General features: G+C 35.3%; 2 protein-coding genes, 1 long non-coding RNA gene and 1 other non-coding gene across 6 annotated transcripts; 3 read left to right on the forward strand and 1 right to left on the reverse strand.

The window, feature by feature from the left end:
- Nucleotides 1-17,939: 17,939 nt before the first annotated feature.
- LOC136230998 (uncharacterized) lies at nucleotides 17,940-19,177 on the forward strand. The gene is made up of 3 exons (XR_010689633.1): nucleotides 17,940-18,202; nucleotides 18,294-18,416; nucleotides 18,528-19,177. It is a non-coding gene; the product is annotated as an uncharacterized lncRNA (long non-coding RNA).
- A 4,057-nt stretch (nucleotides 19,178-23,234) lies between these two features.
- Nucleotides 23,235-28,501, forward strand: LOC136231124 (photosynthetic NDH subunit of lumenal location 4, chloroplastic). Of its 3 annotated transcripts, none has more exons than XM_066020409.1 (6): nucleotides 23,235-23,741; nucleotides 24,481-24,573; nucleotides 25,513-25,573; nucleotides 25,676-25,744; nucleotides 26,222-26,357; nucleotides 28,187-28,501. In XM_066020409.1, exons 1-5 carry the CDS (start codon nucleotides 23,385-23,387, stop codon nucleotides 26,302-26,304), a joined length of 663 nt encoding a protein of 220 aa, XP_065876481.1. In that variant the 5' UTR covers nucleotides 23,235-23,384; the 3' UTR covers nucleotides 26,305-26,357; nucleotides 28,187-28,501. The 3 variants fall into 3 exon arrangements, with proteins under 3 accessions (XP_065876481.1, XP_065876480.1, XP_065876479.1); XM_066020408.1 differs by lacking the exon at nucleotides 28,187-28,501 and adding an exon at nucleotides 26,859-27,368 and having other exon boundaries at nucleotides 23,236-23,741; XM_066020407.1 differs by lacking the exon at nucleotides 28,187-28,501 and adding an exon at nucleotides 27,066-27,368 and having other exon boundaries at nucleotides 23,237-23,741.
- Nucleotides 28,502-28,846: 345 nt separating this feature from the next.
- On the reverse strand, nucleotides 28,847-29,747 carry LOC136230096 (heavy metal-associated isoprenylated plant protein 23). Its single transcript, XM_066019037.1, has 2 exons — nucleotides 29,354-29,747; nucleotides 28,847-29,272 (listed from the first exon to the last, which is right to left on the reverse strand). The coding sequence occupies exons 1-2, from the start codon at nucleotides 29,511-29,513 to the stop codon at nucleotides 28,974-28,976; spliced, it is 459 nt and encodes a 152-aa protein (XP_065875109.1). The 5' UTR covers nucleotides 29,514-29,747; the 3' UTR covers nucleotides 28,847-28,973.
- A 30,778-nt stretch (nucleotides 29,748-60,525) lies between these two features.
- On the forward strand, nucleotides 60,526-60,632 carry LOC136231535 (small nucleolar RNA R71). Its single transcript, XR_010689909.1, has one exon. It is a non-coding gene; the product is annotated as a small nucleolar RNA R71 (small nucleolar RNA).
- The last annotated feature ends 2,799 nt before the right edge of the window (nucleotides 60,633-63,431 follow it).

Raw genomic sequence — 63,431 nt, forward strand, 5'->3', positions numbered from 1 at the left:
CTGGCTGAGATCCAGCTGACAACCGTGCAGTACTTGACCTCCTTACAACAACAAATCCAGAACTTGTCAGCTGTGAACCCCGACCATGCCACTTCATCTGAAGTCAAGATGCTCTTTGCTCAGCTTCACACTGAGCAACTCAAGACCAACGAGCAAATGGTTTCTTACAATCAGTGCTCAGTAGAGCAAATTGGTGAGGCTATTCGCTTGCTTAATCTGAATAAGCAAGAGATGGATACTGACGCAATGAAACAGAATGAGATGCAGTCTATCATACAACAAACCTTCAACCATATTCGTCATAACAATATTCAACGTCAGTATTACGACACAGCCCTCTTAAAGACCTTTCACCAAATCTTTGCTGGTCTTACTGAAGCTCTCATCTGGCAAGGCAAAGCTCAAGCGTTTAGCGTAAACATGCTCAGTGCTGCTGAACTCAACGTACCCGAAGAGGTATCAGCTGATGGAGTTGCAATTTTTGATGGCGTCAACGAAAGCGCTGAGAAACTTAAGGAGCTGTCTAAAGAACTGACTCGAGCTGTCTTAACTGATGCTTTCAGACTTCATCCTCCTGATGCTGACAAAACGGGGGAGAAAGAACAAGCAGCTAGAGCTCAGCATGAGCGAAGTCAGTCTCAATACAAGAAAAATAAATAGATAGGCTAGCTCAGTATAGACTAAGTCAGATGTAATCTATATGCCTTATCTATAAGTTTTGTTGTGTAACCACTGACTACTATCTATATATCATATCTGCATCTTTTATTCCTATTCCTGAGTTATGATATATGTTAATATATGTTACTGTGTACTGAGTCATTACGTATCTTCAATTAAATCAGCTATGTTTTATACTTATAAATCTTATTGACTGAATCAAATGCTGATAACATGTTTGACATTGACTTATGTGCTTATAAAACATTGTCTGTTAAGAACTCATTGAACAACAAATTACTCAGCGCACTCTATATGATTATACCTTCCGCTTAATACTGAGTAAATAGAATATGTTTAATAAGCTGACCTATATCTGAAAAACTGACCTTAGACTTACTCGAATTAAACCTTTAAATGTTTAGAGTAAAACTAAGTCAGTAGCTCAACCCTTACGGGGGAGTTTGCTAAGTTATAATAGGTCAACTATCATGGGGGAGCTCAATACTGAGTTCCTCGCTGAATAGTTTTGCCAACATCAAAATGGGAGAGTTTGTTGAAACACCTTTCCATATAATTTTGATTTGACAAAATTGTTTAAGTATAATTGAAATACATATTCTAAACACACTAAGTTTAAATGCTTTGATTTATTCTACTAATGTGTTTGTTCAATGTTGAGTTAAATTGTTTATAAGACACAAGAATTAAAAGGCCCAAGCCCAATACGGAAGTCAAGGCCCAAGTAAAACAACCCAGTACAACTCGGCCCGCGTTTGTTAAAACGTTGTCGCTTTGGACAAAACGCAACTCAGCAAGAGAAGGATCTAGAAGACCTTCGGGAACAACTTCAAGATGAAGCTGCTGAGTAGTCTCGACAAAGCGTACAAGACAGCAGCTGGCTAATGAAAACCTCCAGACAAAGTATTTCTACTTTGGGTAAAGTTCAGATGACACAGTATGCTGTCCAGTTGACTTTACCATAAAAGGAGAGACAGTCTGCTGAGCTGATCGAGGACAGAAGATACACAATTCTGATTGGCCGAGAGCTCTGAGCAAGTCAGGATGACAACGACAGGTAGCCGTTTCCCTCCAACGGTTATTTCGAAATTCGAAATGACCGATGCCCAAACGTCTCTATAAATAATGCCATCAGAAGCTTCATTCAACACAGAACTTGATCAAGCCATTACGCTGACCAAATTTCTACACAAGTTCTGCAAGCAAAGAAGCAAAGCAAATCTTACACTACAATTCATACATTTGTGTAAAAGTCTAGAGTGATTATTTCAATCGTCTAAAGTGTCTTAGCAAATCATTATATAGGACAAAACACTTATCATTTCTAGAGATTAGAAAGGAGAGGCTGAGTACTCGGTTATAGTACTCAGCGAGAGATTAGGATTGAGTAGAGGTATAGAGGAAGGTACTCTTGTTATACTCAGTTGCTAAGATTGTAAAAGGTTTGAGGCTCTACCTTTAAAGAGCTCAGTAGAGGATTCGAAATCTCGGAACGTGTTTCGGGGACAGGACGTAGGCTTAGAAGAAGCCGAACCTGGATAAATCTGCTGAGTAAAGTATTTCTTACCTTTAACTCCTTATATATATTGCTTGCTTAAAATAACCAAAAACTAACCAAGTAAAGAGGTCAAGTTGAGTTGTGCGCGTTAAACGTCTGAGCTCAGGAATAGACTCTAAGTGCTATCTCCTGACTCAAGCTAAGAAACTGACCTAGTCACCAGTTGACTAAGCCAGTATCTTGCTGTTTACTCAGCGCCGCTGTTAAAACCTTTTTCCTTAGAAAAAGAAGTCTCCCCTAATTGCGAAAAAGTTTAAATAGTTCCTAACCCCCCCTTGGAACTATACTTGCAACCTTACAAGGGACCAACAAATCCCTTATTCAAAACATATTACTTGACTTTGGGTGGTTTTAAGTTTATTAGTTTATTATAATGTTTTGTCTCACTTCATGCTTGTATGAACACTTTATAATCACTTTAAATAAACTTAGGGATTTCCTTTTATTAGACTTGTTTAGGTCTTTAAAGGAGGTTGCCTTCATACAGTTATAAAACCATATTTTATTAAAACAAATGACATAAAGAACAATTCATTTATATTAGGTTTATATCCTGAAACAATTGTCTATAGGACACTAAACCCCAACATACTCCCACTTGGACTAAAGCCAATTGTTTCCAAAAACATTCCCAAAAGCGTTCGCATGACCACCGTGAACCTTTTGGGGTAAGGCATTCTTTAAATGGATCTATAAGTTTGTCCTTTTATGGGCACTCCATTTTGATTCTCACATCTACTCTTGTTGTTATCTCTCGGTAGAGATAGTAACGACTGAGGTAGTGTTTGGATGTATTATGAGACTGCGGGTCCTTGGCAAGAGCAACAGCTCTATTGTTAATCTCATTAACAATGTTAGGTACCCCACCTAGTTCATTAATGAACTACCTTTTCAAACTTCCTATCAGCTGCTTCCAAAGCTGCTACATACTCTGATTTTGACCTTTGGCTCAGCTACGGTTTCCTGCTTGGAACTATTCCAGCTAACCGTACCTCTTTCAGAATAAACTTGTATTCTGTGAAATCATCTTCATCTGTTTGATGACTTATATCTGAAAGTCTCCAACTTTCAATTTATCATCTCCATATATACTTGGAATATGTCCATAGTTTATCTTAAGTACTTAAGATTGTCATTGACAACAATCCAGTGATCATCACTTGGATTGACCTATAATCGACTTTGTCATGCTAAAGTAACAATGATGTTAGGTCTAATGCGAAAACGCTTTGAGCACTTTATCAATGCATTTAGACTGGGAGGGGTCAAGCAGCCTTTTAATCTTAGATCTTTAATCTTTAAGATGTAAGCTGCTTCTCCTAAGTCTATTATGGAGAATTTTATCCGATAACCAAAATTTTCACCAATTGCAGTGTAGCTATGTCGTTCCCATTAGTAGAATATCATTGAAATGTCATACTAAGTAAACGACCAAGCTCCTACTAGTTTACATGTAAAGGATCATATGAGCTCCCACTAGTTTACATGTATAGGTTTGCAAGAGTCTCCTCATAAGCTGTAGGTTCATCGTCTAATACTTGAACCTCTTCGTTGTCTCCCACTAGAAATCCAAATCTCTTTGGGATTTCATCGGCTCCCACTAGAAATCCAAAATCTTTTAGGGATTTTGATGAACTTGACCAGACCTATGAGTTAGTAATGTCACCAGTGTCTCATCTTGTGAGACAGATTCGTGTTCCACCATCGCTTCCGCTATTTCAGCCTATCCTTCCTTTTGAACTTCATCAAGTTCAATTACGCTTTCTATTTGTGTTTCTAGAAGAAAATCTTTCTCTAGAAGTATAGCGTCTTTGGATACTATTACTTTCGATCATCTGGATGATAGAAGTAATATCATACTTTTGTTTCAGATATCTAATGAAGAAGTATTTGTTAGATTTAGAATCTAACTTATCTGATGTTATGTGTTTAACATATGCTGACCACCTCTAAACTCTCATAAAAGAGAAACTGGGTTTCTTTTTCCATGAACAATTCAAATGGAATAGAACTGGCGGATTTTGTGGATACTCGGTTTAAGGTACATAAGGCGGTTTCTAAGGTGTAGCCCTAGAACATCTTTAGAAGAGAGGTTATGCTCATCATGGATTGTACTATATCTAAAAGAGTACAATTTCTCCTTTCAGATACATCGTGGTGTATACGGAGGAGTCCATATTGTTAATGAATCCATATTCATTTAGATAATTCAGGAAAACATTTGAAAAATATTCTTTGCCTCGATCTAATCGAAATAGTCTTTCTTGTTTGAATCATTTGAACTTTCTCAAAAGCTTCTGACTTATGCTTCATCAAGAAGATGTATCAATATCTGGTATGATCATCTTACGAAACTAATAAAGTGACTGAACATTTCTCTTTGCTTGTGTTGACATATGACTAACTACATCTGAATGTACTAGTCCTAGAGTGTCTGATACACATTCTCCTTTAAAGGGTGTCTTTGTCATCTTTGCCTTTAAACAAGATTTACATGTGTCCATTGATTCAAAAATCAACTGAGTTTATAAGCTCATTCTTGATGAAGCTTGAACATGTGTTTTTCGTTTATATGGCCTAGGTGACATTCCCACAAGTAGGTTGAATTATCTATCTTTTAATTCCAAATGTAAAAGCACCATCCTGACCCGTCTTCTAGAGAGAGTCTAAGTACTTCTTACAGTTCTTCTTCCATTTTCTTACCATGTTGGTGGCATTCCCTACTTGTTTTTATTGACTTGGGTTCTTTAGAATTGGGAAACTTCCCCTTTCTCTCGTGAGATCCCTCAATACCAAGTGCTGACATCACTTTCTTAAGATTTGGGCTTAACTGACTTGAGCATATTCAAGAGCTCTTCTATAGAGGTCTTTGAGTTTATTCATGATGAGCTTATGAATAAATCTGCAGAACTAAGTCAACACTTAATTCAAATCTAATACTAGAAAGTTTTGGTGATGTAGTCAATCGTCTTGACACAAAGTGCCATAGCTGCAAGTGTGATACATCCTGTACGTTCGTCATCTGATTGGTGCTTCCAGCAAACATCAATCCTTTTGGCAGGAGCATCATCTACTAGGGCATTGGGCATCGGCATGTCCAATCTTTTCGAACTTCAAAACAATTTTGAGTTTGCCGAAGTAGTCGGTGAATTTTGAACTATTCAATTTGTTATCGGTTAAAATATTATGTAGATCCATTTTAGATATGATGATTCAGAGTATTTACTTTAACTTGAGAGTGAGATAGAGTGACGTATGTTTATTCATTTGCTTTAAAGTATATCAATTTAAAATTATAGGTCTTTTAATTCATTTTAAATTGCTCCCATTATTTTGCCAAATTAATAGCCCTCCATATTAATTCGAAGAATTTCACAAATCCTTTAGTGAGCTAGGATCCTAACTCCTGAGATTTCACCTTAAGTTTGCTCAACAAGCTAGTCTCATTCGTTAGGTAGATTCATATAATCAATCACATCTTTAATGTGATTCCTAGGTTATTGGGTTACTAACCACATTAGTAACTAATATGCTATTCATATTAATCCCAACCATATTGCCCATTAATTTATGATAACATGGGTTTGCCCATCCAATTATCATAATCTAATTTAAGTATTACCCCATATTCATGAAAGAATGATTTTCGATAATTCAGGTGTTACCATAAGACCCCGAGCTTGAGTTTGCTCAACAACCCAAAGGCCCCCAGTACTGCCGGCTGAATTATAATATTAGGGAGGGGCAACCGATTTTAATAACTTGCTTATTTACTTAACTTTTAATTAGTGAGGGATTTTTATTTTAAGTCTCATAATCTAACTTAGTCTTGATATGCTTTAGCATACATCAGACACATACATTGTTGTTATGGACATATTATCTAAATTATTCCGTCGAGCCAGAGACGGAATAAAAGGCCAAACCTAGGGAAATACTAACTATTACATATTTCTCTTTAGGTCCTCCGTCTTCTCCACGGCGCCTTGAAATTACATATCAATTTCTATACTACTAAAGAAAATTTCAATTAACTTGAAGGGAATTAGATGAGAGGAGAAATTACAATAGATAGTAGATAGGCAGGACTCGCAGGCCCTATTTCAAAAATACCAAAAGACTAAATAGAGGATCCAAATATGTCCATAACTCCAAACATACATAGATTCAATTAAATAAATTTAATTGGTTGATTACATAAAATAGTTATGTAATATTTAGGTTAATCACATTAACTCATCAAATTAACTTTCATCCAATTTTAATTCTATCAGTTTCATATCTTCTATATTAACCTATTAGATTAATACAACTATACAAAACTTTATTAATTATTTGTGTTCAATTATTTTACCAAGATTATTTAACGTGTTTAATTCAACCGTATCAAATACAAATAATTAAACTTTGTAAAATCAATTCCAGAACACAAAACTTTTAAGACGAGAGATTATACATCATTGTGTTTAATCATTTTACCAAAACCGTTTAAAGTGATTAACTAATATATCAAGTATATTTACGGTTTGCAAAATCAAATTAAAACACATACCATTACCATATCCTTTTATTAATTATAACGATTAACAAATTTATATGGGCTGATTCGTTGTTTCTAAATTTTAATTTTGTATCAATGAAATAGTTTATCTAATTAACCGTATTAAAATATCTTAATTAGACAACTGAATTCAATCTATACAATTTAAAATAGACAACGATTAAATCATGTGGATCAATTAATTCTATATATATTTTAATTTTAGTTTTCTGAAAAACCAAAACAATTAAAAAAAATCAAAACAGAAAATACACATTACAGGGACGAAGACTGGTTCGTCCCCGTTGCGGATCATATCCGCAACGTTGGACGACATTGCTGCCAAAAAGGCAGCAATAGCCGTCCAACCATTAAGTGTTGGAGTCCAACTCTTTTAAAGAGTTGGAGTCCAACTCTGATATATGTAATTCGCACTATGTGTGCGAATTACATATATCCATATTTTTTTTAAAAAAATTTATTTAATTTTCAAATCAAATAAATATCAAAACTTTTGATAGATTCTGTTTTATATAAACTAAAACTCTGTTTTAAATCAAAACTCTTTTAATTAAAAACTTAAATTTTAATTTCGAATATATATATATATATATAACTCAGTTTATATATATATATATATAACCTTTTTCAAATATATATCTAATTAATCGATTCTAACCGTTTCGTTTAAATCGTTAATAAAATCAAAATTTTCAAAGATTAATCGAATTAACTCTTTTAACGATTCAAACGGTTAAACCCTTAATCCACAAAACACGTATATCTTAATCTCATCTTAACCATTTATCTTTAGATTAATTAATCGAATCAAATTGATTAATTAACCTAACAATAAATCTATTCAATCTGATTGAAAATCCTTTTATTTTCATATATGAAATAACGGATTTAACGCAGGCTCTGATACCACTGAAGAAAAATAGGCAAACGTTTGGCAGCGGAAATATAATTTTTTTACCTATTTCATTTTTCCAAGATCCATTAATCGTTATTTCATATAAGGAGGTATTGAACATAAATATCTTTATGACGATCAATCTACCGTTGCAAACGAAGTGCCCACAACTTCAAAAGAGATGGAAACTGTCTACCAATCTGTCCCTACCCGAACAGACCTTCCAGACCTCCGAACGATAATCCCAACGGTGGAAACGTGGAAGAATATGTCTAGAATCTCCTGTCCAAACATCGCGACGATCCGACGGTTCAATCTCTGGGAATCCGCGAAATCATGAACTGACCTGATGTAGGAGAAGCAAAACGAATTTCTCCTTTTGTATGTCTTTTCTACATTCATGAACATAACAAAACATATAAGTAAACGATTAGAACTCAACCAAGTGATAACAATCAAGATAGATTGCCTCTAATTAATCAACACAAGATCAAGGAGAAAAAGAAAGAGATGAAATCAATTGATTCGGAAGCAATCGATGGAATTCCGTCCTCTACTGTAGTGGTTGAAATTCTCAGTCTATGGGATAGACTAGGGTTAGCCGAAATTTTCTAATAGGGGGTATAAATAACATCTTCTATCTAAACCCTAGTTAGATAGAATTAGGTTACTTAATAAGAGTTATATTTGGAATAATACTCTTGTTATTATTATCTATAATTATATCTAAATATAAAGATAATAATAACTTATTGATAGGATAATAATAGAAGCAATTTAATCTCATTAAACCCCCTAACTTATTTATCCTATAATTAATTTAATTTGCAATCATAATCTAATTATAATTGTTGCAAAATTATATTAATTCCTTTATGTTTTATCTACATAAAATCGCCCCCCCCCCGGTTATGTTACTGGGCCTTGGTGGACTCAGTTGGACTTCCATCAATTAATTAATATCTGTTTCTCTTTTGGAGTCCAAGTCTTATGTGTGACCCATTAGGTTCTTATTGCTTCTAGCCATATACAACTATTAAATTAATTCCTTAGAATTATATTTAATCTTTGCATAACGGAATGAGTACGCGAACTGTGATTGGCAGATCCGAAACATTCCCCCAGAGCTATAAGAAACAGGTTGATTCCGTCGTTGATCTTTCCGTATTAGTTACAGTATAATTCGATCCTTCATCAACTACATCCTTGAACAGAATCTTATGACTATGGGCAATGTCAAGTCATATATAGCGAGACGTTCGTTTTACTTGTACAGGCCGAGTTAACTCTAATTAGACAGGTTAAGTGAAATCTGCATTTCAAGTCTTAAGCTATCACCTTGCAAGGATTTAGAGTTAAGTCTTCCACAAGCGATCCTTGGACGTATCTCCCATTTATCAGGAGTGACAAATGCTCAATCCAATGTATAACTATCCTGCAATTACTTCTTGTGATACCCAACGTCTGCCGTTCACACCCCAGAGTCATCTCTGTTATGAATCGTGTTACAACAGGATCAAAGCATCACATTCCATAATCCAGAATCACTAATTAACATTCCTTTGAGTCTTAGGATTACTTATACCTATTAATACCAATGAGATGAACATGTGACAAGGATAAATCTACCCATCCTGTTGTATCAAGTCGGGTTCCCAATCCTAATGAACCCCTTTCATTGGATCCATGTAACTGTCCAGATATCTGCATATCTGAAGCTTGTGAGATCATCTCTCTGTCTCGATAGAAGACATTATTACATGCAAGTCTCAACAGTGATATGTCAATCCCTTATTCAAAACATATTACCTGACTTGGGGTGGTTTTAAGTTTATTAGTTTATTATAATGTTTCGTCTCACTTCATGCTTGTATGAACACTTTATAATCACTTTAAATAAACTTAGGGATTTCCTTTTATTAGACTTGTTTAGTTCTTTAAAGGAGGTTGCCTTCATACAGTTATAAAACCATATCTTATTAAAACAAATGACATTAAGAACAATTCATTTATATTAGGTTTATATCCTGGAACAATTGTCTATAGGACACTAAACTCCAACATGTCAAAGAAGAACGGAAGCGGCATAGGGGCAATCCTTTTGTCCCCTCTTTCCCACACGCGGCTAAGAAAGTCTTTCCTTACCAAAACTATGTAGTTTTATTATGTCACACTATAAGCTCTTTTCCATACTATAAGCCATTGTCACACTAGATCTCACCCCTATATATATATAAGAGTATTAAGTGAAAATGTACAATAAAAATTACTTATATATATATGTATCATCTTTCTATGAATTCTCATTTTCTATCTCCCTCCCCCATCCCGACACCAAAGACTTGATTTCATCTCCTATTGTGGCTTGAACGCTTCTTTGTGACTCCCTCCCCTCAACTAGGTGAGGATAGGCAGAATCAGGAGTATCGTCTATGGTGGCAATAAATGAGGAAAGCCATAAAGGTTTGGCATGAATAATCAGTCTAATGGAAGTAACAAACCTTTGTTACTTCCACTTGCCACTAGGGGTGTAAACGAACCAGAGTTGTTCGCAAATTGTCTGAGCTCAACTTGTCAAAGCTCGATTCGATAGAGCTCAGCTTGAGACATTCATGAGCCAAATCGAGTTTCTTTAGGTTCGACTCAAAATCTCGTGAGCAAACTCGATTGATTTTTTAAGGCTTAATACATCACCAACTCCCTGAACTTGTCCAAAACAGTAGATTGGCTCCCTGAACTTTGCAAGTGTCTCACTAGCTCCCTAAACTTGCTTATTTCATATCATCAGCTCCCTAAACTTGTCCATAAACTTTGATTAGCTCCCTAAACTTTACAAGTGCCTCACCAACTCCCTAAACTTGCTTATTCTGTAACAACTAAATACAAAAACCATAATACTAACTCGGATTAAGGTGCAAAAATACCCTTAACGTTTTGGGTCAGGAGTAATTTTACTCCTGCCGTCTAAAATGGTGCAATTTTACTCCTAACGTTGGAAGCCAATAGCAATTTTACCCCTAACATTGATAATTTGGGTTAATTTGAGAAATAATCAAACTGTCTTCTCGGTCATGAATCTTATCATCTACACTTTACATGTGCGTCATTTTATCAGTAACAAATCACAAATATATATTGGAATGTGAAAAAAAATTAAAAAAAAATATACTGACTTTTGTACGAATTGGACAAAAAAAAAATCAAAAAATTCACCAAATTTATAAATTTGCTCTTGCCTTTTAATGTTAGGGGTAAAATTACTCCTGATCCAAAACGTTAGAGGTATTTTTTTCACCTTAATCCGAGTTAGTATTATGGGTTTTGTATTTAGTTGTTACAGAATAAGCAAATTTAGGGAGCTGGTCAAACATTTGCAAAGTTCATGGAGCTAATAAATTTTTATGGACAAGTTTAAGGAGCTGGTGATACTAAATAAGCAAGTTTAGGAAGCTGATGAGACACTTGCAAAGTTCAGGGAGTCAATCTACTACTATGGACAAATTGAGGGAGTTGGTGATGTATTAGGCTTTGTTTTTTTTTATATCTAGTTTTTTTTAATTACTATATGTATTAATATTTAATTTATAATGAAACAAATAATGATAAAAAAGAATAATTATTTTAAATTGATCCTAAAAAAATAATGACATTCGATTTGTATTATGCTAAAAAGAACATTTAATTTAAATTGCATTAACCCTAAATTAATTAAAAAATTAAAAAAAATTTAGTTAATGCCCCTTAAGTTAAGATTTTACAAAGTTCTGTATTATTCAATTTAGGGGTAAAAAATAAAGAAAGAAATCTAAGCTAACCTAACCTAACACAATTTTTCTTTTCACTCAACTCACTTACTCTTCCCATTCGCTCTCTACCAATGTCGAGCGCTCCTAAATTTTTCCTCTTTCTATGGCGATCTTAGGTGAAAGAAGATCGTTATCGGTCATCTGAACCTCTAACACTTTCTACCGCCCCTAAGTTCTCTCTCTATCTCTTCCATGATAAGTTTTTTTTTTTTGCTTGATTTTAATCTCAATCATTCTTCCTCTCTCAACTCACTCACTCTTCTTGTTCTCTCTTAGATTGTGACATGTTGGCTTGATTTTAGAAGTTGTTTGATTTTAATAGCTTTAAATTGTCCTTGTTTTTTTTTTTGGTAGGAAAAGGAAAATAAAAACAAACAAACAAAAACCAAGCAGAGCTTAACCCGGGATCAGCCTCGGAAAGCTAACCCCCACCACATCCTCTAAAAGGAACGAAGAAAGGAACGCAAGAGGAGAAGAGTAAGTTGTGACGCCCCACTCCACATCATGACCAGCAGCCACCAGACGATCCGCCACCCGGTTCTGCTCCCTAAAGATATGGCAGAACCTAACGGAAACAAAGGAAGGGTAGATCCTCCTAATACTCTTAATCAAATTCTGGCTTCTTAAGCAAATAGCGTTATTATTGGAGATCATATTGATAGCCTCCTGATTGTCAGACTCTACAATGAGCCTCCCCACACCCAGACTCTTAGCAAGATTAAGACCAGATAAAATGCCCCACAACTCAGCCGAAAATGACGACCCTAACCCAAGATTATGGGAAAACCCAGACAGCCAAGCACCCCCATCATCTCTCAAGACTCCACCAGCAGCAATTTTACCATTAGAAAGGCAAGAGCCATCAGTATTAAGGTTCACCACACCTTCCCTAGGTCTTTTCCAACAAAGAAGGTGACTAGCCTTTCTCTGAGTATATCTAGTAAGAGAGTCCTCTTTAAAACTATCAATAATATAGTATAATTTCTTGGCGAAAAAATCAACCAAGTTAGGGATAGAAACTGAAACAGCTTCAAAAATCTCTTTATTTCTCCAACTCCATAAATGGTGACAAACTATAGCAAAAAATATCTCCCCATGCTCCAAATTAGTCAGCAACTTACCACTCACCCCATCAGCAAACCAGTTAAGAATGGAATGAGAAAAGAAGGCCTCAACCATGTGGTCAGCAACCCCACTCACCCCATCAGAAAAGAAGGCCTCTAAGGGCATGGCAAATGGTCTCCTCATGCCCTCTGCATCTACTATAATTACCAGACTCCACCAGATGGCGCCTCTTTCTATCAGAGTTAGTAAGTAATCTATCTTTAACCCCAAGCCATAAGAAGCTTCTAATTCTGTAAGGAACTTTAAAGGCCCAAACAGTCTTCCAAATATTAGAGTGATGATTGTCCTTGTTGATCTGTTTGATTTTAGAAGCTGTAAATCGTCCCTGTTGGTTTGTTTGATTTTATATTTCGTTATGTTTTATGAGGTGTTGTTTATCTTAAACTTTATTTTACGTTAAATTTATTGTAAAATTAAATTATATGGTTGTATTTGGATTTGTTAAAAACTATATTGCTTTAATCTTATAACTTCATTTAAATTTGTTGTAAATGATATGTTAAATTTGTTTCAGTTTAAACTTGGTGTTTCCTTCGTTAGAAGGCTAAAAATAGATAATAAAATGTTGAATCATGTACTTTCGCAAGGCTAAAAATAGATAATAAAATGTTGAATCATGTACTTTCGCGAGCTTTTCTCGAATCGAACCAATTTCGAGCTCGAATCGAGCTTAAAATGTTTGGCTCACCGACCTTAAATTTTAGACTTGACGAGCTTCGAACTTAAGATGGGCTTACAAATTCCAGGCTCGACGATGTAAACAAGCCGAGCCTGATACTTTCTATTCTCAAGCCGAACCAAGCCTACCCATGTTGATATCGGTTCGGCTCATTTACATCCCAACTTGTCACATATATAAAAACACAACCTACAAATAACATACCACTATAATACTATATTGCTTTCAAATTTTGTGAGCAAGGTTATCAAGTCTGACCCGATTCGACCGGGTCAATCCGGTTCAACCGAGCCCGATATGTAAAACGGTCTGAAGATACCTAAAATTTGATAATGTTGAAACCCACTAAAAAACTGTTGAACCGGCCGATTGAACCATCAAACCGGAATCCCGGTCACGATTTTGAGGGTCATAACGGTTTGGATTGCAGCTGTAATTTATTTTTTAAAGAAAATTGAAAATTGAAACTTAAGACTTAATGCAGTAGTATTGTAATTTGTAGGGACAATTAATGAAATTTATTTTTTTACCGTTTTTTTATTCTATTTCTACTTTCTATGTTTGATTACTTTTTAAATTTTTAGTTTAGTTATATGTTAGTTTATTTCTTATTTTTTTATTTGTAATTGTAATCTTGACATTCCAGAGGTTTTGGCTATTGTTGCAACAAAATTGAATTATTTTTTTAATTTTTTAGGGTAATCATAATATTCTACTTCATTTTAAAACTAAAACTGTTGACCCGGCCGGTTGAACCATCAAACTGGAAACCTGGTCATGATTTTACGGGTCATAAGTTTTCGGATTGCAGCTGTAATTTCTTTTTTAAAGAAAATTGAAAAATAAAACTTAAGACTTAATGCAGTAGTATTGGAATTTGTAGGGACAATTAATGCAATTTATTTTTTTTAACGTTTTTTTTATTCTATTTCTACTTTCCATGTTTGATTACTTTTTAAATTTTTTAGTTTAGTTACATGTTAGTTTATTTCTTATTTTTCTATTTGTAATTGTAATTTTGACATTCTAGGGGTTTTGGCTACTGTTGCAACAAAATTAAATTATTTTTTTAATATTTTAGGGTAATCATAATATTCTAGTTCATTTTAAAACTAAAAGCATTGAACCGGCCGGTTGAACCATCAAACCAAAAATCTGATCATGATTTTGCGGGTCATAACAGTTCGGATTGCATTTTTAAAAGAAATTGAAAATTGAAACTTAAGACTTAATGTAGTAGTATTGGAATTTGTAGGGACAATTAATGCAATTTATTTTTTTACCGTTTTTAATTTTATTTTTACTTTCTATGTTTGATTACTTTCTAAATTTTTAGGTTAGTTACATGTTAGTTTATTTCTTATTTTTCTATTTGTAATTGTAATCTTGGCATTCTAGGGGTTTTGGCTACTGTTGCAACAAAATTGAATTATTTTTTTAATTTTTTAGGGTAATCATAATATTCTAGTTCATTTTAAAACTACAACCATTGAACCGGCTGGTTGAACCATCAAACTAGAAACCCGACCATGTTTTTGCGTGTCATAACGGTTCAGATTGTAGCTGTAATTTCTTTTTTAAAGGAAATTGAAAATTAAAACTTAAGACTTAATGCAGTAGTATTGGAATTTGTAGGGACAATTAATACAATTTATTTTTTTACCGGTTTTTATTCTATTTCTACTTTCTATGTTTGATTACTTTTTAAATTTTTAGTTCAGTTACATGTTTGTTTATTTCTTATTTTTCTATTTGTAATTGTAATCTTTGCATTATAGAGGTTTTGGCTACTGTTGCAATAAAATTAAATTATTTTTTTAATTTTTTAGGGTAATCATAATGTTCTAGTTCAATTTAAAAATAAAATTGTTGAACCAGCCGGTTGAACCATCAAATCAAAAACCCGGTCATGATTTTACGGGTCATAACGGTTCGGATTGCAGCTGTAATTTATTTTTAAAACGAAATTGAAAATTAAAACTTAAGACTTAATGCAGTAGTATTGGAATTTGTAGAGACAATTAATGCAATTTCTTTTTTTTTTACCATTTCTTATCCTATTTCTACTTTCTATGTTTGATTACTTTTTAAAGTTTTAGTTTAGTTACATGTTAGTTAATTTCTTATTTTCCTATTTGTATTTGTAATTGTAATCTTGGCATTCTATAGGGTTTTGGCTATTGTTGCAACAAAATTGATTTTTTTTTTAATTTTTTTAGGGTAATCATAATATTCTAGTTCATTTTAAAACTAAAATCATTGAACCGGTTGGTTGAACCATCAAACCGAAAACCCGATCATGATTTTGCGGGTCATAACGGTTCGGATTGCAGTTGTAATTTATTTTTTTTAAGGAAATTGAAAATTAAAACTTAAGACTTAATGCACTAGTATTGGAATTTGTAGGGACAATTAATGCAATTTATTTTTTTTACCGTTTTTTATTCTATTTTTACTTTCTATGTTTGATTACTTTCTAAATTTTTAGTTTAGTTACATGTTAGTTTATTTCTTATTTTGCTATTTGTAATTGTAATCTTGGCATTCTATGGGGTTTTGGCTACTGTTGCAATAAAATTGAATTATTTTTTTTAATTTTTTAGTTCATTTTAAAACTAAAATCATTGAATCGGTTGGTTGAACCATCAAACCGAAAACCCGATCATGATTTTGCGGGTCATAACGGTTCGGATTGCAGCTGTAATTTACTTTTTAAATGAAATTGAAAATTGAAAATTTAAGACTTAATGCAGTAGTATTGGAATTTGTAGGGACAATTAATGCAATTTATTTTTTTACTGTTTTTTTATTCTATTTCTACTTTCTATGTTTGATTACTTTTTAAATTTTTAGTTTAGTTACATGTTATTTTATTTTTCTATTTGTAATTGTAATTTTGGCATTCTAGGGGGTTTGGCTACTATTGCAACAAAATTGATTTTTTTAAAAAAATTTCAGGGTAATCATAATATTCTAATTCATTTTAAAACTAAAACTGTTGAACCTGCCGTTGAACCATCAAACCGGAAACCCGGTCACGATTTTACGGGTCATAACATTTCGGATTGCAGTTGTAATTTATTTTTTAAAGGAAATTGAAAATTGAAACTTAAGACTTAATGCATTAGTATTGAAATTTGTAGGGACAATTATTGCAATTTATTTTTTTACCTTTTCTAATTCTATTTCTACTTTCTATGTTTGATTACTTTTTAAATTTTTAGTTTAGTTACATGTTAGTGTATTTTTTATTTTTCTATTTGTATCATAATCTTGGCATTCTAGGGGTTTTGGCTACTGTTGCAACAAAATTGAATTAGTTTTTTAATTTTTTAGGGTAATAATAATATTCTAGTTCATTTTAAAACTAAAACTATTGAACCGACGGATTTAACAATCAAACCGGAAACCCGATCATGATTTTGCGGATCATAACAGTTCGGATTGCAGCTGTAATTTATTTTTTAAAAGAAATTGAAAATTAAAACTTAAGACTTAATGCATTAGTATTGGAATTTGTAGGGACAATTAATGCAATTTATTTTTTTACCGTTTTTTATTCTTGATAACATCCGCAATGTTATCATTAGGACTTCGCTGGGATATTCCTAAAAGAAGGATCGAAAGGAAGAAAAGCCATAAGGGACCCGCCATGTCAAGATATACGGCGTACACACTATCTAAACCTTACTTGTGATTACAGATTATTCTCTTAAGTACATTACTGATTTAGTCATCGGAGTGCCCTCGGCCGAGCACAACAGCACCCACATGGATATTATTCGGTGTAAAGAAATCAACGTGATATCAATTCTATTTCTACTTTCTATGTTTGATTACTTTTTAAATTTTTAGTTTAGTTACATGTTAGTTTATTTCTTATTTTTCTATTTGTAATCTTGGCGTTCTAAGGGTTTTGGCTACTGTTGCAACAAAATTGAATTATTATTTTTTTTAATTTTTTAAGGTAATCATAATATTCTAGTTTATTTTAAAATTAAAACTGTTGAACCATCAAACCGGAAATCGATCACGATTTTATGGGTCATAACAGTTCGGATTGCAGCTATAATTTATTTTTTAAAGGAAATTGAAAATTGAAACTTAAGACTTAATGCAGTGTATTGAAATTTGTGGGAACAATTAATTCAATTTATTTATTTTATCGTTTCTTATTCTATTTCTACTTTGATTACTTTTAAAAATTTTAATTTAGTTACATGTTAGTTTATTTCTTATTTTTCTATTTGTAATTAGAATCTTGACATTCTAGAAATTTTGACTGCTGTTGTAACAAAATTGAATTATTTTTTTAATTTTTTAGGGTAATCATAATATTCTAGTACATTTTAAAACTAAACCCATTGAACTGGTCGGTTGAACCAACAAACCGGAAACCCAATCATGATTTTGTGTGTCATAACGGTTCGGATTGCAGTTGTAATTTATTTTTTAAAGGAAATTGAAAATTGAAACTTAAAACTTAATGCAGTAATATCTATTACTATACTTAAAGCAGCTTATAAAAATGCTTACTTGACATTTTCTCAATTTTTACGAATTATTTCTATTTTATCATATATAATTTATTACTTCTCTCCATCCACTTCTCATTTTGCCGTTATATTCTCATCCCCTCAACTGCTTTTCTCTCCCTCTTTAATCTAAAACCGTTCAACCATCTCTCATTTTACCAATTTCATGAACTGCTTTAATCTCCCTCTTCTTGAACTCTCCTTCCACCCTCGGCCACCTTCTATGTTCGTCTTTCGATGTCTGCTTCTCATCAGTTCCTTCCTCTATCATCAGCTTCTTCATTATTACTTCAATTTTCTCATCATTGGTTCACATCGTTTTTAGGTTTTCAAATTGTAAGAATGCATGATTCACTCATGTGGTAAGTTTCTATTTCAATTCCATTTAATCTTTACATTCTGCTTTTGTGGTTATCAATATAGGATTTTGATTTTAACTTTCCTAATTTTTAGGAAGGTTGTTGGTGTCTATGTTTTATCGTTAATCTGCTAATTGAAGTTTCATAATCAGACCTTGATTGTGGTCTTGAGGATAATAAGAAGGAGCAAGGCTTTCAAAGTCCATCGAGCACACAAGTTTGTTTCCTGGAGCTGCTATTGCATATGTGATTTTCTTCTGCATTTGTCTTTGGAGCTGTTATCATGTTTTGATTTTTCTAATTTTCCACTTTTTATGCCTAATTGCAGGTCTTATCTCTTTCTTATGAGTTATCTGATCGTGCTTCTCCGTTCTATTCCTTCAGTATCTCTTTTGGCCTCATCTTTTCTCACCTTAATTTTCTTTTCACACTCTAATCTCATTCATTTTCTGTTATTCCATCGTTTTTTTAGCAAATCTCTTATCTACTGGTTTTTTTTTCTGTTATTCCATATGGGATTTTCTTCTGCATTTGTCTTTGGACCTGTTATCATGTTTTGATTTTTCTAATTTTCCCCTTTTTTATAGCTAATTGCAGGTCTTATCTCTTTCTTATGGGTTATCTGATCGTACTTCTCCATTCTATTCCTTCAACCATCGGTATTCTCAATCTACGTTTTCTTTTCCCTCTATCTGCAGGTCGCCACAAAGTCTACTTCTCCATCTGATAGTACCGAGTTGAAGAATCCCTTAGTTGTCATTGATAACTATGACAGCTTTACTTATAATCTTTGCCAGGTTTCATTATTTTTCTTCTTAGATTTTGTCTGCTACTTGTTGAAATTTGTAGGGACAGTTAATGCAATTTATTTTTTTACCGTTTTTTATTCTATTTCTACTTTCTATGTTTGATTACTTTTTAAATTTTTAGTTTAGTTACATGTTAGTTTATTTCCTATTTTTCTATTTGTAATTGTAATCTTGGCATTCTAGGGGTTTTGGCTACTGTTGCAACAAAATTGAATTATTTTTTTAATTTTTTAGAGTAATCATAATATTCTAGTTCCTTTTAAAACTAAAACTATTGAACCGACCGGTTGAACCATCAAACCGAAAACCTGGTCATGATTTTACGGGTCATTACGGTTCGGATTACAGCTGTAATTTATTTTTTAAAGGAAATTAAAAATTGAAACTTAAGACTTAATGCAATAGGATTGGAATTTATAGGGACAATTAATGCAATTTATTTTTTTTACCGTTTCTTATTTTATTTCTACTTTCTCTGTTCGATTACTTTTAAAAATTTTAGTTTAGTTACATGTTAGTTTATTTCTTTTTTTTTTATTTGTAATTGTAATCCTGGCATTCTAGGCGTTTTGGCTACTGTTACAACAAAATTGGATTAGTTTTTTAATTTTTTAGGGTAATCATAATATTCTAGTTCATTTTAAAATTAAAATTAGAATAGTTTTTATTTTTTTATTTCTCAACTACTTAGTTTTAATCCGGTGACTTTCAAGTTTCACTATTAGTATATTTTTTATTAATATTATTAACATTTTAGGTTTACACTTTTATTATGTTAGAAGGTTAAATAAAAATAAAAAATTATAGTATTTTGTGAATCCTGATTGAACCCCGATTCAACCCTAGTTGAATCTTAAACCCTTAATCCTTTGACTCTTCCGATTGTTTGACCGGTCCAGTTTTGACAATAATGTTTGTGAGATTTATTTGTCATAAAACATTATACATTTACTCATTTCTAATTTTTATCCAATAAAATAATTGAGTCAATACTTATTATTATTTCTATATAAAAATATTTATCTAATAAAATAATTAATTCTATTATTATTATTATTTTCATAAAATTCATTAATTAAATAATTATTACAAAAATTAAAAGCTTAAAATGCATAATTGAAAGTACGAGATTAAATATGACAATATAATATATGAAGTTTCTTATATATAAAGTTTTAATATATAAGATTTCTTAAATAACAATACTAAATGAAAAAGTTTAATTATTTGTTTAAAAAAAGTTACCGTTTTATATTAACATATATGAAACAAATGTTACCGTTTTAAACCCAATTTTTTTTAGTAAATAGACATAACCATAAAAAATAGATATAATAGGCAGAAAAAACAACAAATTTTTTTGCCAGTTAAGGTGCTTGATGCGTCTGATATGACGTGTGTTAGACATGTGCCAGATGCAGATCAATAAGCGTCTCGCATGGTTGTAAAGTCCTGCTTTAGTTTTCTTTTTTGGATTTAACGAGAGAGAGAAAAACTTTATTACCAAAATTGTTAACATTTTCTCTAATGGTTGTAAACAACCAAATTCTCAAAGTAACAACTAAAAAACATCCATTGGAGCTGCTTTTAAAGTAATTCTAATGATTGGAGGGTTGCATACATTCCAATCATGTCATCTCACATATTTATAACAGCTCCTTCAAAAATATTTATCTACTAAAAATTTTATTCAGTGGTTAGTGACAATCACCACTATTCATATAATATTTTATTTTCTTTATTTTTAAACAATTAATCTATTTTTTTATTAATAATATAAGTAATAATGAATCAATATTTAATTGATTAAAAAATATCTACTAATATTTGATACTTATTAATTAAATAAATATTAATAATTTGATGAATTGTGAAATAAAATTAATTTAGTAAAACATTCCTTTTTGTTTATGAATTATAAAATAAAATTAATTTTTTTTATGAATTGTAAGATAAAAACCGATTGTTTTTGGTACTAAAAACTATTCAAACAGAACTGTAAAAGCTATTTTGGATGGTTGCCATTTTTAGAGTAAATAAATTAAAAAGTAACTGAAGAAAGGATACCAACATGTCTCTTGTTAAAAGGAGCCGTTTAAGATAAGCGACTTCCTTCATTTGGTTGTTGAAATCACCATTCCTTTCACCATATGCCATGTGTTGCCTTAAATAGCGCTTGATTCAAGGTTAGCGATTTGCTGAATTTAACGACTTGATGTTTTTGGGTGACCTCTTTCAACTCTTTAGTAGTGGTTTGACACTCTCCAACAACTCTTCAAAATTGCAAAGTGGTTCTTATATAATGTTATTATTTATAAGGAGGCGTTTGGTTCAACATGAGTAACGAAATGAAATTCACAAAGAGAAAAGAATGGAATGATCATAAATTTTTTTGTTTGTTTATTTCAGTCACAGGAAATGAATGGCATATTTATGATCCGTTTACGACTGTTTGGTTAAAATGAAATAATAAATTATAGTGGTTGATTATTTTTAACAACAATTTTTATATATACATATTTTGCATTGATAAATTAATCACATGTAAATATAGGAATTAAAATCAATTATTTCAACCATTAAAATTAAAAAACGGTGAAATTGAGAAAACTGAAATAAAATTAATCAAAGCAAAATGCATAAACTTCATATTTTTTTTAAAAAACAATCATTTTAAAATAATGAAAATTAAATACTAAAACTGAATAATATGATCAAATAAAAAAAATTGGTCAAATTTTTTTAGAAAAAAAAGTAAAACATAAGTAAATAAAATGATACAAAGTGAAATTAGTCTAAGTATAAATAAAAAAATATAAGCACCAAAAATACAATTAAAACATAAATTTGGTTAACAATATTTAAAAAAAAAGAGTAAGAATGTATAAATACAAAAACCAAAGGTGAAATTAGTCGAGTGATAAAAAATATAAATAAATAAATTTATGGACTAAAATAAAAACAAAAATTAAGAATAAAGTAGAATTTTACGAAGATAATAGATGTGTAAGGTAATAACATACTCCTTTGTGGAGTTCTTAAATTAAAATTTGAGGAATGATAGTTAAAAACCATCTCCGACATTTTTCTAGTTGCTTATCAGATTACTAAGAGTCTCTGTTTCCTACTTATTTTTTAGTCTCTTTCCACTTTCAGTGAGTCTTTAAATTATTTTTACTAATAATTTATTATTAAGCACTTTTTCCTCTCACTATTGGTAAATATAAATATATATTACTAACTTTAATGCTAATAAATAAATAAAGTGTGAGTATACAGAGTATTGTTGGAGATGATACGAATTAGTCTCTCAAATCAACTACAATCAATTGTTTATATTAGTTTTTAAAAAAATATACTAAAAGTCCATTGGAAATGATCTAAATAGAAAAAAAAAACTATAAAAATTCATAAGAATATGAATTTTGGATAATAAAATTAGAGTAATTTAAGGTAACCTAAAACTAAAAAAATAAATAAAATTATTGTGTATCGGTTTATGTAGACCTGTCAATTTTGTGTTCGAGTCGTGTTCATATCATGTCATTGTCGAGTTCGTGTTAAAAATGATAAACTCAAACCCAATCCAAAAAAAATCGTATCACAATCGTGTTAACCTGTTCGGATTAGTGTCGATTTCGTATCATGTTTTCAGGTTACATATAATTTTGTTATGCATATATATATATTAATGATAACTTTTAAAAATATAAGAAATACAGTCGTATTTTTAAATACTTCATTCTTAGATTAGTATGTTAATACTAACCATCGAAAAATCCATTAATACCATGTTAGGGGTCATGTAATGTGTTTATAACAATTTAAGAGGTTCGAATCATATTTGCAAGCAATAATTATAATTTTATTATTTTTATTAATAAAGTGACATTAAAAATACGAGAGAATGTAACAATAATTTTAAATATTCGTGTCGTTTTGTGTCGTTTTCGGGTTAGTACATCAACCTCAAAAATTTACGTGTCAATTTCGTGTCTACCATAAAATAACAAATTATCTATTAAACTAAACCAAAGTACTAAAATTACATGTCGATTTCGTATCGTATAATTGGATCGTGTATACTTTTTCCCACCCCTAGACTTATGGAACCCAAAATAAACGCAGCTAAGTTGTTTAGATTTCATACATAGATTTTCTTTTTACAAATTATATTGACATCCAAGCGGTTCATTCCCAGAAAAACTTAAAAAGGCAAACTGAGGGACTCTCTTATCCATATCTAACGGCCAAAAACTCTGAGCGGTACAATAATCCCTCGTTGCAAACTTTCAAGTTTTGTTATATCTCTAGTCTAATCTAGATATCACAATAAAACTCATCCCTCCAATCCTAGCTACCTGATAAGGAACGCAATGGCATTCTCCGCTTCTGCCATTTCTTCCCCTACAAACCTTTTTACAATTCATACACCCACTTCCCGCTCTAAACCCCCATTTTCTTGTTTATCCTGTTCATCACTTGATAAACACCCAAATCTCTCTTCCAATTCATTTTCCACAACAAAGAAGCGCATACTTAATGTGGGTTTGGGGCTTCTAGCAGCTTCTTTTCTTACTTTTGCACCATTGGAAGCTAATGCCACCAGGATCGAGTACTATGCCACTGTTGCGGATCCTTTATGTGACTTCAACTTTGTCCGCTCTGGCCTCGGCTATTGTGATCTTTCTGCTGGTTCCGGTGTGGAAGCTCCTTACGGCGAGCTTATTAATGTGACTTCTAAACTTTAGCTATTCAATTATTCTTCAATCTTATGGTTTACTGCGTTGTAATTCTGCTTTAATTTTTTGAAATGATCTTGGAAGCTTCAAATGAACCCCATGATTATAGATATATGATCAGTATATTTCCAGCTATCGTAACTAATTTTGTCGGTCTTTGCTTGTATCATTCCATCAAATCAGTATCTGATGAACGATGAATCTATTTGTAGTTCTAGGCTAATATTATGTTGTGAAACATTACAGCTTTTATAAGGACTGGGCATTTTACTTTAAAATTCTATGCATGTTGCTTGTTGTGAGGTAATGGTCCTTTTCAGGTTCATTCATAATATTTTTTTTTTTCCTGCATATTAGTGTTAGTGCAAGGGCGAGTCTTGGCGCAACGCGGTAAACGTTGTTGTCGTGTGACCAAGAGGTCACGGGTTCGAGTCTTAGGAGCGGTCTCTTGTCAAATAAATTGGTAGGGGAAGGCTTGCTCCCACTACACCCTTGTGATGGGACCCCTCCCCGGACGCTCGCTCAGCGGGGACGCGTAGTGCACCGGGCCGCCCTTTATATTAGTGTTAGTGCATATGCAATGAGCAAAACATCTTGCCTTTGGAAAACTTTACTAGCATAAACTCTTAGTGATGAGTGTAACTTATTGATAAATTACAGTGTTTGGCCAGAAATATGAATTTTCACCATGAACTTTATTATTCATTTACTCCCCGTTATATATATACAGGTGCATTATACTGCAAGATTTGCAGATGGTAGAGTCTTTGACAGCAGCTATAAACGGGGTAGACCTCTCACCATGCGCATTGGTGTTGGCAAGGTATAGATGCTTTTGACTGCCATTTTACTCCAGTTTAATTATTTTCTCAATCAGAAGAGTATAAAGATAATCTGTTTCGCTTCCATTATACATAGTCAAAAGGCTTCTCTTACAAATACATCAAATGTAATTATGTATGTACCTGAAAATAATGGCCTGCTAAAATGAGAAACACACGCTCTATTAATGACCGACAGCCCCATAAGAGGTGAACTAAAATAGTTTCTCCATCTCTACATATGCTCGATACAATGTTGACATTTCGTCCAGCCGTCTTCATACTTCAACCAATGACGGCAGGGTGAGCACATGTTTTGAATTACTAGCTCATGGATTCCTTGCATGCATAAGCCCGAGTGTTAGGCTAACATAGAGAAGACCTGGACCAATTAATGCAGGTAGAATGTTGATTTCTACCTTAAATTGTGGGTCAAATACTGACAGGATACAGTAGCCTTGCAAAATGAGTAAATGAGTCTCAATAAAGGAATCCAAGTAATTAGTAGTAGCACAGAGATAAAAAAGAATTTGCATTTAGCTCTGCTTGAGTGCTTCTGTTTTGGTTGTTGGATTAGTTGGCTGCTGGAGATGTTGCAAATAATGTAAGGAGCTGATTAAGGACCATGGCTAATTTTGATTTCATTGCTATCATGAGTGATCAATATGGGTGAAATGGACTTTAGACGCCAAATTCTAGGCTAAAAAATAGGACTCAGTTAGTCATATAACAACTATAATGCTCATGATAGTTATGATAAAATGGATTTGAAGCTGAATTGAACCTGCTAACCTTGAGTAAACAGTCAGAATTTCCCTACACAATTTAATACCTATTCTTGAAGAGAAATATGCCAGGTAATTAACATCTCATTCAATTCTGATTTTTGTCTCATTTGTTTATATTGAACAACTATCGTTTTACATATTATTTCTTTACAGGTCATTAGGGGATTGGATCAGGGGATTTTTGGTGGTGAAGGAGTACCACCAATGCAAGTAGGTATGGTTTTGGAACACCAGATGAACTTCTGTCATTTCCTTCTCTGCTCAATGGTATATTTTGGCCTGAAGCCATGTTTATCCTGTCTGTTGTTCTATCCAGGAGGGAAACGTAAACTTCAGATTCCGCCACAGTTAGCATATGGGCCAGAACCTGCAGGATGCTTTTCAGGTGAACTTTCATTATGATTGACACTTTAAACCACTGATTGCTTGAATTATAAGTTAAATGGATTCACCTGTATAAAAGCAAGTAAGAGCCACATGTTTAATTACATCTCCATGCCTGAGAAAAGAGTTTCGAACTGGAACCACCACCTTTTTATCTTTCCTGTACCTTGGTTAGTCTCTCATGATTAGCTGGTTTCCAGCCACCCTATCTTAATTTTGGTTGCTGCCATTTGCAGTCACTTGCCATTCCACAAATAAATTTGGCTGCCTTTCTTATATTTATCTGGTCCACTAATTCCATTACCGAATGGGTACACTTAGTTCTATTCATTCGTTGCTTCTGATGGTAAGAACGCAGCTACAAGTATGCAAAAAATTCGAGTTGATTATGAATTACTTCAGTGCACAAGTAAGGAGTAGAAGTATCAATGCATGCACAAATGCTTTGATTCTAATGTCAGTCATGCTGTTTATTCAGGTGACTGCAATATCCCTGGCAATGCAACGCTTGTGTATGATATCAATTTTGTTGGCATCTACTCAGGAAATAGAAAACAATGAAGCTTATGCTCATTGATAAAGAAAAGAATGGATGAAAGACCAGTTTAAATCAAGTAAGTCTCTGATTCTTGGAAATTGCTAACATAATATATGGCAAAATGTCTCAATTTTCGATGTAAATAGCATAACATAACCTAGAAGTCTTGAACCATTTCTTGCCTGCTAAGTGAGAGGTGGAAGATCAAGAACATGTATCTTGGTCATGAGTCTTGTCTGATAATTCACATTCTAACTGGTAATCTTGACAACCCACCTTATGATATTCTTAGAATTATGCAAGTTTTTAGGAAGACTAGATAAATCCTGATTTTTGTGCTTAAAAGGTAAGTATGAACAGAATATGGCAGCAATGCCTTTTCAAAATTTTAACAAACTTAATAGAGACGTCAATGGAGATTTTCAGAAGACCCATGGCACAACTTTTTGTTGAATGCATCAACCTGTTAGCAACGTAGTTATTGCATGGATCCTAGCTGAGAACATTTCCATATAACAAGCATCCTCGGTAGACGTTTTTACTTGACGTAATTATTCTCCCCCACTGGTTGTATTAGGGGCCGGTATGTCAGGGTTAATGGTTGCAATCTATCGTTGAGGAAAGCAACACATCACATATACTGATTAAAGGCAGTTACAATTTCTGAAGATAGATGTGATGTGTTTTTGTCATGTATATTCTGAAAATAGCCAAATTGCATAACAATTTCAAAGAAATGTGGAAATGCGACCCTCATCAAGAGGATGCACACTGCTTTTCACAGGGTAACTTGGCAATGCTTGCTTGGAGCAGGGAATTCTTCTCCATTTTTTAGCTTGGGGCTCATAATATTAAAGTAATTGCTTTCTAATCCTTGCTTATTGCAAGATACATAAATTTTGTACCTAGTTACTTTTTGAATTTAGTTTATAGGAGTTAGTTTGTCAAGTATATATATTAGCCCTTATGTGCTAAAGAGCTTTGTCTCTTTATTTATGTATAGAAAAAGGTCAGAATCTGCTTTAGAAGAACCCAATTCATTTTGTCAAAATTGCATCTTTTATATATTAATGGCAGGTATTTATGATGTTGATTGCTTCATGATTATTAAATCCTGAGTGGAATTGGCTGCAGTTATGCTTTTTGAAAGTCTAGGTTCTATATGAATGTCTTTACGCTTCTTTTGAATGAGAGAAAGACTGATAAAAAGAAATACGATTCTTTTCTCACGTTTGATTGTTTGTGGTAAAAAAGGGAAGATTGTGCTTTTGCAGGGAATTTCTTTTGTTTTCTTTTCCTAGGAGCCTTTATTGGAACCAATTGAATTTGAAGACATCAAATATTACCAACCACACTATATGATGCTAAACCTTGAGGATTTGGCCTACTTTATACAAGACCTAATTTTTTTTTTTTTTTTTTGTTATAAAAAGTTTAGGGGTAGGAGGGGTATTTCCAGCTTAAGGGCGAGGGAAAGCTAAGGCCCATGATTCTAGTTCTTCTTCATAATTGCTATCGAATGATAGGTATAATAATATCTAAGCCCTTTCGCTATGAAAAAGAAAGAAAGTGACACCTCAGTTTCTATAGATCTATTCGCAAGTCCGAATACCTACTTGGTTTGCACTTAAAATGCTAGGCGTGGTCTCATATTTTTCATATGCGGTTCTTACCACCAAGCTCGCTAATGAGCTTGAACCCGCTTAAAACACTGAACGAACTGCAGTTTTAGAGATCTACCCGATCAACCAACCGAGAACAGGTGTAGTTTCTGATTAAATGTAATTATTGGTGTGTGTGTGTGTGTGTAATGTATGTTAGTTAGGTCAACTAGAAATGTGATGTTATGAAATACATATCTTCCTCTTGCTGGAGAATGATCTAATGGCGTCATGCACTGTTTAGAAATGGGGTTTACAGCTGTGAGCAAGGCCTAACAAAGGCAGAATATAGGAAGCCAGAACCATCATGCTTACAGATACAGTACGGACAAGCAAATTTAGGTACAATATATGGGTATTTCTCTATCAAACACCTATTCCCTTGCGTAACACTTGGCCCACCAAAACAAACCACTCCAGCAAAATTACAAATTACTGACTCAACCATTTGGTCTTTTATATTTCAATTCTTTTGTTTATATTGCTTTTCTGCTGTTACTTTCATGTAATTAATTGAAAATATATTTCCTTTCCACCGGAAAGATAAATTTACAAGTTTCAATAATGTTTGCACATCTGCCTTCTATTACATAAGATGAGATGAGCACTAATAGATTAATTTTTAATTTAAGTGATGAGTTAGCATCAATCATCAAAAACTAAAAAAGCTAAATTAATCTTCAATTTTCAATTATCAGATTAGTGTAGTGCCATATATTTGGATAAGAGCATTGGAAAATGGGTAGGTCAAGATAGAAGCAAATTAGGGGTTTCGAAATGGTTTTCCGGATCATAACCGAGATTTATATGATATTCGTGTTAACCAGATCATGTCAAACCAGTTATGTTTATAAATCATATTTATTAGAAATTGAGAGCCTTAAAACAAATTAGTATACAGAGAGACAAGAAAACAGTCACGAACACATTAGGTTAAGGAAAAATAAGAAACAAGCTAGGTAGGGAAGAGGCAAACAAAAATCCCTACTAGATAGTGAATATTTTACAAAGAGAATAGATAATTGGATAGATTACATAATAGAGCAGGCATTTGGGTTGTCATCACTAAACATGTTGACATAAGGGTCCTCATGTCTTGTAACAGTTCCAGAAGTAGCAGTATGTTCAATATTCCTGACATAACCAGGAGGAGCTCTCTTGTCATAAACTTGAGCCATATAAGGCTGAGCCACTAGATTGTAAGGCACATATGGCCAAATTTCAACCTTCTTCCCGGTTGTCTTTGCCTTCTTCAATACTTTGTTTGCCTCTACGTACCCTGTTACTGTCACCTTACTCTGTTTTCTGTTTATCTCCACCTTCTTAACTCCTATTATTCATTTAATTAAACACAATTAGTTTCCCAAAACCCAAAATTAACAAGAAGAAGAAGATAGTAAAAACAAGTTACCAGTTAAGGAAGAAAGGGCATTCTTGACTTTAAGCTCACAACCATCACAGTCCATTTTGATCTTGAGTTCTACCGTCTGAAATTGCTTCTTTTTCTTGTGTTTATGACCACTACTTCCTATCAAATCAGATAAATACTCCAAAGTACCACTAACTCCCATCTTAATTATGATGTTACAAACAAAAACTTTGAATGCAAGAGATAGACAGAAAAGAAAAGAAAGATGATATATTTATATTATACCAAACCTTAGCAAAACAAACATAGAAGTTGCAAGGAACTTCCTTCCAAACAATAATGGATTCTTAATTCTTTACTTGCCTTCCAACAAACACTCCCTTCCCTCTCTTTCTCTCTCTGTCTGTCTCTAGCTAAGTTACAGCTTTTTTTTCTTTTCTTCTTTAGCTTACATATATTATTTTGTATTAGCTTCTTATATAGACCTTTTTCACCTGATTTTAAAAAGGTTGTGGCCCCTCACAAAACAGCAATAATTAAAAAGTTCACTCTACTATACATGAATGATATTTTTCTTAAAAACCCATTTATGTTTTCTTATATTTTACAAACTTAAAAAGCATTGTGCTTAGGGTGCAAGTAACAAAACGCCCTTAGTTTTTTTTTTTTTCTTTTGTGTATATATAACTCCGCCTGTGAGGGTCACTTGGTGGCCTTTACAGCCGGTCCCAAGCCCGGACAAAGGAGGAGGGTTGCGGTAGGTTTGTGGCGGCCAGCGTAAAACTTAGTCACATCTTATGACATGAACCATAATATAAATACCGTTGGGGCGTTCCCTACTCAGCGACGCGCTGCACTTCCTAGACCCAGGTGTAGTGATAAATGTGCAAGGGTTGCTAGGTCGTCGCCTCGAAGCGGCGCGCCACCCCAGGACCCGGGGGTGGTGTCAAATATGCAAGGGTTGCGGGTAAATAAGCTAGTCCACGGTAATGGTAGGGGTAGGGGTAAGGGTAGTAGGTTACGCTTTGGGACATGGAACATAGGTTCTTTGACAGGAAGATTAGCTGAAATTGTAGATGTTATGAAGAGGAGGAGAATAAATATATTATGCCTACAAGAAACCAAGTGGGTTGGAGCTAAGGCTAGAGAGATAGCTCCTTGGGGTTATAAGCTTTGGTACTCAGGAAAGGATAAGGGTAGAAATGGAGTAGGTATTCTTATTGATAGGGAGTATATTGATGAGGTAGTAGCGGTGTCTAGGAAGAGCGATAGAATTATGAGTGTTAAGCTAGTGATAGGGGATGAGGTTGTGAATGTCATTAGTGTATATGCGCCACAAATAGGATTAGATGTGTCTATAAGACAAGCTTTTTGGGATGACTTAGAGGAAGTGGTGCAACAGGTTCCTAGGGATGAAAAAATGGTACTAGGGGGTGATCTCAATGGACACGTGGGTTCTAGGCGAGATGGGTTTGAGAGTGTTTCATGGAGGGTATGGTTTTGGAGATAAGAATGAAGCAGGAAATGATATTTTGGAATTCGCATCAGCCTATGACTTGAGTATCATGAACACATGATTTATGAAGAGAACATCCCACTTAGTGACTTATCGGAGTGGCGGTAATGCGAGCCAAATTGACTTCTTCTTAGTAAGGAGTGCTTGGAGAAAGAGTTATATTGATTGTAAGGTGATCCCTGGTGAGAGTACGACAACCCAACATAGAGTAGTGGTGCTAGATTTTCGAAGTAGGAAATGTATAAGAAAACAAACACCTCAAGTAGAGACTAAGATTAAGTGGTGGAAATTGCAAGGGGAGAATCAACAAAAATTTGTGGATGAGATGACCAAAAAAGATATTTGGACTTGCAATATGGATTCAGATATAGATTCGATATGGAATAAGATGGAGCATAGTATAAGGGAAGTAGCGAAGGAAGTTCTAGGGGAATCTAAAGGTAGCATGCCACCGGGTAAGGACACATCTTGGTGGACAGAAGAAGTACGACAAGCAGTAAAGAGTAAGAGAGAATCCTATAAACTATTGGGGAAATGTAGGAGTGACGAGAACTACGAAAAATACAAAGAGGCTAAAAGGGAAGTAAAGAAGGTCATACGAGATGCTAGAGCAAAGGTGAATCGGGATCTGTATACAAGATTGGATACGAAAGAAGGGGAAAGAGACATATATAGAATTGCTCGGATGAGAGATAGGAAGACGCGAGATCTCGGAAAAGTTAAATGTGTGAAGGATGTGGACCAGAAAGTCCTAGTTGGAGATAAGGATATCAAGGAACGATGGAGGTCCTATTTTGATGACATATTTAATGGAGATCGCCAACAAGATGTTGGAGATATAAGTATCCATCACGATATGATAAATCATGAATGCCTGCGGAGAATTCAAAAGGGTGAAGTCAAAATGGCATTAAGTAAGATGAAGTTGAAGAAAGCAGTAGGACCTGATGGCATCCCTATTGAGATTTGGAGATGTTTGGGAGAAAGAGGAATCGAATGGTTGACGACGTTCTTCAACAAAATTTGGAGAAACAATAAGATGCCATCAGAATGGAGGAAAAGTACCTTAATCCCTTTGTATAAGAACAAAGGCGATGTCCAAGATTGTGCCAACTATCGGGGAATCAAATTAATGAGTCACACTATGAAACTTTGGGAGCGAGTGATTGAACAAAGGCTAAGGAGGACGGTGAAGATCTCGGAAAACCAGTTTGGCTTTATGCCGGGAAGATCAACTATGGAAGCCATCCATCTAATGAGACAATTAATGAAGCACTATCGAAATAAGAAGAAAGACTTGCATATGGTTTTCATTGACTTGGAGAAAGCATATGATAAGGTACCAAGGGAAGTACTTTGGTGGGCCTTGATAAGGAAAGGCATTTCGCGGAAATATATTGACATCATAAAGGACATGTATGAGGGAGTATGCACGAGTGTACGTACTAGTGTTGGGAAGACTGAAGAGTTTCCTATTACGATTGGAGTGCATCAAGGTTCCGCACTAAGCCCATTTCTTTTTGCCATCGTTATGGATGAACTAACAAGTTCACTTCAAGATGGTATACCATGGTGCATGCTGTTTGCAGATGATATTGTGTTGGTTGAGGAGACGAAAGAAGGAGTGGAGATGAAGTTGGAACTATGGAGGCAAACTCTAGAATCTAGAGGCTTTAAGTTGAGTCGAAGTAAGACAGAATATTTGGAGTGTAAGTTTAGCGGCCGTAGGAGTAGGGAGGCAGGGACAATCATCCTAGATGGGAGAGTTGTTCAGGCCTCGGATTGCTTCCGGTATTTAGGATCTATTATCCAAACGGATGGAGAAGTAGATGGAGATGTTGCTCATAGGATTAAAGCTGGTTGGTCGAAGTGGAAGAGTGCTACGGGTTTCCTTTGTGATCCCGGCATGCCTAATAGATTGAAGGGAAAATTCTACCAGACGGCAATTAGACCAGCATTGTTATATGGTACGGAGTGTTGGGCAGTGAAACACTGCCACATCCATAAGATGTCGGTGGCGGAGATGCGTATGTTGAGATGGATGTGTGGTCACACGAGAAAGGACCGGGTGCGTAATGAAATAATTAGGACAAAAGTAGGGGTCACATCTATTGAGAATAAAATGAGAGAAAACCGACTAAGGTGGTTTGGCCATGTGAGACGTAGAGCGCTTGATGCGCCGGTTAGGAGAACCGAAGAGTGGCAAAGGGATGTAGTGGTGAGGGGTAGGGGAAGACCTAAGCAAACTTGGAGGAGGGTGATCGAGAGTGATATGAGTTTATTGGGAATTGAGGAAAATATGGTAGTGGATAGGACGGAGTGGAGGGAGCGAATCTGTGTCGCTGACACGACTTGATTTTCACGGTTTTATATGATGGTTCATGTTAGCCGACCCCGAATCATTTCGGGACTAAGGCTTTGTTGTTGTTGTTGTTGTTGTTGTTGTTGTAGTTGTGTATATATACTAACGGCAACTATTAACAATATCATATTTGAAACTTTAAAAATACAAGAAAATGTTAAGCACTTAATTACTTAAATTAAAATGTTAAGCACTTATTTAATTTAAATGCGTTTGATAACAGTTGTTTCTCTACCACTTAAATTAATTAATTAAGTTAAAAATCACTTATTTTGATAAGTCAAATTATTTAAGTTAACATTTTAAGTTAAATATTATCAACTAATATTTTTATAAAATTAAATCATTCAATACTTTCAGCACTTATAATATTCAGCACTTAAAATTCAGTACTTATTTTTTCAGCACTTAATTTTCAGTTTTATCAAACAGCACCTCAGTCTTATCATTTTGTCTTATTTCAATTGATTAGTAATTTACAATAAATTTATTCACGATTTTTTAAAAGGACAGCTAATTCGAGGTAAAGTACATACTATTTGTTACTTTTATATGTAGGACTCACTTATCATAAAACATTACTTATTTACTCAACTAATATACAATTAATAATTTTTACATAACAACATAATTAATTAAGACAATATGGTGTCCAATCGAGCAATTGCTATTCTCAAGTTTATTCATATACCTGATAGTCTCTTTTGCTATCTATAACTTTTCTTTAACCTCAGTTATTTGGATGGCGTGTTCTTGTCGCATGATGTTAACGACTTCATGGACAAATCTCAGGTTTTCTGCCAATCGTCGAGATTGCGCCTAAAAGGCTTTGTTGTTATGCTTTTAAGGCCTTAATGTCCTCCACCATTTTCAGAGCTCGGTCGCGATCAGCCTGAAACGGTCCCCGTACTTAACTTTCCACCTCAATTTGGACTTCGAATGCAAGGACTGTATCGGAGGAGGGAAGTTGGATAGAGCTGCTTAAGCGAGTCATTGTTGTGTTTGTTCCACGCTCACCGCATCAATTTGATGTGGTTGAGTCCTGAAAGTCCATTTGGAAACCTACAATTGGATAGAAATAATGTCAAAGGGGCCCATCTCGCTCATATGCATAAGTCAGTTTGAGGTAAGACTTGAACGCAATAGTAAATCATAGGTGTAAGTAGTGTACCTTGAGTCGAGCTTCCTCTATTTATATTGTGATCGATGTGGAAGACGGATATGAGTTTAGGAACCAGATGTGTTACGTGTCATCTATTGATAGGTGAACATACGCCTAGATACCGAGGCTTGATATTCCTCTAGCCAATTAGGCATGTGATTCATGGGATCGAGTGTAATTCTTGTAACAGATGGATCATTGACTGGATCTTTTGAGACTTCCCGAGTTGATATCTCTAATACGGAGTCCTATTGTCCAATTTGGCTATGGAGGTGGCACATGTTCTCCTTTCCAGAGTGCTAGTTTGAGCCTCTTAAATGCCACGTGACGAGTAATATTCACGTTGTGATATAGCATAAAATAAATAGGATTGGGCAAAGGCCTAACCGAATCTAACATAGACTACGAAAGCTAGCTTGTAGGGGGAACTTCTTCAAAAAGCTGCCTAAGAGGACATGTAGTCCAATGGTTGTCCCGGATTCCAAAGGTATGCTCCTAATCCCTAAATCAAATCGTGTATTGCGGAATGATATAAAGGGAAAGAGTCAAAAGCCAATCACAAGATGAAACATATACAACTTATTATCAAAGCCAATCGGAAGCTAACACATGTAAAGTACATAAACATTTCATGTACATGATTGTCCATTTAGCCTTGGAATCTAAGCCCCATGTACGTCATAATTACACACAATCTACTGTCATTTGCTTTCAAGTTATTTTTACTTCTAAGTACCGTACTAATTTAAGCATCGGAGAGAGGATGTCGGAATTCGGTTCCTCTCTAACAGTTTGTTATTGATTTAGGTGATTAGAAGACTTGACCGGAAAAGTTTATTGAATACATCACGTTGTATCATATATCAAACACTTTTTAATCTTCTATTTGGAATTGAAAAGTAAGAAAAGTAACTCGTACAAAATACAACTAAATGGATACTAAATATTACAGTAATTTCACATGTGCTTTTTTTTTTAACCAAATACAAGTTTAAATTCCATCATTTTCTTCTAAAATTAATTTAAAATTCCATAATTTTCTTCTAAATTAATATATACAAATTACTAATAACAGCACCTTCTTTGTGGATGGATCTACTAGTAATTCTATCGTTGGTGAGGCGCCATTGGATTTGGCTGTGGCACCTCCGATGATAAAGTCAATACTATATTGGGAAATTAATGGGTACTAAAATATATTGAGGATAATGTTGTTAACTTATCTCTAAGAATACCCTAATTTGGGGTATATATACTCTCTTGTGACGTGCTCGCCCTAATTGGACCGTTCACATATTTATCATCTTCCTCATTCTAGAAGGAATAACGATTGTCTCGGGATTCTGCATAAACGTATAAGAGGTAAAACAATGTGGTAATATACATTTTCCATCTTTATCCTCTTTCCACCAACTTCTAACGAATCCCTCAGCCAGTTTTTTTGCACGGCTCTCGATAGACATTGCCTTTTGCGATTCTCATGAGACAAGGTTCCCTAGGCGGATCTCTTGTCATAAGACCTTGAAGGTGAACCTGTCCCATGCAAATTTGCATGCCTTATCATGGGACTCCTCAGCTTCTCCGCCTTTCTATGTATTCGCCTATTGCTAACAATTGATGTCAATGTTCCCGAATTTGAGTGTTATCAAAAGCCCGTCCTTAAAAGCCTAAAAAGCCCTTTAAGGTTGTTCAACTTTTAGGCATGCTTTGCATCTAATGCTCATCTGTCAAGCACGTTTCCTCAAGCCAGTAGGATTTTGATACGTCATCAAGCTTTCTCAGTTTTCGAAGCGTCGCGCCCCTCTCTCTTTTAAAAGAATTTAAACAACAAGGGGAAAGTTCATTTGTGTTTTTCTTCTCGCAGTTGGTGAAACCTTCTCTCGGCGATTATTGGTATGCCAAATATGGGCAGAAGCTGACCCTGATGGATGTCAAAGTTCTAGATGACATTGATGAATCCATCGCAAGATTCCTTCGATTTTGGAGAAGCGAAATAAGATATATGCACTAGGACACGCCAATCACATTATAAGGAAGTCCATGGCAGTAAGTTTACCTTATTCCCTTAATTATGATTCTCGATCGTTTGATGTCACCTCTTCCCTTTTGATTCAGGCATTCGACCATGGCATGGTGGTCAGGCAAGTGATTGTTGGGTGTATTACAATTAAAAAGCGTGTTAAGGAGCTAGATGGGGAGCTTGGCCTAGCGAAGGAAAATAACTCTGCTAATGCCTCCCTTCTAAAGGCCCACAAGGAGGAGGTTTAAAAACTAAATGAGAAGTTGGTGGAAAGTGACGCCAGGGCAGTTCAGGTGAAGAAGGACGCGGATGAATTCAGACACACCAGTGGAATTTGCATCTACTGGTATGGAGAGCAGATGTACTTGGCGTACAAAAGGGACAACCCTATTATTAGACTAATTGATCCAAAGGCATTGATCCCTATTGGCACAGAACCGGAGTATTACGATATGCCCGAGTCTGAGGAGGAAGCGGCTACTCCTGGTGAAAAAACATCCGTCCAACTACTCATGGTTGTAACCTTTTGGAGATCTTCACCTTCTTCCTCGTTGCTATCACCAGAAGTTTTGTTTTTCCTATTTTCGTTGTTACTGGCTCATCATTTTCTTCCTCTTTCTTCAGAGGTTGAATCAACAGGGTTGCAGAGTATGTTTCATGTGGGGATATGGATTGCCAAATGCTTGATGGAGATCAGCACTTCTGTCTCCGAAAGGAATGGCCAGCCTAGAATGACGTTATACGCCAATTGGCCATCCATATGGAGAACTCTAGATCTCCCTTCCAAGTTTGCTCTTCATCTCCCATCTCACATTCCAGCACCACTTGGCCTTTGGTTTGTGTCATATGCACTGTTACTCCTAAGATATCCACGAATGTCTATTCGATTCTCACCGGATCCACCCCCAACTTGGTGAATGCTTCTTTCGTGATGATATTACATGAGCTTCATGTATCAATCATCACTTGCTTCATGTCCCATCCTTCGATGGATATGGTAACCACCAATGCATCCGCATGAGGGGTATTAACCTTCCCAAATGCGGTGAATGAATAATTGAGTTTGTCATGTCTCTTGGTATTACTCCTCCCAAAGCTTGATGTTCTGGACCTTTTGCTTGATGGTTCATAATCGGGTCCACCGACTATCATATTTATCACCCTTTTAGACTTCTTCTTCTTCTTCTAATCTGATTTCTGTTTATCTCCTTCCGAATCTCGTTTGTCGTTATCCTTGACGAACATGTCAAGTTTGCCTCTTTCAATCAACTTTTCAATTTCTCTTGATAATTCCCAACAGGCCTTCGTATCATGGCCATTGGCTCTGTGAAATCTGCAATGTGCCCTAGGGTTCTTCCCGACATGAACCCTTGCCTTAATTACGGGATATTACATATCTTGTTTATAGGGACTTTTCTCAATCCACATTAAAATCTCCTTTATGGTGGAGTTTAATGGGGTGTAAGTTGGTCGTTCCTGGACAGTTCTCTTATGCTTTTTGGACAAGCCTCGAGTTACCTCATTCGCATTATCCTTCGACTCTTCAGCATCACCCTTCTTTCTTTATGTCATCTAAATCCATAAAAATTTTAGACATGTCGATTAGCTCCATAAGGGTCTCTAGGCGATTTGTCACTAAATCCTCCCTCAACCATTCACATGTTGCATTGCGGATCACTGTTTCTATTGCAGTATTAAGGTCAAATCTTATGATCAATACGCATAGCTTGTTGAATGTGTCAATAGACTCTCTTGGTGGCTGGTCCTCTCCACCAGATCATACAACTTTCGACAAGCAATCATCAGTGGTATACACCCTGCAAACTTCACACAAAATTCTTTGCTCATCTACTCCCACCCTTCGATGGATCCAGGTGCCAGTGACTGAAAGTAATAAAAAAAACTGGTTCGGTTAGAGTTACTGGGAAGAGTCGGCATATGATCCCTTTATTGGTATAATAAACATCCATAAGCTCTTTATATTGGCGGACATGGGCTTCTGAATTTCCTTCACCATTGTAATGTGGCAAAACATGGGGTTCGAACTTCCTATCATTCTCATAGCTAAGGATCCGTTGGGAGAATGGCAGGTCTTTCTTGGATGGAATTGGCTTATTAGCCTGGTATCCATATTTCAGTAGTGCCTCCAACACGCCGTTATCCATATCTTCATCAGCTCGTTGTACAAGCCACTCCTGTTGTACCTAGATCCGCTCTGTCTCCGACTCTTTCCACCACCGGTTGCGACCTAGTCACATGTTTTGGGATTGGAAGTTCCACCGTTTGTGGGAGTTGTTTCCTAGTAAATGGGTCGAATAGCGATGGTCCTCTTTGAACCTTGAACCCCTACAATGTTGGCACCGGTTGTAATATTGACGACTCCCTCGTTCTTAATGATAAATACTAAAACAACTCTAGGGGTGGGCTTGTACCCTGTCCATCATTAAGAGAATGTGGTAAGGTATAAAAACTATGTTTACTTACCCTCGAGATCAAAGCTATACTACTAGATCCGTGGAATATATTTTTTGGCGGAAGCTTCGTTTGCACTAGTGTTGAGCGATTTCTGCAAGTGCACGGTATACGCTTGTAGTAATAAAAGATATCGATCCCACAGGGAACGTTTTTCGAAACAAAACTTATTTATAATCGGTTAAATTTACTTTAAGGTTTATAATATGGAAAATCGTTTAATCGGTTTTGGTTTTGAAATTGCTAGAATGAGAATTAGGTTAGAGTATGAAAACGTTAGAAAATACTCTGATTTAAAAATGAATTTGCAAGATAGGAACGTTTAGTACTTTTTAAAAAAGTAAATAAATGTATTTGTTTGCATTAAGCAAAGAAAACAACTTTAAACTTTGTATGAATTATAAAGATGAAATAAATGACGGAACCTCTAATTATTTGGCTTTGAACATGACAAAACCCTATCCGGGATAATTGCCCTTAATCAAATTAAAACTCTTTCGAGATAATAATTTGCCTAAGTGTTCAACAAAGTTTCCTTGTAAAGATTTTGAATTAAATACGTTTTAATGAAAACACCAGCATCCACTTCGGATCCTTTACCAAAGTGCTGCATAACAATCTATCGAATAGAACAGACTTTATTAGATGAAATATAAATTGATACAAGTTTACAGAGAACATGGAGCATGGAAACATTCGACGGCTTGCAAGTGAACGGGTTGTCAATCCTTTCCTTGGGTTTCGTTAGAGTTTGTCAGGCTCAGGGGCGGATCCTCTACTCAATCTTCTCGTTGAATCTTCGTAATAGAGACTGGGTCGGTCTACTACCAAAATGAAAACTAAATTGGAACAATGTCTAAACGCTACTAAACTTGTTATTATTGAATAAACAATGTGTGTACAGCATATTGCTTTTTACAGAATCGAAATCTAACTTCTGAATCACTTGACTCGGAATTTCTGCATAAATTCTATACTAATCTCTTTCTTCTACATATCTTCAACTCTCCATCAACTCTTTATTTATAGATGTTGAAGAGTCTTGATTGAAGTGTCGTGTCTGTTGTGAAGGATCGCATCCGTTGCGAAAGGACGTCTTTATCCACCCGAACGATCGTGTTTCGTCGAAAACGAAAGTGTGTAACTAGGCCTCTACAGACTCCTGCTCGTACCGAGAATGGGGGAGCATCGATTGGTCTTCAAACGAAGGGAATGAGAAGCTGAAGAACGCGTGTGGCGATCGAGAATTTAGGGGCCGCGGTCGCGGCACGGAACGTTTTTCACTTCTTCGGCTTTCGTTCTCGTCCTTGACTTGGCGTTATTAATTTTCGTCGTCTTCGACTCCTTTTGTAGGGTTTTTCTTCTGTTTTTGAGCTCTTTTCATTCCTATTTGGATTTTACCAAATATTTATGTACCTTACAAGAAAGAAACATATTCGAGAGTAAAAGCTTTCTAAACAGTTATAAATAGCATAAATTCGTAGCAATATTGATGTAATTATTGATGATATTTTAGGTATATTTTGGGCTTAACAACTAGCAACATCGCCAAATAAATCAGGGGTGTCGTCGGAACACCTATGGTTTGAGTTTGGGGCTGAATTATAGTTGGAGTCTCCATTCTAGTTGTCATGCCCGTGAGTAACTCGACCAGAGGATTCCCTGAACGCTGATTTATGTGGGTTGCCAGAATAGATTCCGCCTCATTTAGGAAGGTGGATGGGGACGCATCATCTATATTCACTACTTGTACTACCCCTAAAAAAATTGGAGTCAGAGTCATGTGCAACATAGGATCCCCGGTGGGTGGTGTGACCTATGTTGGCTCAGTCACATCGTTCATCGTGAAACTCTACACTATCAAGATCTGGGATATTTTACCGTTAGAATCCACGTTTACGTACCAAAATGATAACAACACCTCATCTATGGGTGGATCTACTAGTGATTCCGTCGTTGGTGAGGCGTTGTTGGGTTTGGTCGTGGCACCCCTGGTGATAAAGTCAGTAGTATATTGGGGAATTAATGGGTACTGAAATGTATTGATGAGAATGTTGTAAAATGTTGCTAAATAATATTTTCGTTGCATTTATTCGTATATATGTAAATGATATATGTATATCTCCTCCCACACTTAAATTGGACCATGTCCTCATTGGTGCAAAAATGGAGAAAACATAAAAAGTAAGGACGAAATAAGGCATACGATAATAAAGATATAAATTGTAGCAAATGAAACATTTAACATAAAATTAAAAATGGAAAATTATACCAAACATAGGAAAATTAAAATTGTACCAAATTATAACAAGATAAAAATAAAATTAAAGAAAACAACCTATGCTTGAGGCGGGGAATCCGGAGGTGTAGGTGAAGTCTCCACATTTTGGCGTCGGAAAAAGGAAAACATCCGATGCCGAGTCGATCTATGCTCACGCCTCAAAAGGTTGAGGTTGTCATTCATCACCATGTTGTTTTCTACCAAATCATCAATTCTTAAGTTCATTTGACGATTGTTGGAATTGATTTGGTTCAAAATCCTCCGTAAATCCACCGGATCATCCGCTTGAGGTGCATGAGGTTGTGGTTGAGCTTGGGGTTCATCCTCCTCTCCTTCCGTCTCTCCGCCGCCTTCGGTACCTGCAAATTGAGAACTTGAAGCGCCACCACCCATAGTGCCACGAAGGTGGGCAATACGGGAGGCATACGAAATAAAGACGGGGGGACCTTGCGGAAGCAATAAATGAGCCCGCTCAAGAGCCGAGATATCCAAAAGTGGAACATACCCACGGTAGGTGGACATGTCAAAATCAGCCAATTCACCCCGAGCTCCCAACACAATAGCGGTGATAACATTACAAAGAGGGATTTGAATGGTAGTAGCCCTCGAAGCACGGAACAAATTATCAAACAACATGCCAATGATATCAATCCTCAAGCCTTTAAACAAACTATCCAACACATACAAATCCCGAACCTGAATCTTTGAACTCTCAACACGCCCAAACAAGGAGAAACTCAAAAATTTGTGAAAGAAGAACACACAATTGTCCTTAATCAACTTGCTTGAGGTGTTTTTCGAATTAAAATAGTCTTGGTCCGAAAGAGTTTGCCAAACAGCATCATTATCAAAATCATTAGGCTTGTCATAGAAATCAGAAGTAGGGAAACCAAACATGTTTCCCATCGCTTCATAATCAATGGTGTAAGTGGTACCATTATTCCTAAAAGAGATTGAGGTTTTCTTCTTGTTCATGGTCAAAGTGGCCAAAAATTCCACCACATACTCATTAATACGCGGAAAACGCATATTAACGAATTCTTGCCAACCCAACGCCTCAATAAAAGCATCAATTCTAGTAGAGAAATTCAATGCTCTTACCGAATGGAAGTCTAGGAAGTGCATATCCAAAAATTGGCGATCGGCTTGTGAAAAATGTTTGAAACGAGCGGCTTCCTCCTCTGAAGCGATGTCGAAATAAGCTCCACATTGAACCCGAAGGCGATTAGCTTCCGTAACAGCGGGCTTGTTACCAACACGCTTAGTCCTTACCATGGTAATGGTGTTTAGGGTGTTTAGGGTTTGAGAAGAAGAAGAAGAAAAAGGAATTGAGAGAAAGAGTAAAGCTTGAAGATGAGTTTGGGAGGTGTAATTGGAAGTGATTGAATGGAAAAGAGGATAGAAATTGGAATGAATAAATTGGGAAGAGTAAAAGTAGGTTTTTGGGGAAGAGTTTGGAGTAAGGGATTGGGTAAAAATAGAGGTGATGTGAGGTTTGTGTAAAAGGTAGGGTTATATAGGGTGATTAGGTAGATGTATTGGTAGAATAGGAATAGGAATAGGCAAAAATTGTGTCAAAATCGGAATCAAAAGGGCATGTAACACGCGTGTCGCGACCGCGAATAGCAAAGCCGCGGCCGCAGCACGCGACTTTCAGGGAATTTTTCCCCTGAAATCCGTCCGTGTTTGCTGCTCATACCGAGAATTATTAATTCTCGGTAGAGAATTAGTCAAAATGGGCTATTCGGATGCCTAATGACTTGGTTTGTGTAATTTTGTTGATGGATTGGTTCCTGAATGTAATATAAAGTGTCCCTACACTTAAAAACTAAAATCAATAACATTAATTGCAAGGAAAACCAAAGGTTTAACCTTAATAAATTGAATTAAAGTGTAATAAATTGGTTTATGAAGAATTAATGAAACTTAAATGTTCATTTATGCATATAAGTTAAAAGAATCATATTAAGTGTATAATAAGTGCATATAAATATATATTAATTATATGAATTTAATCAATGGAATGAATTAATGTTTTAAACTCAATGAATGAAGTTTGTGAAATTGGATTATGTGTGAATATATGTGTTAATTAAGAAAACCATGATTATTCAACATTATGGATTATATATAGATTTAACCATGATTATATAAGAAATAGAACAATCATATATCTAACCTTTGTAAAATTAATAAATGAACTAAAATGAAATAGAAACTTTATTGAATAAAACAAAGTAGAAAAACAAAGAATGAACACAAAATACACAAATATTTACAAAAATAAAACTTATAAACCTAAACTATTCTATATATTCATCCCGTTCAAGCAGGATATTTCTAGCCTTAATACGATCAATTTGAAACTGCACGAAAGTTTCACGTTCCGGTGCAGACAGAAAGTGAGGCCCTGCGCGAAAGACACGTTTCACAAGTCCTTCGTGCTCGAGAAATTCATAGTCTATCGTCGGGAAGAATTCATCATCACTCCAGGGAACATCAATGGTACCCTTGGTACCGAGAATTATTCCACAGATTATATTGCCGAATCCAATCTTTTTATCCTTGGATCGAGAAGCGGCGACAAGACCCTCCATCAGAATTTTTGAAGAATCTACTGCATTTCCCTGGAATATATCTCCAAGGACATAAAGATCTGTGTCACGGACCACACTACTGAATGTGCGACCGAATAAACTGTGGCACAGGAATTTGTGCAAATACAGCATGGAGTTGGTGAAGGAAATTAGGGCTAAGGTATAGCAGCGGAAATATAAAAATTTTAGCCTATTTCCTTTTAACCATAGGATCCGTTAATCGTTATTTCATATAAAGAGGGATAAGAAGGAATACCTTTCGATGAACAATCTACCGTTGTTAAAAAAGCGCCCACAATTCTTCTCCGAGGTTCCAACCGCAAAGCAGAATACGGTGAGGTTAAGATAAAATCAACCCTTATAAGATGCAACCAAATTAGATTGCCTCTAATTAACCAACACAAGATCAAGGAGAAAGATGGATGAATAAGATTAATCAATCGATGGAATGCCGTATGAATTCTTGTCCACGAACTAGGGGATGGGAATTCTTTTTCTCTCTCTAATTAGCAATTTCGAAAATCACTATAAGGGGGAGGGATAGGCTTAGTCGAAATTCCTATAGGGAGGGGGTATATATAGTTGCTTGTATCTAAACCATAGTTAGATAGGAATAGGTTACTTAATAGGAATCCAATTCGGAATAGGATTCCTAATTATTATCTCACTATATATCTAATATATTTAGGATAATAATAAATAACCTAATTGGATAATAATAGGAGTATATTAATCTAATTAAAACTCCTAATTTAATTATCTCTTAATTAATCTAATTCATAATCCTAATCAAATTAGGATTAATGGAATAAAATTAATTCCTTATTTCTATATATAAATTTCAGCCCCCTCCATATATTTGGGCCTTACTGGGCTCAATTGGGCTTCCATCTATTAATCATATCCATCTCTCTTTTGGTTCCAAGTCTTATGTGTGATCCATTAGGTCCTTACTACTTCTGGCCGTATGCAACTATTAAATTAATTTCTTCAAGAATTATATTTAATCCTTGCATAACGGAATGATGTACTGAGTATGTTATAGGCAAGTCTGTAATCATTCCCCCAGAGTCCATTAAGAAGACAGGTTGATTCTGTCGTTAACCCTTCCGTATTAGTTACGGTATAATACGATCCTTTATCAACTACATCCTTGAACTGAATCTTATGACTATGGGTAATGTCAAGTCACATATAGCGAGACGTTCGTTTTACTTGTTCTTGGCCGAGTCAACTCAAAAAGATAGGTTAAGTGAAATCTGTATTTCTACTCTTAAGCTATCACCTTGCAAGGGTTTAGAGTCGAGTCTTCCACAAGCGATCCTTGGATGTATCTCCCATTAATCGGGAGTGATAAATGCTCAATCCAATGTATAACTACCCTGAAATTACTTCCTGTGACACCCAACCTTTGCAGTTCACACCCCAGAGTCATCTCTGTTAAGGATCGTGGGACCGCAGGATCAAAGTCTCACATTCAGTAATTCAGGATGACCAATTAACATTCTTTTGAGTCTGAGGATTAGTTATACCTAGTAATACCAATGAGATGAACAGTTGACAAGGATGAATCTACCCATCCTGTTATCTCAAATCGGATCCCCAATCCTAATGAACAACGTTTCACCGGATCTATGTAACTGTCCAGATATATATATATATGAAGCTTGTGAGATCAGCTTTCTGTCGGATAGAAGACATTGTTACATACAAGTCTCAACTGTGATATATCAATCCTAAACATATCACTTGACTTGGGGTGGTTTTAAGTTTATTAGTTTATTATAAAGTTTTGTCTCACTCCATGCTTGTATGAACACTTTATAATCACTTTAAACAAACTTACGGATTTCCTTTTATTAGACTTTATTTAGTGCTTAAAAGGGATTGCCTTTATATAGTTATAAAACATATATCTCATTAAAACAAATGATATAAAGAACAATTCATTTACAATAAGTTTGTATCCCGCAACAATTGACTATAGGACACTAAACCCCAACATACTCCCACTTGGACTAAAGCCAATTGTTTCTAAAACTTATCCCAGTAGAAGTTAAATGACGATCATGTACTTTCTGGGTTAAAGGCTTTGTCAACGGATCTGCAACGTTGTCCTCTGTAGGTACTCTTTCTATTCTCACATCTCCTCTAGCCACAATCTCTCTAATGATGTGGTATCGCTTTAGGTAGTGCTTGGATGCATTATGAGACCGTGGTTCCTTTGCTTGCGCAATGGCTCCATTGTTATCACAGTACAGAGTAATGGGATTGACAATGTCAGGCACGACTCCTAGTTCTATAATGAACTTTCTAATCCAAACTGCTTCCTTTGCTGCTTCCGCAGCAGCGATGTACTCTGACTCGGTCGTAGAGAAAGCTACGCTTCCCTGCTTGGAACTTTTCCAACTGACCGCGCCCCCATTTAGGATAAACAGGTATCCTGATTGGGATTTAAAATCATTCTCATCTGTGAGATGACTAGCGTCTGAAAATCCTTGTATTTTCAGATCTCCTTCTCCGTACACTAGGAACATATCTTTAGTCCTTCTCAAGTACTTAAGAATGTTCTTGACGGCAATCCAATGCTCGTCTCCTGGATTCCCTTGGTAACGACTCGTTACAGATAACGCGAACGCTACGTCAGGTCTATTGCATAGCATAGCATACATAATCGAACCGATCGCGCTGGCGTACGGGACTATAGCCATGCGTCGTTTGTCATCATCAGTTTTAGGACATTGATGATTGTTTAACTTTACTCCATGTACCATGGGTAAGTTACCTCGTTTCGATTCAAGCATGCTAAACCGATTTAGCACCTTTTCAATGTATGTAGCCTGTGAAAGACCAAGCAGTCTACGTGATCTATCTCTGTAGATCTTTATACCAAGTATATAGGCTGCTTCACCAAGGTCTTTCATTGAGAAGTTACCGGATAACCATATTTTCACCGATTGTAATAGAGCAATGTCATTTCCCATTAACAGTATATCGTCCACATATAGTATGAGAAATGCTATAGAGCTCCCACTTGCTTTCTTGTAAATGCAAGCTTCTTCGCAATTTTGTTCGAAACCAAATTGTTTTATGGTTTCGTCAAAACGCTTGTTCCAGCTTCTAGATGCTTGCTTGAGTCCATAAATGGATCTCTGAAGTTTTCAAACTTTATTTGCATCCTTTGATATGAAACCTTCAGGCTGCATCATGTATACATCCTCAAGCAGATTTCCATTTAGGAAAGTTGTTTTCACATCCATTTGCCAAATCTCATAATCAAAATGAGCGGCAATTGCAAGCATGATTCTGATTGATTTGGACATAGCAACAGGAGAGAAGGTTTCGTCATAATCAACACCTTGTTTCTGACGATATCCCTTCGCTACTAACCTAGCCTTGTAGGTGCTAACCTTTCCATCCATGTCAGTCTTCTTTTTGAAGATCCACCTACACCCAATGGGTTTTATCCCTTCGGGTGGATCAACCAAAGTCCAAACTTGGTTAGTATACATGGAATCCATTTCAGAATCCATGGCCTCAAGCCATGCTTTAGAATCTGGACTAGTAAGAGCCTCTTCGTAGTTTTCGGGTTCGTCGTCTAACACGGGAACCTCGTCATCATCTCCCACTAGAAAACCATATCTAACTGGGAGTTCACGAACTCTTCGTGATCTACGAATAGGTGCCACTGGAGTCTCATCTAATGGGACTTCTTCGGGTACCTCAACCGCTTCTGTTGTTTCAGTCGTTGTTTCTTCCTCTTGAACTTCGTCGAGTTCAATCACGCTTCCCTTTTGTGTTTCTTCGAGAAACTCTTTCTCTAAGAAGGTTGTGTGTTTGGATACTATTACTTTCTGATCATCTGGATGATAGAAGTAATACCCTATAGTTTCCCTGGGTTATCCAATGAAGAAACATTTATCAGATTTAGAATCTAATTTGTCGGACGCAACGCATTTGACATATGCTGAACAACCCCATACTCTCATGAATGAGAACACGGGTTTCTTACCAACGAACAATTCATATGGTGTGGAAACAGCGGATTTAGTTGGTACTCGGTTCAGGGTGAAGAGGGCAGTTTCTAAGGCATAGCCCCAGAACGTCTTTGGAAGTAAGGCCATGCTCATCATAGATCGTACCATATCTAATAGGGTACGGTTTCTCCTCTCGGATACACCATTGTGTTGTGGTGTATAGGGAGGTGTCCATTGTGAGCATATCCCACATTCAGTTAGATAATTCAGAAAATCATCAGAAAGATATTCGCCACCTCGATCAGATCGAAGTGTTTTTATTTTCTCTCCTAATTGATTTTCCACTTCATTCTTGAAGCATTTGAACTTGTCAAAGGCTTCTGATTTGTGCCTCATCAAGTAGATATAACCATAGCGAGTATGATCATCTATGAAGTTAATAAAGTATCTGAATCCTCCTCTTGCTTGGACTGACATAGGACCACATACATCTGAATGAATGAGTCCTAGAGTGTCTGATACACACTCACCTTTATTGCTAAAGGGTGTCTTTGTCATTTTACCTTTTAAACATGATTCGCATGTTTCCAATGATTCAGAATTGATTGGATCTATAAGCCCATCTGAATGTAGCTTTAGCATGCGTCTCTTGTTTATATGGCCTAAACGACAATGCCACAAGTAAGTTGAATTATCTAGCTTATGTCTTTTGGTATCAATTGCAAAAACAGGAGTTTTATCATCTAACACATAAATCCCATTTTGTGATATTCCTGAAAAATAAAAGATTGAATCTTTATAAAAATTGCAACTCTTGTCTTTTATTGAAATATGAGAACCGTCGTCAACAAGACGGTTAATAGAAATAATATTTCTAGATATTCCTAGAATATCCTTAGGCTGCATCCGGTATCAAATACCAAAAGATTCAGACTGTGAAATTTCAATATAAAACATACCAGATGTTGAAGTCCTGGCTTCTTCCCCTTTTGAGGAAGGCTAGGTACACCAACAGTTTCTTTTCCAATGCTCGTCTTCACCACAGAAGTGGCACTCTCCTTTGGGCTTCTTCACTTCCTTTCCCTTAACTTTAGTGGGCATGGCTTTCTTACCTTTCTTGGGATGTTTAGGATTGGGAGAATTCCCTTTCCTCTTCTTTGATCCCTCTATGACAAGAGCCGGTATAGCCTTGTCTTTCTGAATATTAGGCTCAACTGACTTGAGCATATTTGCAAGCTCTTCAAGAGAGGTTTGCAAGTCATTCATCTGATAGTTCATGATGAACTACGAATAACTCTTTGGGAGGGATTGAAGAATTAAGTCTACACTTAGTTCGTTATCCATCGCGAATCCAATACTAGAAAGTTTGGTAATGTAGCCAATCATCTTGACACAATGTGTCATTATAGATGTGCCCTCTTGCATCTTGCAACGATATAGCAACTTGGATATCTCGTAGCGTTCGCACCTGGTCTGTTTCCCAAACAGTTCCTTTAGGTGCACGATGATGGAACATGCATAATTGCCTTTTTAATTCTGATGTCATCGATGCAAGTATGATGCATCCGGCATGATCGTCATCAGCCTTGTGCTTCTGGTAAGCATCGATTTCCTCGATGGGAGCATCATCCTTAGGGATAGGGGGTATCGATGTATCAAATACATACCCTATTTTATCGAACTTCAAAACAATTTTGAGGTTGCGATACCAGTCGGTGAAGTTTGAACTATTCAACTTGTTATCGGTAAATGTATTTTGCAGATTGGTGTTAGTCATGATTTTAAGAGTGTTTTAATTTAAAACTTGAGATGTGAGAAAGAGTAAACGTATGTCATTCATTTGCTTTAAAGTATATCAATCTAAAATTATAGGCCTTTTAGTTTATTTCAGATTGCTCCCACTATTTTGCCAAATTAATAACCCTCCATATTAATTCGAAGAATTTCACAAATCCTTTAGTGAGCTAGGATCCTAACTCCTGAGATTTCGCCTTGAGTTTGCTCAACAAGCTAGTCCCATTTGTTAGGTAGATTCATGTAATCAATCACATCTTGAATGTGACTCCTAGGTTATTGGGTTACTAACCACATTAGTAACTAATATGTTACTCATATTAATCCCAACCATATTGCCCATTAGTTTATGACAACATGAGTTTGCTCATCCAATTATCATAATCTAATTTAAGTATTACCCCATATTCATGAAAGAATAACTTTCGATAATTCAGGTGTTACCATAAGACCCCGAGCTTGAGTTTGCTCAACAACCCAAAGGCCCCCAGTACTGCCGGCTGAATTATAATATTAGGGAGGGGCAACCGATTTTAATAACTTGCTTATTTACTTAACTTTTTAACGAGGGATTTTATTTAAGTCTCATAATCTAACTTAGTCTTGATTTGCTTTAGCATACATCAGACATACATACATTCACATACATTGGCGTTATGGACATATCATCTAAATTATTCCGTCGAGCCAGAGACGGAATAAAAGGCCAAACCTAAGGAAATACTAACTATTACATATTTCTCTTTAGGTCCTCCGTCTTCTCCATGGCGCCTTGAAATTACATATTAATTTCTATACTACTATAAGAAAACTTCAATTGAATTGAAGGGAATCAGATGAGAGGAGAAATTACAATAGATAGTAGAAAGGCAGGACGCGCAGGCCCTATTTCAAAAATACCAAAAGACTAAAAGAGGGTCCAAATATGTCCATAACTCCAAACATGCATAGACTCAATTAAATAAATTTAATTGGTTGATTACATAACCGGCTTATGTAATATTTATGTTAATCACATTAACTCGTCAAATTAACTTTCATCCAATTTTACTTCTAATCGTTTTGTATCTTTATATTAATCCTTAGATTAATATAACCATATAAAACGTTGATTATGCACGTCCCAACTATTTTGATTTCAATTCATTTAACACTTTGATTTACATATTGGTAAAAACAAACATTTAAACGAATTTTTTATTCGATAATCAAAACAGAAAACTATTAATTTCTGAAACATATATATACATTTAATACAAAACGATTTTAAACCATTTAAAATCAAGTGGGTATCGGGCCGGGCCCGAGAGCGGACTGCTGCCGATTGGCAGCAGCCCTTAGGGCACGCGGGACGCCGCTGCCTTGCAGCAGCGGCGCCCCTGCGCCGCACGCGGCTGCTGCCGAGGCAGCAGCCGCGCGACAGCGGCCAGTCGCGCCGCGAGGCGCGACTTGGCTGCTGTCGTTTATATATAATTTTTTTTATTATTAAATATATATATATATATATGTATATATATCAGTTCTAAAACAATTTTAAAACGATTTTCAGAAATAGGAAAAACTACAATAGATTTCTGTTTTATCATTTAGGATTAATAAAACTAATTTTATCAACCTAACTATAAAACTAATAGATTTTGTTATAATGATTATCAACCAAAATAATTAGGAACATAAGCATAATCAGTTTTAATTAACAATTAATCAAAACTTTATTTATCTTTAGAATTAATTAATCAAAACTATTTGTCAATTAATTCTAACCATAAATATTTATTCAATCCTATTGAAAACTTCTATATTTTCATATATGAAATAAAGGATTTAACGATGGCTCTGATACCACTGAAGGAAATTAGGGCTAAGGTATAGCAGCGGAAATATAAAAATTTTAGCCTATTTCCTTTTAACCATAGGATCCGTTAATCGTTATTTCATATAAAGAGGGATAAGAAGGAATACCTTTCGATGAACAATCTACCGTTGTTAAAGAAGTGCCCATAATTCTTCTCAGAGGTTCCAACCGCAAAGCAGAATACGGTGAGGTTAAGATAAAATCAACACTTATGAGATGCAACCAAATTAGATTGCCTCTAATTAACCAACACAAGATCAAGGAGAAAGAGGGATGAATAAGATTAATCAATCGATGGAATGCCGTATGAATTCTTGTCCACGAACTAGGGAATGGGAATTCTTTTTCTCTCTCTAATTAGCAATTTCGAAAATCACTATAAGGGGGAGGGATAGGCTTAGTCGAAATTCCTATAGGGAGGGGGTATATATAGTTGCTTGTATCTAAACCCTAGTTAGATAGGAATAGGTTACTTAATAGGAATCCAATTCGGAATAGGATTCCTAATTATTATCCCACTATATATCTAATATATTTAGGATAATAATAAATAACCTAATTGGATAATAATAGGAGTATATTAATCTAATTAAAACTCCTAATTTAATTATCTCTTAATTAATCTAATTCATAATCCTAATCAAATTAGGATTAATGGAATAAAATTAATTCCTTATTTCTATATATAAATTTCAGCCCCCTCCATATATTTGGGCCTTACTGGGCTCAATTGGGCTTCCATCTATTAATCATATTCATCTCTCTTTTGGTTCCAAGTCTTATGTGTGATCCATTAGGTCCTTACTACTTCTGGCCGTATGCAACTATTAAATTAATTTCTTCAAGAATTATATTTAATCCTTGCATAACGGAATGATGTACTGAGTATGTTATAGGCAAGTCTGTAATCATTCCCCCAGAGTCCGTTAAGAAGACAGGTTGATTCTGTCGTTAACCCTTCCGTATTAGTTACGGTATAATACGATCCTTTATCAACTACATCCTTGAACTGAATCTTATGACTATGGGTAATGTCAAGTCACATATAGCGAGACGTTCGTTAAACTTGTTCTTGGCCGAGTCAACTCAAAAAGATAGGTTAAGTGAAATCTGTATTTCTACTCTTAAGCTATCACCTTGCAAGGGTTTAGAGTCGAGTCTTCCACAAGCGATCCTTGGATGTATCTCCCATTAATCGGGAGTGATAAATGCTCAATCCAATGTATAACTACCCTGAAATTACTTCCTGTGACACCCAACCTTTGCAGTTCACACCCCAGAGTCATCTCTGTTAAGGATCGTGGGACCGCAGGATCAAAGTCTCACATTCAGTAATTCAGGATGACCAATTAACATTCTTTTGAGTCTGAGGATTAGTTATACCTAGTAATACCAATGAGATGAACAGTTGACAATGATGAATCTACCCATCCTGTTATCTCAAGTCGGATCCCCAATCCTAATGAACAACGTTTTACCGGATCTATGTAACTGTCCAGATATCTATATATATGAAGCTTGTGAGATCAGCTTTCTGTCGGACAGAAGACATTGTTACATACAAGTCTCAACTGTGATATATCAATCCTAAACATATCACTTGACTTGGGGTGGTTTTAAGTTTATTAGTTTATTATAAAGTTTTGTCTCACTTCATGCTTGCATGAACACTTTATAATCACTTTAAACAAACTTACGGATTTCCTTTTATTAGACTTTATTTAGTGCTCAAAAGGGATTGCCTTTATGTAGTTATAAAACATATATCTCATTAAAACAAATAATATAAAGAACAATTCATTTACAATAAGTTTGTATCCCGCAACAATTGACTATAGGACACTAAACCCCAACAGTTGGAGCGAAAGGAGTGATTATAGGCGAGTTTTGAATTGAATCGCCAGAAACCGGTGAGCATTCTCCAAACATCCGTGGATGTCATGTCTCTTCCAGGATGACGTTTGATCATATCCCTCGGGGGAAAACCAAACCAAGCATGCAACTCGGGATAGCCGAAAGTGAAGATTTCTCCATCTCGGTGAAAACTGAGACGTACCCGTCATTTGTTAGTGAAACGAACGGTACAAAAGAATTCGAGTATCCAGTCGCCTATTATTGGAAATCGCATTTTGGCGAATTTTGTCCACCCTAGGTGTTCCATATAGCGGCTCATGTCATCACTAATGCCAAGTTGGTTGTTAAGAAAATCATCCATATACAACATTCCAGTGAAGAATTTGTAACGGAGATTCCAGTAACGCCTACCTTCATCGTGATTGAAGATAGGAAAAGGCGCCCCATATCGCTTGGATAAGTCTGGGCGTTTGTTGCGTGAGGTAGCATTGTGCCTTGAAGGTTTGTATTTGGTAGGCATGGTGTTGAATTTGAAGAAACAAAGTTTCTGTACTTAATGAAAAATGGTGTTTTTGAAGAAATCAGAAATCTGATAAAGATGAAAAGAGTTGTAACAGAACTTGAATCTTCTAGGACTAATTTATAAGATTTTAGATGAAAAGAGGTGTTATTTTAATCATGAAAAGGTATAAAATTACACCTTTCGGGAATGAAGAAACTTAAGGTTTCGTTTGTCAAAGGGTTCGTCTAAAGGTTTAGGATGATTCAGACCTGAATGCGCAGGAAAAACGCGTGTCGCGACCGAGAATTCCAAATTCACGGTCGCGACACGCTGATTTCCTTGCGGAAATCAGGCGTCGTAACCTATTTCCTGATTCACGGTAGAGAATTTATTATTCTCGGTAAGTTCAGAGAAAATCTAACCTATTTGGACAAATCTGAAAAATAGAATTCTCGGCAGAGAATTCTAAATTCTCGACAGAGAATTGCCTGAAACTTCAATTTCATTCAAATTTCCTAAAATTAAATCTAAAATCATGAAATAAACATATTTTATGCATTTAATTCATAACATAAAGTCATCTAATCACAAAAATTGGCATTTGAAAAAAAAAATAAATTAAAAATAAAATAAAATAAAATAAAATGAACAAAAATATAAAAAGAAATAAAACAAAATAAACTGTGATCGAAAAACTGAGTGTTTTATACGTCAGATAATCTTCTTACGAACGGAATTCCTATTTGTGAAATATTTTCGTAATAGATTTTACATCGATTACCATTAACTTTGAAACGAATTCCATTAGGACCTTCCAATTCTAAAAAACCATAATCGAACGTTTTGACGACTAAATATGGTCCTATCCATCTGGACTTAAGTGTTCCTGGAAATAAACGAAGTCGTGAATTAAATAACAGCACTTTATCCCCAACATTAAAGTGTTTGACTTTAATTTTGGCATCGTGCCATTTTTTCACTTTTTCTTTATAAATCTTTGCATTTTCGTAAGATAGATGGCGTAACTCATCTAACTCATTTAAATCGAGCAAACGTTTCTTACCTGCTTGTCGTAAATCAAAGTTAAGTTCCCTAATAGCCCAAAAGGCTTTATGTTCTAATTCGATTGGCAAATGACATGCCTTCCCATACACTAAGCGGTATGGAGTCATTCCTATTGGTGTTTTAAATGCAGTACGGTATGCCCATAACGCATTATTTAGTTTACAAGACCAATCTTTTCTTGAGGATGAAACTGTTTTCTCTAGAATCAATTTGAGTTCTCTATTTGATATCTCCGCCTGACCATTTTACTGAGGATGGTATGGCGTTGATACGCGGTGGCGTACTCCGTATTTTTTCATAAGCGTTTCAAAATTTCGTTTTATAAAATGAGTACCGCCATCACTAACGATGACTCTTGGACAACCAAATCTACAAAATATATCGTCAAGAAAATTAACAACAACTTTAGAATCGTTCGTCGGGGTTGCAATTGCTTCAACCCACTTTGAAACATAATCGACGGCAACTAATATGTAAGTTTTACCATTAGAAGGAGGAAAAGGTCACATGAAATCTATTCCCCACATATCGAAGACTTCAACTTCTAATATGGTTGTGAGGGGCATCTCATCTTTCCTTCCTAGATTTCCTGTTCTTTGGCACTTATCACAACGAGTAATAAATAAACGGACGTCTTTAAACATCGTAGGCCAAAAGAAACCACATTCAAATATTCTAGCTGCTGTCTTGTTAGCTCCATTATGTCCTCCATAAGAGCTAGAATGGCATTCCGACATTATGGATTCAAATTCATTTTCACCAACGCATCTCCTAATTATCCCGTCACCACAAGTTTTGAACAAAAAAGGATCTTCCCAAAAGTACTGTTTAATGTCGAAGAAAAATTTCTTCTTTTGTTGGAAATTTAATCCTTCCGGAACAATATTGGCTGCAAGATAATTAGCAATATCCTCATACCATGGTGACATGACGCTTTTCATTTGATAGAGATGTTCATCAGGGAAATCATCTCGTATACCGTTAGTTTCACCTATAGGACCGTTCTCATCTTCAAGTCTCGATAGATGATCGGCGATAAGGTTTTCTACTCCCTTTTTGTCTTTTATTTCTATATCAAATTCTTGTAACAATAAAACCCATCTAATTAGACGTGGTTTTGCATCCTTTTTAGCAAATAAATATCTTAATGCTGCATGATCAGTATAAATAATAACTTTCGAACCTAACAAGTATGACCTAAACTTATCACATGCAAAAACTACAGCTAACATTTCTTTCTCAGTTGTGGTGTAGTTTAACTGTGCACCGGAAAGTGTGTGACTTGCATAATAAATGACATGAAGTTTCTTATCCTTCCTTTGACCTAAAACACATCCGACAGCTAAATCACTTGCATCACACATAATTTCAAATGGTAAATCCCAATCGGGTTTAGCAATAATAGGTGCAGTGACTAAAGCTGTTTTCAATGTTTCGAAAGCTTTAACGCAATCTTCATTAAAATCAAAGGTGGAATCTTTCATGAGTAGATTAGTGAGTGGTTTGGAAATTACAGAAAAATTCTTAATAAATCTTCTGTAAAAACCGGCATGTCCTAAAAATGATCTTACTCCCTTAACAGTAGTTGGAGTGGGTAATTTTTCTATTACTGAAGTTTTTGCTCTATCCACTTCTAATCCTTTTTCATATATTTTGTGACCTAAAACAATTCCTTCGTCAACCATGAAATGACATTTTTCCCAGTTTAATACCAAATTTGTTTCTTCACACCTAGACAAAACTTTATCCAAGTTTTCTAGGCACGAATCAAAAGAATCTCCATAAACTGAAAAATCGTCCATAAAAACTTCCATGATATCTTCAATGAAATCATTAAAAATCGCAGTCATACAGCGTTGAAATGTTGCAGGTGCGTTACATAGACCAAAGGGCATTCTCCTATATGCAAATGTTCCGTAAGGACATGTGAAGATTGTTTTATCTTGGTCATCCGGGTAAATGTATATTTGAAAGAATCCGGAGTAACCATCTAGAAAACAGTAGAAAGCATGACCAGCTATCCTTTCGATCATTTGATCAATGAAAGGTAGAGGAAAATGATCTTTCCTAGTTGTTTTATTTAGATTTATATAATCTATACAAACTCTCCAACCAGTGGTGGTTCGTGTAGGTATTAATTCACCTTCTTCATTCCTTACAACTGTTATACCTCCCTTTTTAGGTACACAATGGATTGGACTAACCCATTCACTATCCGAAATAGGGTAGATGATTCCATTGTCCAGAAGTTTAGTAATCTCATTTTTTACTACTTCCTTCATATTGGGATTTAGGCGTCTTTGCCTATCCGCTTTAGGTGGCTTATCTTCTTCTAAGTGAATTCTGTGCATTACGATGCTTGGATTGATACCTTTTAAGTCTGAAATTTGCCAACCCATACTTCCTATCCTATTTCTAACAACTTCTTTCAATTTCTCTTCTTGATCTTGTGTTAATTTGTTAGAGATAATTATAGATAGAGAATCGCCTTCCCCTAAGAAAGCGTACCTCAAATGACTTGGTAATTCTTTAAGTTCTAATTTAGGTGGAACTATAATCGAAGGCGGAACTGGTCCATCTTCTCGAATCAAAGGTTCTGGGTCCTTATCTTCTAGTTCCTCACTCATTATAGGTTCTATTATTTCTTCTTTTTGAACAATGTCATTTACACATTCTTCAATCAAATCAAGTTTCATACAAGCGAAATCCTCCATAGGATATTTCATCGCTTGATTCATATCAAACTCAATCTTATCATCTCTTATTCTTAAAACTACTTTCCCTTCCGACACATCAACTAGAGCACGTCCCATGTTCATGAACGGTCTACCAAAGATTAGCGGACAACTTACGTCATAAGCAAAATCTAAAATAACGAAATCGGTAGGAAAAATAAATTTGTCAACTTTTAACTAAAACATCCTCAATTATACCGTATGGTTTTTTAGTGGTTTGATCCGCTAATTGCAAAACCATATTGGTACGTTTGATGTCTTCTTCTAGGCCTAACTTATTAAAAATAGATAATGGCATCAAGTTAATGCTTGCTCCTAAATCACAGAGACAACTGGGAAATTCAATATCTTCCAATTTACACGGAATGGTGAAACATCCGGGATCTTTGAGTTTTGTGGGCAAATTGCTTGACACAATCGAACTGCAATCTTCAGTTAGCGAAATGGATGAAATTCCTTCCCAACTGATTTTCTTTGAAATTAAATCTTTGAGGAATTTACCATAATTGGGAATTTGCGTAATCGCATCCATAAACGTTAAATTAATATGCAAATTTTTAAGTTTGTCTAAAAATGTTAAAAGTTGTTTATCATAGTTGTTAAGCCCAAAATATACCTAAAATAACATCAATAATTACATCAATATTGCTACGAATTTATGCTATTTATACCTATTTAGAATACTTTTACTCCCGAATATGTTTCTTTCATGCAAGGTACATAAATATTTGGTAAAATCCAAATAGGAGTAAAAAGAGCTTAAAAATAGAAGAAAAGCCCTACAAAAGGAGTCGAAGACGACGAAAAATTAATAACGCCAAGTCGAGGACACGAACGAGAGCCGAAGAGGTGAAAAACGCTCCGTGCCGCGACCGCGGCCCCCAATATTCACGGTCGCGACACGCATCCCTCAGCCCCTCCTTCCCTTCATCCGAAGTACAAATTGTTGCTCCCCCATTCTCGGTACGAGCAGGAGTTTGAAGAAGCCTAGTTACACACTTTCGTTTTCGACGAAACGCGTTCGTTCGGGTGGATAAAGACGTCCTTTCGCAACGGATACGATCCTTCACAACGGACACGACACTTCAATCAAGACTCTTCAACATCTATAAATAAAGAGTTGATTGAGAGTTGAAAAATAATGATATATGTGTAGAAGAAAGAGATTAGTGTAGAATTTATGCAGAAATTCCGAGTCAAGTGATTCAGAAGTTAGATTTAGATTCTGTAAAAAGCAATATGATCTACACACATTGTTTACTAAATAATAACAAATTCAGTAGCGTTTAGACATTGTTCCAATTTAGTTTACATTTTGGTAGTAGACCGACCCAGTCTCTATTACGAAGATTCAACGAGAAGATTGAGTAGAGGATTCGCCCCTGAGCCTGACAAACTCTAACGAAACCCAAGGAAAGGATTGACAACCCGTTCACTTGCACGCCATCGAAGAATTCAATGCTCCATGTTCTCTGTAAACTTGTATCAATTTATATTTCATCTAATAAAGTCCGTTCTATTCGATAGATTTTTATGCAGCACTTATGGTAACCAATCCACTAAAGTGACTGCTGGTGTTTTCATTAAAATGTAGTTAAATTCAAAATCTTTACAAGGAAACTTTGTTGAACACTTAGGCAAATTATTATCTCGAAAGAGTTTTAATTTGATTAAGGGCAACTATCCCGAAAGGGTTTTGTCGCGTTCAAAGCCAATTAATTAGAGGTTCCGTCATTTATTTCATCTTTATAATTCGTACAAAGTTTAAAGTTGTTTTCTTTGCTTAATGCAAACGAATATACTTGTTTACTTTTCTAAAGTACTAAAACGTTCCTGTTTTGCAAATTCATTCTTAAATCAGATATTTTCTAACATCTTCATATTTTAATCTAATTCTTATTCTAGCAATTTCAAAACCAAAACCGATTAAACGATTTTTCCATATTACAAACCTAAAAGTAAATTTAACCAATTCAAAATAAGTTTTTGTTGAAAAACGTTCCCTGTGGGATCGATATCTTTAATTACTACAAGCGTATACCGTGCACTTGCAGAAATCGCTCAACAATAGTCCTTATTGCGGACTTTGTGTGGAAAAGGTGGTTTGGGTACAAAAGTTTTTGTACTAGAGTCAATTGGTGCATCTTTTTGTTTTAATGTATCTTCTTTGGGCTTTGGTAAATCAGTTCCAGGTAAGGTCGAATTTCCGGGCATTTTCGGGTCTAAGTAATTTTTTCCTGAACGAAGAGTGATAGCCTTAACATGCTCTTTCGGATTTTCTTCCGTATGGCTTGGAAGACTTCCCTCTTTGCGGGATGGAATTGATTTAGCGAGTTGTCCAATTTGAATCTCCAAATTATAGATGCTAGATGATTGGTTTTTAATAAGCTGATCGAATTTATTCTCGATCCGTTTAAAACCATCGTCGTGATTACTTATTTTTCCGCTCATAGCATCAATAAATTTGTCGATTTTAGAAGATAAAGTGCTAATCGTATCTCTTGATTGATTTTGATAATTAGCAGTACGATTTTGACTAGCATTAGTATTATTATTATTATCTCTCCAGTTAAAGTTAGGATGATTTCTCCACCCAGGATTATATATATTGGAGTAAGGGTTATTAGGTTGGTTTTGCCCTTGGACAAAATTTACCTGTTCAATTTCACTCATACCTTCGTAGTCCACATCCATTTGGATTGGCTTACCATTAGAATCACACGGTGCCATAAACCTATCAATTTTGTGCGATAAGGCAGAAAACTGGGCTTGCAACATCGCAACTGGATCAAGATTCACTATACCTTTAACTGATGACGTAGTTGAGGGTGATGGTTTCGCTAATGGTACGTGTCCACGTTCCACGGGCCACATACTGCTGTTGATTGCCATTTCCTCCAAAAGTTCTCTTGCTTGGGCAGATGTTTTCTTCATGAATAACCCTCCAGATATAGCGTCCAATGAACCTCTAGTTATAGGATTTAGTCCATTATAAAATGTTTGCATTAAAAGTTCAGCGCGCAACTGGTGGTGTGGGCATAAACGTTGAAGTTCTTTAAAACGTTCCCAAGCCTCATAAAGAGTTTCATTATCATTTTGAGAAAAAGATGTTAACTCTTTAATGACTCTTGCGGTTTTTGCTAAAGGAAAAAATTTTGATAAAAATGCTTGGGCTAATTGATCCCAAGTCTCAAATGATGCGGCTGGCATAAAAGTTAACCATTCTTTGGCTCGATCCTTCAAAGTAAAAGGAAAAAGGCAAAGTTTGATTGCTTCTGCAGTTACATCAGTAATTTTAAAAGTGTCACAAATTTCTAAGAAATTTGTCAAATGGGTGTTAGGATTTTCGTTAGGTAACCCGTAAAATGTTACGTTATTTTGCAACATATTAAGCAATGCTGGCTTAATTTCAAAATGGTGTGCATTAATTTGGGGTCTAACTATACTGTTTGTTACACCGGCCACTCCTGGCCTAGCGTAATCCATAAGTGTGGCCATAACTTCTGGCTCGGTAATTCTAGTTTTTATTGGGGTTTTGTTTTTGTTTTCTTTCTTGTTCTTTTTAAGAGTTCTTTCAATTTCTGGGTCAATAGGATCTGGTGACGTTCCTGAACTTCGAGAACTGCGCATGAACCTAAAATTTCGCACGAATCGAAACTACCTACAAAACAGAATTTGAAAAATAAATATGTTAGTAATTTAAAATAAATAAAATATAAAAGTTTGAATAAGTATAAATAAACCTAGATTCGAAATAAAACACGAAAGATTTAAAATTTTGTCGAAAATTTTGGCGTTCCCCGGCAACGGTGCCAAAAACTTGTTGAGCGATTTCCGCAAGTGCACGGTATACGCTTGTAGTAATAAAAGATATCGATCCCACAGGGAACGTTTTTCAAAACAAAACTTATTTATAATCGGTTAAATTTACTTTAAGGTTTATAATATGGAAAATCGTTTAATCGGTTTTGGTTTTGAAATTGCTAGAATGAGAATTAGGTTAGAGTATGAAAACGTTAGAAAATACTCTGATTTAAAAATGAATTTGCAAGATAGGAACGTTTAGTACTTTTTAGAAAAGTAAACAAATGTATTTGTTTGCATTAAGCAAAGAAAACAACTTTAAACTTTGTATGAATTATAAAGATGAAATAAATGACGGAACCTCTAATTATTTAGCTTTGAATATGACAAAACCCTATCCGGGATAATTGCCCTTAATCAAATTAAAACTCTTTCGATATAATAATTTGCCTAAGTGTTCAACAAAGTTTCCTGTAAAGATTTTGAATTAAATACGTTTTAATGAAAACACCAGCATCCACTTCGGATCCTTTACCAAAGTGTTGCATAACAATCTATCGAATAGAACGGATTTTATTAGATGAAATATAAATTGATACAAGTTTACAGAGAACATGGAGCATGGAAACATTCGACGGCTTGCAAGTGAACAGGTTGTCAATCCTTTCCTTGGGTTTCGTTAGAGTTTGTCAGGCTCAGGGGCGGATCCTCTACTCAATCTTCTCGTTGAATCTTCGTAATAGAGACTGGGTCGGTCTACTACCAAAATGAAAACTAAATTGGAACAATGTCTAAACGCTACTAAACTTGTTATTATTGAATAAACAATGTGTGTACAACATATTGCTTTTTACAGAATCGAAATCTAACTTCTAAATCACTTGACTCGGAATTTCTGCATAAATTCTATACTAATCTCTTTCTTCTACATATCTTCAACTCTCCATCAACTCTTTATTTATAGATGTTGAAGAGTCTTGATTGAAGTGTCGTGTCTGTTGTGAAGGATCGTATCCGTTGCGAAAGGACGTCTTTATCCACCCGAACGATCGTGTTTCGTCGAAAACGAAAGTGTGTAACTAGGCCTCTACAGACTCCTGCTCGTACCGAGAATGTTAAATTCTCTACCGAGAATGGGGGAGCATCAATTGGTCTTCAAACGAAGGGAATGAGAAGCTGAAGAACGCGTGTCACGATCGAGAATTTGGGGGCCGCGGTCGCGGCACGGAACGTTTTTCACTTCTTCGGCTTTCGTTCTCGTCCTTGACTTGGCGTTATTAATTTTCGTCGTCTTCGACTCTTTTTGTAGGGTTTTTCTTCTGTTTTTGAGCTCTTTTCATTCCTATTTGGATTTTACCAAATATTTATGTACCTTACAAGAAAGAAACATATTCGAGAGTAAAAGCTTTCTAAACAGTTATAAATAGCATAAATTCGTAGCAATATTGATGTAATTATTGATGATATTTTAGCTATATTTTGGGCTTAACAACTAGCAACATCGCCAAATAAATCAGGGGTGTCGTCGGAACACCTATGGTTTGAGTTTGGGGCTGAATTATAGTTGGAGTCTCCATTCTAGTTGTCATGCCCGTGAGTAACTCGACCAGAGGATTCCCTGAGCGCTGATTTATATGGGTTGCCAGAATAGATTCCGCCTCATTTAGGAAGGTGGACGGGGACGCATCATCTATATTCACTACTTGTACTACCCCTAAAAAAATTGGAGTCAGAGTCATGTGCAACATAGGATCCCCGGTGGGTGGTGTGACCTATGTTGGCTCAGTCACATCGTTCATCGTGAAACTCTACACTATCAAGATATGGGATATTTTACCGTTAGAATCCACGTTTACGTACCAAAATGATAACAACACCTCATCTATGGGTGGATCTACTAGTGATTCCGTCGTTGGTGAGGCGCTGTTGGGTTTGGTCGTGGCACCTCTGGTGATAAAGTCAGTAGTATATTGGGGAATTAATGGGTACTGAAATGTATTGAGGAGAATGTTGTTAACTTGTACTTGTTTGATAAGCCACTTAATGGTTTAAATTAAAATATTAAGCACTTATTTATAAGACCTTGAAAACGAACTTGGCTCATGTAAATTCACATACCTTATC

Source organism: Euphorbia lathyris, chromosome 5 (assembly GCF_963576675.1).
Source record: "Euphorbia lathyris chromosome 5, ddEupLath1.1, whole genome shotgun sequence".
Lineage (NCBI taxonomy): Eukaryota > Viridiplantae > Streptophyta > Magnoliopsida > Malpighiales > Euphorbiaceae > Euphorbia > Euphorbia lathyris.

What these genes read in the sequence shown, in the direction of transcription:
- LOC136230096 (XM_066019037.1), bottom strand. Translation starts at nt 29,513, where the DNA reads ATGGGAGTTAGTGGTACTTTGGAGTATTTATCTGATTTGATAGGAAGT. An exon ending in TGCCCTTTCTTCCTTAACTG is followed by an intron (nt 29,273 to 29,353) that starts GTAACTTGTTTT and finishes AATGAATAATAG; the next exon opens with GAGTTAAGAAGGTGGAGATA.
- LOC136231124 (XM_066020409.1), top strand. Translation starts at nt 23,385, where the DNA reads ATGGCATTCTCCGCTTCTGCCATTTCTTCCCCTACAAACCTTTTTACA. An exon ending in TGCGCATTGGTGTTGGCAAG is followed by an intron (nt 24,574 to 25,512) that starts GTATAGATGCTT and finishes ATTTCTTTACAG; the next exon opens with GTCATTAGGGGATTGGATCA. An exon ending in AGTACCACCAATGCAAGTAG is followed by an intron (nt 25,574 to 25,675) that starts GTATGGTTTTGG and finishes TGTTCTATCCAG; the next exon opens with GAGGGAAACGTAAACTTCAG.